Here is a 71,097-nt window from a genome sequence, read left to right as displayed (position 1 = left end):
GCACACGTCATCTTCTAGGCTTAAAATGAAGATGTGGCAAATAGGAATCGCAATGTATTTTGCTACCAACCTCAGTAATGTACCATCCAAATTGTCGGTACCAGGCGGTTTGTCCATATTAATAGACAGCAATCATTTGTTCACCTTTTCCACACTAACTTTGCGGAATTAAAAACTACAGTGCTCGTCTTTTATTATTTGGTCCGTTATGCATGAATATGAAGGCTTGGTATTTGTTGGTTGCATGTCATGCCTAAGTTTGCTAATCTTGTGAACAAAAAAGTTATTAAAGTGTTTGGCAATATCAAAGGGTTTTGTTATGAACAAGCCATCTGCCTCAATGAAGGATGGAACTGAGGATGGAGCTTTTTTATTGCATTTTTTAGGTGGCCTACTCCAGAGGTTTTTACTATCATTCTTTATAGTATTTATCTTTGTTCCATAGTATAGTTTCTTCGTATTTTCGTTTAGTTTTGTTACGTGATTTCTCAATTTACTGTATGTTTGCTATTCTGCTGTGTTGACAGACTTATTTAGTATTCCAGTTGCCTCATCCCTCTCCATACAGTTTTTCAATTCATCATCTATACATGGGGAATTGGCAGTTCTGATGGACCCATGCCTATCAGTAGCCCGAAGAAGCTATTTCATAAAGTGCTGTGTCAAGTTGTTCCGTATTACACACATCAGACCAACAATTATTTTCCACATCTTCGAAATAGGAATCATTGCAAAACCTCTTGTATGATCGCTGAAACATTATTATAGGTCCAGTCTTTGGAACTTTTTTTCTAAATATGGCAATTACATTATATTAGTATATAATTATAGGCCCAAATTGCATCATTGATGATATACAGCACCTTCATAAAAGTACTCACACCTCTAGACTTTCTCCACATTTTGATGTGTTACTGTCTGAATGTAAAATTGATTAAATGTAGATTTTTTTTTTCACTGTCCTATATTTTTTATATTTTTTTATTTCACCTTTATTTAACCAGGTAGGCTAGTTGAGAACAAGTTCTCATTTACAACTGCGACCTGACCAAGAATAAAGCAAAGCAGTTCGACACATACAACAACACTGAGTTACACATGGAATAAACAAACATAGTCAATAATACAGTAGAAAAAAGTCTATATACGTGTGTGCAAATGAGGTAAGATAAGGGAGGTAAAGGCAATAAATAGGCCATGGTGGCGAAGTAATTATAATATACCAATTAAACACTGGAGTGAATGATGTGCAGAAGATGAGATACTGGGGTGCAAAGGAGCAAGATAAAAAAATTAAAAATACAGTATGGGGATGAGGTTGTTGGATGGGCAATTTACAGATGGGCTATGTACAGGTGCAGTGATATGTGAGCTGCTCTGACAGCTGGTGCTTAAAGCTAGTGAGGGAGATATGAGTCTCCAGCTTCAGTGATTTTTGCAGTTCGTTCCAGTCATTGGCAGCAGAGAACTGGAAGGAAAGGTGGCCAAAAGAGGAATTGGCTTTGGGGGTGACTAGTGAGATATACCTGCTGGAGCGCATGCTACGGGTGGGTGCTGCTATGGTGACCAGTGAGCTGAGATTAGGTGGGGTTTTACCTAGCAGAGACTTGCAGATGACCTGGAGCCAGTGGGTTTGGCGTCGAGTATGAAGCGAGGGCCAGCCAACGAGAGCGTACAGGTCGCAATGGTTGGTAGTATATGGGGCTTTGGTGACAAAACGGATGGCACTGTGATAGACTGCATCCAATTTGTTGAGTAGAGTGTTGGAGGCTATTTTGTAAATGACATCGCCGAAGTCGAGGATCGGTAGGATGGTCAGTTTTACGAGGGTATGTTTGGCAGCATGAGTGAAGGATGCTTTGTTGCGAAATAGGAAGCTGATTCTAGATTTAATTTTGGATTGGAAATGCTTAATGTGAGTCTGGAAGGAGAGTTTACAGTCTAACCAGACACCTAGGTATTTGTATTTTTCCACATATTCTAAGTCAGAACCATCCAGAGTAGTGATGCTGGACGGGCAGGCAGGTGCGGACAGCGATCGGTTGAAGAGCATGCATTTAGTTTTACTGCATTTAAGAGCAGTTGGAGGCCGTCTGGAGGTTAGTTAACACAGTGTCCAAAGAAGGGCCAGAAGTATACAGAATGGTGTCGTCTGCATAGAGGTGGATCAGAGAATCACCAGCAGCAAGAGCAACATCATTGATGTATACAGAGAAGAGAGTCGGCCCAAGAATTGAACCCTGTGGCACTCCCATAGAGACTGCCAGAGGTCCAGACAACAGGCCCTCCGATTTGACACACTGAACTCTATCAGAGAAGTAGTTGGTGAACCAGGCGAGGCAGTCATTTGAGAAACCAAGGCTGTTTAGTCTGCTGATAAGAATGTGGTGATTGACAGTCGAAAGCCTTGGCCAGGTCAATGAATACGGCTGCACAGTAATGTCTCTCATCGATGGCGGTTATGATATCGTTTAGGACCTTGAGCGCGGCTGAGGTGCACCTATGACCAGCTCTGAAACCAGATTGCATAGCGGAGAAGGTACGGTGGGATTCGAAATAGTCGGTGATCTGTTTGTTAACTTGGCTTTCGAAGACCTTAAGGCAGGGTAGGATAGATATAGGTCTGTAGCAATTTGGGTCTAGAGTGTCTCCCCCTTTGAAGAGGGGGATGATCGCGGCAGCTTTCCAATCTTTGGGAATCTCAGACGATACAAAAGAGAGGTTGAACAGGCTAGTAATAGGGGTTGCAACATTTTCGGCAGATCATTTTAGAAAGAGAGGGTCCAGATTGTCTAGCCCAGCTGATTGATAGGGGTCCAGATTTTGCAGCTCTTTCAGAACATCAGCTATCTGAATTTGGGTGAAGGAGAAATGGGGGAGGCTTGGGCGAGTTGCTGTGGGGGGTGCCAGGCAGTTGACCGGGGTAGGGGTAGCCAGGTGGAAAGCATGGCCAGCCGTAGAAAAATGCTTATTGAAATTCTCAATTATAGTGGATTTATCGGTGGTGACAGTGTTTCCTAGCCTCATTGCAGTGGGCAGCTGGGAGGAGGTGCTCTTATTCTCCATGGACTTTACAGTGTCCCAGAACTTTTTTGAGTTTGTGCTACAGGATGCACATTTCTGTTTGACTAAGCTAGCCTTAGATTTCCTAACTGCCTGTGTATATTAGTTCCTAACTTCCGTCAAAAGTTGCATATCACGGGGGCTATTCGATGCTAATGTTAGTACGCCACAGGATGTTTTTGTGCTGGTCAAGGGCAGTTAGGTCTGGAGTGAACCAAGGGCTATATCTGTTACTGGTTCTACATTTTTTGAATGGAACATGCTTATTTAAGATGGTGAGGAAGGCACTTTTAAAGAATAACCAGGCATCCTCTACTGACAGGATGAGGTAAATATCATTCCAGGATACCCCGGCCAGGTCAATTAGAATGGCCTGCTCGCTGAAGTGTTTTAGGGAGCATTTGACAGTGATGAGGGGTGGTCGTTTGACCGCAGACCCATTACAGATGCAGGCAGTGATCGCTGAGATCTTGGTTGAAAACAGCAGAGGTGTATTTGGAGGGCAAGTTGGTTAGGATGATACCTATGAGGGTGCCCGTGTTTATGGATTTGGGGTTGTACCTGGTACAGTGAGGGAAAAAAGTATTTGATCCCCTGCTGATTTTGTACGTATACCCACTGACAAAGAAATTATCAGTCTATAATTTTAATGGTAGGTTTATTTGAACAGTGAGAGACAGAATAACAACTAAAAAAATCCAGAAAAACGCATGTGCACCTAAGTTACATGGACTTTTGCTCAATAAGTGTGCAATAATACAAGCTTCCAATTGGCTCATTCATCCCCCCTCCTCTCACCTGTAACTATTCCCCAGGTCGTTACTGTAAGAATGTGTTCTCAATCAACTTACCTGGTAAAATAAGGGTAAAATAAATAAATAAAAATAGTGTTTAACATGATTTTTGAATGACTACCACCTCATCTCTGTACCCCACACATACAGATAATTGTAAGGTCCCTCAGTCGAGCAGTGAATTTTAAACACAGATTCAGCCAAAGTCCAGGGAGGTTTTCCCATGCCTCGCAAAGAAAGGCACCCATTGGTAGATGGGTAAAAAAAAGCAGACTTTGAATATCCCTTTTAGCATGTTGAAGTTATTACACTTTGGATGGTGTATCAATACACCCAGTCCCTACTAAGATACAGGTGTCCTTCCTAACTTAGTTGCCGGAGAGGAAGGAAACCGCTCATGAATTTCACAATTAAGCCAATGGTGACTCAACAGCATTGTAGTTAGTCCACAATATTAACCTAATTGACAGAGAGAAAAGAAGAAAGCCTGTACAGAACAAAAATATTGCAAAACACACATCCTGTTTGCAACAAGGCACCATATCAATCTTGTTTGCATTTGTTACACAACAGTATTGTAATTTTATTCTTATTCTAAAACACAAAGATGGAATTTCTTTTATACTGTGAATCATAATTGATGAATAAGGATTCAACAGTGATGTCATAATTGTCAAGATTATTTGGATTCATTTATACTGTAATAATCTTGACAATTATGACATCACTGTTGAATCCTTATTCATCATCTCCTTCTAGGCAGAGAACAGAAAGCATAGGTACTAAAAATCTCAAAATGGAGTTTATACATTTGGATTCATTTATACTGTAATAATCTTGGATTCATTTATACTGTAATAATCTTGGATTCATTTATACTGTAATAATCTTGACAATTATGACATCACTGTTGAATCCTTATTCATCATCTCCTTCTAGGCAGAGAACAGAAAGCATAGGTACTAAAAATGGAGTGGGGTGTTACTGCAAAAATTGTGGCATAGCAATTTACTTTTTGTCCTGAATACAAAGTGTTACGTTTGGGGCAAATCCAATAAGACGCATTACTGAGTACTACTCTCCATATTTTCCAGCATTGTGGTGGCTTCATCATGTTATGAATTCACCTTTCAGCAGGACAATAACCTAAAACACAAGGCCAAATCTACACCGGAGTTGCTTACCAAGAAGACAGTGAATGTGGCCGAGTTACAGTTTTGACTTAAATCTACGTCTAGGAATGATCCACAACCGATTTGAAAAGAATAATGGGCAAATCTTCCACAATCCTGGTGTGGAAAGCTCTTAGAGACTTACCCAGAAAGACTGACAGCTGTAATCGCTGCCAAAGGTGACCTACAAAGTATTGACTCAGATGTGTGATTAGATATTTCTGTATTTAATTTTCAATACATTTGCAAAACTTTCTAAAAATATGCTTTCACTTTGTAATTATGGGGTATTGTGTGTAGGTGGGAGAGGAAAATAATTGATTTAATTTATTTTGAATTCAGGCTGTAACACAACAAAATGTGGAATAAGTCAAGGGGTATGAATACTTTCTGAATGCACTGTATGAGTGATACAGCATGGTCACATTTAATTTGCTCTTTTAAACCTACCCTTTGGAGTGGCTTCAGTAGCAAAAGTCAATCTATTTAGTTTTTAAGTGGAGATCTCTCAACAATCATTCTCACGATAGCACATTGGTAATAGTAAGTGACAAACATAAGTAGGGCTTGGGCATGGTTAAAACCAGGTTATGCAAAAAAGAAAGATGTGAGACCTAGCCCTACATAGTATATCACCCTATATTTTTTGTTGATGCCACACCAAATTAGCATCCTGAAGTATAATCTATGTGGCTTTCAGTTGAGCAGAAATAGCAAGGAGAAAATGGAGACACTTTTTTAAAAGCCAAGGCAGATATTATTTTTTAACAAGAATTCTGCCTGAAAGATCTAACAAACGTTGACCAAGTTTAAAACGTAGGCTATGAGTAAAATGAACGTCTGTGGTGGAACTTTTATGCATAGGGTATAAGGTCGTTATAGAAGGTGATCTTAATACTGTAACACATGGGAGTCAAACTCATTCCACGGAGTGTCTATGGGTTTTGGTTTTTCCTTTCAAATAAGACCAAAAAGTAATAAATAAATAATCAAACAAATATTTTAAAAATTCAAAAAGACCTAGACAACAAGGTCAGGGAAGTTCCTTACTAATTAGTGATCGTAATTCATCAATCAAGTACAAGGGTGGAGCGAAAACCCACAGACACTCGGCCCTCCGTGGAATGAGTTTGACACGTTTTGGAACAGAAGCAAATGACCGGAAGGCAAGTTCGAATCAATTCTCAATCTTTGTTGTATTATGAAATGTAAATGTGATGTGATGCATTGGTGTTAATCACCTCTTTTCATCCCAAAAACAAGCTAAATATAAACAAAGTAAATAATCTAAAGCCTATTGAGTATGAAATGAACACACACAAAAGCAACAAAACAAGATATGATGCAAAATGACTATCTCATGAAAGAGAAAAAGAATCAGAGAGCTTTGGTTTTAAAGCTGATCTTGTAAAAAAAAAAAAAAAAAAACGTTTAAAAGCTTGGATGGGCGAGCAACGGGTAGCTGTAGATAGATCAATTCTCCAGTTGGTGCTGCCCAGCCTATTATTTTCTCATGTGCTGCCCAGCCTACTGTTGTTTTCTCATTGTGGATTTGTGAATATAACATTGAAAATCTGATGTTTTAAAGGTACAAATTCAACATATTTTATACAGATTTGTCTATGTTTTAATTTGGTTATCATAATAATGACATAATCCTGTGGTTTAAATTTCGCCCTCAAAACAACAGTTTGACTTTTTTCAAATGCAATCTGTTTTCCACGTCACAATACGTTGACAAATTACGTTGAAACAATGTTGAGTCAACCAGTTTGTGCCCAGCTGGAAGGCACTCCAATTATATTGGAGGCGTGGCTTAGTTTCAGTTAGTTATTTTTGTCCACCTGTGAGTGGAAGTGTTGTATCAGTTGAAGTGGTCTATGGTAGAGGTACATTTTAACACTTTCAAGAAACAAAAGGCTTTGTCACTGTGGTGGTTCCTATAAAGGCAAAATGTACCTTTCTAAAAGCATGATTTGTACCTGTGGACTATATGTAAAAAAGGTACTGAGGTACACACTGGGGTACAATTATGTACCTATAACTAAAGGTACAAAGGATGTACCTTACAGTGCACCACCCCAGTGACAAGCGTTTGTACCCCTTTAGGAACAAAAGAGTGTAGTCCTTATTAAAGTACAACAAGTATGAATGATAGGCTAACTGGCTAAATATGGCAAAAGGCCTACATGTCAAGCCCAAAGAAGTGGATATATGACACGATGGATTTGATTTTATTAGGATCTCTTTTAGTCCTCATTTGGACTAATCCTCCAAGAGGCCTTAAACATTCAAATACAATTTATAAAACAATCACATTTTCACATATAACACACTGTTACAAATGGAGGAAAGGTTAACAAAGCAAACATTTGCAATGTAATCCAAGATTTTGAGGAAAGACTGGTACTAATCTGTGATGTACTCAGTACTTGCTGTTTCCTTTTCCAGTATCTACACCCTACTCGCATCATTTCACATTCATGAGAGTGGCACGCCCCGGGACTCACTCCCCCTACCATCTGTTGGATAAAAGCAGGTTGAAGATGAGGACAGTACAGCTTGGACAAACTTGAAGGAAAGCAGAAGACTTCTATCTCCCATGCAGAACTTCACAGAAGAGAACTGAGTTTTTTTTCTAACAACAACAACAAACAAAACATGATTTCGGCTGGATTTTTTGCACATTCTTGGTTACTTGCACTACTGACTCTTGATTGTGCAAAACTTGGAGGTATTGTATGTTTCTATACATTTAACATTTTGAAAGGGATTACACTCAAATCTATTATTTGTCTGCCATGAAACAGATTGTCTGAATGTATCATGTTTTTTCATGCTCCCTCTTTTTTTCCACACATTTTCTTCACACTTTTGCTCTGTCTCTTCTATTCACAGGTACCCAGAATGTTGGCTCTCTGCAGGAGCCTGACGTCCCTTTCCCTCCTGCACGCCCAACCCTACAGAATCTTGCTGCCATATGTCACTATGGACAGAGTCGTCCCCGGTATCCACCTAGCTTCTTTCCTCGCTCTGGTGTCAGTTTTTTCCGGCGCTGTGGAAAAGCCATCAATCGTTTGGAGTCTTGGTACGGCATGTGCTGCAATGGAGAAGTCGCCCAGCAAAATGTCCAGATCCTGTGCTGTGCTCAGCAAGCTGTGAGTCGTGTGTGTGTGTTTATTTTATATGAATATATTGCATATTGGAATTATTTATTTTAAGTTATTCTATACTTTTCTCTATGTTTCTGTCCTTGCAGTGGCAGAATGCACTCTCCATGTTCTGTGTCGAAGAGTTTGCCGTAATGACCAGGGCATACCCGTGCTGCAGGAAGAGTGGAGAGGCCAGGTGGAGCTGCTTTAACGATGAACTCCCAAACCCCTTTTATGAGCCCACTGCAGGCTACATAGCCCCCCAGATGCCTCATGAACCAGGGTTCACCTGGAAGCCAAACACATGTTAGAGGCCACATGACTACAATATTTTGTATCACCTGAGTTTTTGTCTAAAAACACTTCATGTTTAATCTAATGATTGATTACTATTTCTGGACCAACTTTATTTGGATGGTTTATTAAAGGGTTGGGGTTAGAGATAGTAAGTGTGCTGATAATTAGTTGATCTGTACACCTAGGGAGACTATGCTATCCAAATGAGTTACCTTTTCTGTGTAATTTTTCATGTTTGCACTGCTCCTTTTCTTGCCACTGTAAAATAAAAATATTATGCAAAACTTTTTGCAACCCTCTTTATTATTGTCATGATAATTAATTGCACATATCTACTACCACTGCCGAGTGTCGCTGTTGTTCCAACTGAATTTGATGTATTTTTGGTGTAGTTACCTGCGGGCCAGATTATATGGGTACAAATTCCTGATAGTTCTTAAGGAATTTATAGTTTACTTTCAGACATGTTATGTAGCACTATATTGGATCACTTCAATATGGTGTTCTTCCACGCGGCAGGATACATTCCGAGTAAGAATTTCAGATTAGTCCAGTGTACCGGGTAGTGCTGCAGCTGACCGACCACCTTAAATATCTGCAGCTGCACTACTTCCACCTTTTCCTTTGTCGACTCCTTCCAGGGAGGATTCGCTTGGTAAGAGCGCTATGTTACAGTGTATAAGTGCAGAAGTATACCCGCAGCTATTCAATAGCTTGGAGCTGCCTCTCCATCAGGGTCCTTTGCTGTCCCCCCACTCAGTTTGGCTTGTGCCATCTCTTTTGGGTTTCGTCCTTGTGACAGTGTACCAACGTGTGCGATACTCGGTTTGGTCTACCACTATTGCGGCACTGAGGGTTTGTCTTAGTTGTGTGTGACATGTCTGTCCACCGGAACCCTCCCGGGTATAGCCTTTGGGTTCAGGGACCGCACCTACCCCGTAAGATCGGGAGGCTGTGCAACTTTCACTCGGCAGGCTATCAGTTCTCCCCTAACATGCTGACCACACCGTTTGCGTTTCGTGCGCGAGCGTTGCAAAATAAATGTACACATATGTGTTATTCAATCATTGCACCCACAATCCTCACGCGCCTCTGCGTGGCAAGCCGCTAAAATAGAAATAAGTTCTATTTGTGACGCTCAACGTGCTGCAAGTCCGTCCTCTCCCATCTCCTCATTGGTTTTAAGGAGCATATACAGTTGAAGTCGGTAGTTTACATACACCTTAGCCAAATACATTTAAACTCAGTTTTCACAATTCCTGAAATTTAATCCTAGTAAAGATTCCATGTCTTTTTTACTTTATGTTTATTTAACTAGGCAAGCCAAGAACAAACTCTTATTTTCAATGACGGCCTAGGAACAGTGGGTTAACTGCCTTGTTGAGGGGCAGAACGACTGATTTTTACCTTGTCAGCTCGGGGATTTGAACTTGCAACCTTTCGGTTACTAGTGACTAGAGTCTACACCCTCAGGTGGTGCTACAGCTTTTGGACAGGTTCGGAAAAGCACAGGTGGACCTGTTTGCATTTCAGGAGAACACTCATTGCCCCAGCAGGATATCCATGTCTGTCCCTATGGGTCTGGATGCCCTCGCTCACGATTGGTGGCCAACGCCACGCTAGACAGGGTCATCTTGACTGGCCACCAGCTGCTCTTGATAACTCCATGCTGGCCGAGACGGTTCAGCCTTCTGTTGTCTCTCCTCTCGGGGACCAGCTTCCCCTGAGGCACGACATTCTCTTCAGGCTGGGGGGACACTGTGGCATCCGGAACCGCACTGCATCCCGCTTCGGGCTTGGCCTCTGAAGAGCGTTAGTGGACCAGTCTAGGCCTACAGGACAATGTGGTGAACACGTTGTGGAGCGCCATGGTTTCTTCCACCAATGCGTCATATCAAATGTGGTGCGGCATATTCTGTACCTGGTTTGAGAGCCATATGTGACCGACCGGCTCGATTGGTGTTTTTTACATTGGATAAAAGTAGAGACTCAGAGCTAGAAAATGGTATATAATACACTACAGTTGAGGAACAATGGGAAAGGAATTCTGCTTTGAAAGTTGATAAACTTGTAAAATCACTTTTGAGAAAATGTCCCTTGAATGTTTTGGTACACATACTGGAGAGTTCTTCCTTATCGACACCCGTTTACACCCTCTTAAGCTTTAGCCTCACCCATCTCTTTAAGGATTCCCATGTGAGGCCATGTAATAAATAACCAAAGATTTGAAGTCTACTACGGCCGTGTTCGTAAATTTATTCTGGAGTGCCAGAGTGTTTTCTGGGCATTCAAAAACTCAGAGTTGTCAGATTGTCCATTTGTAAATTCAGAATGTTTCGCTCTCGGAGTGTACAGAGCACACACTGGACGTTCTGGCCGAGGAGTAGGGTTGATTTGAACGTTCTGACCTAATAACAGCAGTCAAGCACCCAAGCTAACTGGATGACGTTGGCTAGCTTGCTAGCTACTTCCAGACACAAATGAGAGAACAGCTCACTGACCATTTTACTCGCCCTAGCAGAGCTGGTTAGGCTGTTTTTTGTTATCCAGAGCGTTGGTGACTGCAACTGCGCTGATGGCAACAATTTAAATACGCTTTTTTTTTTACTGACACGGCCATATTCAACGGGTGTTGAGCGCTCATAAATTTGTCAGTTATTCTGCGATCTGGCACACTCAGACGAGAGTCCTCTGAAATCGGAGTAGATAGCCAAAGCGAATTTACCAGCTACAGTGAGGGAAAAAAGTATTTGATCCCCTGCTGATTTTGTACGTATACCCACTGACAAAGAAATGATCAGTCTATAATTTAATGGTAGGTTTATTTGAACAGTGAGAGACAGAATAACAAAAAAATCCAGAAAAACGCATGTCAAAAATGTTATAAATTGATTTGCATTTTAATGAGGGAAATAAGTATTTGACCCCCTCTCAATCAGAAAGATTTCTGGCTCCCAGGTGTCTTTTATACAGGTAACGAGCTGAGATTAGGAGCACACTCTTAAAGGGAGTGCTCCTAATTTCAGTTTGTTACCTGTATAAAAGACACCTGTCCACAGAAGCAATCAATCAATCAGATTCCAAACTCTCCACCATGGCCAAGACCAAAGAGCTCTCCAAGGATGTCAGGGACAAGATTGTAGACCTACACAAGGCTGGAATGGGCTACAAGACCATCGCCAAGCAGCTTGGTGAGAAGGTGACAACAGTTGGTGCGATTATTCGCAAATAGAAGAAACACAAAAGAACTGTGATCTTGCATGGGGCTCCATGCAAGATCTCACCTCGTGGAGTTGCAATGATCATGAGAACGGTGAGGAATCAGCCCAGAACTACACGGGAGGATCTTGTCAATGATCTCAAGGCAGCTGGGACCATAGTCAGCCTCGAAACATTTTTGACATGCGTTTTTCTGGATTTTTTTGTTGTTATTCTGTCACTCACTGTTCAAATAACGTTAGCTAGCTAGCTACCAGTACACTTTAACTTGAAATGAAAACGACTTTGACAAAATTAGAAACGTATAATAATGGCTAGCGGGAAGGTTGCTGACTTTTTCCGTGGCTAAACCAACTAGGCTCATAAGTTAACAATTTTATTCATATTTACACATAGAATAAACATTTTTGTGACGTGCGACATGTGACTCGTTTCAGGAAACCAGGCATATATGTGCACACGGTTTTACGGTTTACAGTCACTGCTTGATGCAGACCGAGTGGTATCCACATTGAGAATGTATTTAGCTGCTATCTCGGTATTCCTCAACGAAGGCCAAGAAGGACCCATGGCTGGCTACCCATTGCTCTCCAAATTTAAGTTTGACGTCTGTGTCCAGCATTGGCCCGCTCAGTGCCAAACTGGAACGTTGACTTGGTACTGTTAGCAATTGCTAAGCCGCCCTCGAGCCCCTAGAGTCGATGACTTTGAAGCACCTATCCATGAAAGTGGCATTCCTGTTGGCAATTACCTCCACTAAGAGGGTGAGTAAACTTTTTCAGAATGGGTCCAGACAAGAGGAGTGTCATCCTCCATCTTAACTCCTCATTCTTGCCGAAGGTCCTGTTTGGCCCTTAAGGTCGTGAACCGGCCCTTAACCGTCTCTCGTTCCCTGCACTTGTTCCTTGGTCTTTTGTTTTTCCCGGTTCGGTTGGTGCGGTGATAATAAAACATCCCAGCTGGCAGTGCATGTCTGGGCAGTGTGTTTTTCGAAGCGGGGTTTGGCAGCAATAGCTAGCTTTACAATCTCCGGGGAAACTAACAGAAACACCATCGAATCAATCTGAGATGATGCCCAGATAGGCATCCACTAATGTATACGTTAACTTGATAGCTAAGTAGAGAAATCCATTGTTATCAAGATTAGTTGCTAGCACTACCAGACTAATGTTAATCTCGGCTAACGTTAACTAACTAGGCTAGGTTAGCTGTTTGTTTGAAAACTATTCCAAAAAAGGTGAGATGGTAGATGGCTTCAGTAAGTGCAACTAGCTAGTCATTATAAAACAAAGCATATATTGCTCAGCTAGTTAGCTAGTGATATCAGAAATAGCCATTTTCATTGCTAGGATTAGGAAGCCAACATGGCTTGCAAATTTGAACCAACTAGCTAAATTAAACTAGCTGTAAGTGGTTCTGGATAAGAGCGTCAGCTAATGACTAAAATGTAAATGTATTGTAAATGTTAGCTAGCCAAGTTGCTAGCTAGCTAGTTGATATTGGCTAATAATGACCAGCCAGGACCGGTGAATCTAACAACAACACATCTACAATTTGCATTGAGTTTGTCAATGTCAGGGGACCTATCTTGCTAGCTAACTAGGTTTTCTTTTCAGGGGAGTAACCCAACTCTTGAGCTCACCCCTGCGAAACAAGTTCCACTGGTAAGTGTAAATTCTCTCTCTACACCACCTGGTAACTACCCGTTTTGGAGATAAAATGTCTTTGAGAGTCGATCCTGTAGTATGTGGATTGAGCGTTAAAGACAGCCTGGTGACAGAACCCACCTTTGCCAAGTACACAACATAGCTACTAACAAAAAGTGACCATAACCGTTTAACCCCCCATGCCATCCCACAGATGGGCAGACCCAGTTCTGGATGAGACTATCCTCAGAGGTACCGAAGTGTGTCTGTGTGAAAACTATTATGTAGGAGATCAACAGGGATATCATAGATGGTAAAGTCAATACAGGGAGTGCAATAGTCTATTTAACGAACAACTAATGAATCACTGTTTTGGTTGCAGTACTCGCTGTGTAACATGTACTGCAACCAGTACTGCAGCACAGAGGCCGAGTTCTTACAGAAACGATTGCTTCGCTACTTCATGGTAAGAGTACGTGTGGGTATGCATGTGAATGCAAGAGTGTGTGTCCATGTGATGATCCATTGTGTACATTATGTTTTGTCTTTTGAGTTATCAAGTTGACCTAGTAGTTGCTATACAATTCAAGCTTTGTCCTGAATGTTTCCCAATTTATTCTGTGTTGTATTCTATGCAAATAGAATGGTACCAAAGTGGATTTGATTGATACACTTACACCCAAATCATTCTCTACTGCGTCCAGGAGGGGGGAAGAACATCCGAATTTCGGTTTCAAAACTATAAGTAACACATAATGTCTAAAATGTAAGAACTGTGGGATTCTGATAAAAGGTGACAAGAATCAATGTGACTACTACAGAGCTCGAAATGCAGCAGGCCAAAAAACCCTGAAATGTACTGTTTTTTTTCTTATTATTTTATTCCGATGTTGGGGAATAAGAGATTCTAAAGTCAAGATTTGAAAAAAAGATCACCAATTACTTTTCCAAAAGGAAAAAATAAATAAAAAATAACATTTTGTCAGATCTTTTCCCGAATGGTGGCGCTCTAAACGTGCAAATTCCCATAGGAACGCAGCCATTTTAAAAACGCAGGCCTTGTGTAATGTGTCATTCCTTCATTTTTTGTCTTACAGCAATTATATACATACACTATATATACACAAATGTATGTGGACACCCCTTCAAATGAGTGGATTTAGCTATTTTCACCACACCTGTTGCTGACAGGTGTATAAAATCAAGCACATAGCCATGCAATCTCCATAGCTAAACATTGGCAGTAGAATGGCCTTACTGAAGTGCTCAGTAACTTTCAACGTGGTACCGTCATAGCATGCCACCTTTCCAACAAGTCAGTTTGTAAAATGTATGCCCTGCTAGAGCTGCCCCGGTCAACTGTAAGGGTTGTTATTGTGAAGTGGAAACGTCTAGGAGGAACAACGGCTCAGCCGCGAAGTGGTAGGACACACAAGCTCACAGAACGGGACCACCGAGTGAAAAAATAGTCTGTCCTCAGTTGCAACACTCACTACCCAGTTCCAAACTGCCTCTGGAACCAACATCAGCACAAGAACTGTTCATCGGGAGCTCCATGATTTCCATGGCCGAGCAGCAGCACACAAGCCTAAGATCACCATGCGCAATGCCAAGCGTCGGCTGGAGTGGTTTAAAGCTTGCCGCCATTGGACTCTAGAGCAGTGGAAACGTGTTTGAGAGTGATGAATCACGCTTCACCATATGGCAGCCTGACGGGCGAATCTGGGTTTGCCGGATGCCAGGAGAACGCTACCTGCCCCAATGCATAGTGCCAACTGTAAAGTTTGGTGGAGGAGGAATAATGGTCTGGGACTATTTTTCATGGTTCGGGTTAGGTCCCTTAGTTCCAGTGAAAGGAAAATCTTAATGCTACAGCATACATACAATCTTAATGCTACAGCATACATTCTAGACAATTCTGTGCTTCCAATTTTGTGGCAACATTTTGGGGAAGGCCCTTTCCTTGTTTCAGCATGACAATGCCCCCGTGGACAAAGCGAGGTCCATACAGAAATGGTTTGTCGAGATCGGTGTAAAAGAACTTGACTGGCCTGCACAGAGCCCTGACTTCAACCCCAATGAACACCTTTGGGATGAATTGGGATGCCGAGTGCGAGCCAGGCCTAATCGCTCAACATCAGTGCCTGACCTCACTAATGCTCTTGTGGATGAAAAGGAAGTCACCACAGCAATGTTCCACCATCTAGTGGAAAGCCACTCCAGAAGAGTGGAGGCTGTTATAGCAGCAAGGGGGGGGGGGGGACCAAATCCATATTAATCCCCATGATTTTGGAATGAGATGTTTGATGAGCAGGTGTCCACATACTTTTGGTCATGTAGTGTATGAGTCTCTACCTATCCACTGATAGGTGGATAGGAAGGTGAGAACTTCAAACTTCTTTTCCCATTCACTTTTTTTATTGTAAATGATGAGCTAGTTCAGCAGTACATTCAAGGTAATGTGCATGGAGAGGGAAATGCATTGCTTTACAATGACTATCATGGTGTACTCGTTCCATGCATACTACATGTTTGCACTTTTGGTAACTTGACCTATACTAAACAAAAATAAAAATGTAACATGTAAAGTGTTTCATGAGCTGAAATATTTTTTAATTTTTTTAAATCCATATGCACAAAAGGCTAATTTCTTTCAAATTTTGTGCACACACTTGTTGACATCCCTGTTAGTGAGCATTTCTCCTTTGCCAAAATAATTAATTAATCCACCTGGCAGGTGTGGCATATCAAGAAGTTGATTAAACAGCATGATCATTACACAGGTGCACCTTCTACTGGGGACAATACAAGGCCAATCTAAAATGTGCAGTTTTGTCACACAACACAATGCCACAGATGTCTCAAGTGGTGAGGGAGCATTCAACTACCATAAGCCGCCTCCAACTTTGTTTTAGAGAATTTAGCAGTATGTCCAACCGGTCTCACAACCGCAGACCACATGTAACCACACTAGCCCAGGACCTCCATATCTGGCTTAGACCAGCCACCCGGACAGCTGATGAAACTGAGGAGTATTTCTGTCTGTAATAAAGCCCTTTTGTGGGGAAAAACTCATTCTGATTGACTGGGCCTGGCTCCCCAGTTGGTGGGCCCATGCCCAGTCATGTGAAATCCATAGATTAGGGCCTAATGAATTTATTTCAATTGTCTGCTATCCATATATGAACTGTAACTCAGTAAAATTGTTGAATGCTGCATTTATATTTTGGTTCAGTAAGATTTGAGGTTGATTTCCAAAAAGACGAGGGCTGTAGCTTTCAAATGACATGTCGCTTTCTATTTTCTGACAGAAATAGGGGGGGAACCCACCCGGGGGGAACCCACCCCCAACTCGCCAGACCCTGTCGAGACCATGGCTATCAAACTCATTCCGCAGAGGGCAATGTATGCAGGTTTTTCTTTTTCTTTCAATTAAGACCTAGGTAACCAGGTGAGGGGAGTTCCTTACTAATTAGTAACCTTAATTCATCAATCAAGTACAAGGGTGGAGAGAACCCGCAGACACTTGGCCCTCCGTGGAATGAGTTTGACACATTACTGCACAGGGTCCAAAACAACCACTCAGAGTTTAACAGGATAACTTCTATAGGAAAACAGCCCTAATGTTGTTAACCAATATCATTGTCTTCATGCAGTCACATTTGATTATTTTCAAAGCTATAGCTCGTAATATTTTACATACAGCAGGTTTTTAAAGGACCAGACTTGTCGCTTCGTGTTTTAATTTTGGCCATGGAAAAAACATTGTGATACTGGTATCGTCACAGCCTTTGTATGTTTGTGGGATGAAAATGTTGCTGAGATGTGTCATATGTTTGTAATGATTATGTTAACATTGTTCTATCATGTATCATTTTGCATCTCAACATTGTAGCGAGGAACTGACTTCAACTTGGTCAGCAACTGTTATATATGCTATATCAAGCTACTGCATTTTTATCAACTTCACTCCATCTACACTTGACTGTTTATCCAGGGGCCATATGTATCAAGCGTCTTAGAGTAGGAGTGCAGATCTAGAATCAGGCCCCCCCCCGTCCATGTAATCTTATTTCTTGTAATCTAAAAGGCTAAACTAATCCTAAATTGGTACTCGCCGTTTGTCTCCTGACTCCTTTATCCCTTTGTCCCGTGTAGTTGCTGCAGAGCTTTTTGAGATCATGCACTACAGTAAACTGTTGGGGATCCACAACCTGAAGCAGGCGGCCCGGGAGCAGGCTGGAGAGGAGGCAGTGCGGGCGGCCAACCAGAGGCCCCCACCCTCACAGGGCCAGAAGTCCCTCTACTGCACTGCCATAGAGGCCATCCGAGGAGAAGCGCACGGCAAGGAAGCACTGGACGCTGAGAACCAGTTTGTATTATGCATTTTCTTTTGTTTCAGGAGTTTAACCCTTGGCCTATAATGGTGAATCTCAATCCACCGATATCGAAGTCTTCCACATAGGTCTTCTCACAAAAACGTCTGTAGCATCCAAAAGGTTTGGGCTACACACTAATATGACCCCTCTGTGGAAAGCTGAGACTATGACGAACACAATGGTGTTCTCCATTTTTAATGGAATTATTTATGGAAGTGTGCACTCCCTGTCATGTAAAAGGAATATGGGGAAAACTCCTTCCAGCCATGCTTGCACCAATACAATGCTTTTAAATGCATAATGGGGTGTGAACGAGTGCACACTTCTTGAGAAGGGTACAGAATTGGAGCACAGGGAGGCCAACACTGCAGGCTCCGGACCCTCTCCGTTTCCCCAACCCTGCAGTGGCAGCTGCCTAGGAGTTCCACACTCCCAAAGCACACAGACCGAGACTGAGGGAGACAGCGGTGATCGATGTTAGGTGGGAGGGTTTAGGAAAGGGAGGGGAGTTTTGGGAAGAGATGTATGTGGATGATGAGAAATGATGTCTGGTTTGTTATTAAGCATATTGTGGTCATTGGAAGTTGCAGTTGAGAGCACATATCAGTGGTTGACGCCTTGTATAAAACAAATTATTAATGTTCCCCCCTACACTCAGGAGTGCAGTCAGGATGCCCTGACCTACTCCCCAAGACCCCCACACTCAATGATGTCACCAGTAACTCTGGTGAAACAACCCTCCAACTCCTCGTTGGGAAGCTCGGGGCTCACTACCACGGGTCCTCCCATCAGGTTTGTGTCTGTGAACGAGTGTGTCTTTCGGTAAGCTGTCCAGTTATATCAAGTAATTTCCCATTGTCTCGTCACTACATCACATCTGCATCATGTTAATACGGTTGTATAATGCTTTAATTAATAATGATTTCATTCATCGGTCCTCTCACAGGTCAGTGGGAAAGGAGGAGCACAAGGCAGCCAGCACAGAGCAGGATGCTAGCACCCCCAAGAGGTGAGGAACGGAAATGCATTCTCAGACCTTTCCACTATAAGCTCTTAGTTTCACACAGACACACACAAACAACTTCTCTCTTGTCCTCAGGTGTTGAAGCACTGACATCAGTGTCATCAGTTGACGAGTGTTTCTGTGGAGATAATGTCATCTCACTTAGTGGCATAGTTCCTCAGACATGCAGCTGTTATGTAAGTATTCGATACCTCAACCTCAACCTATTAGTACCTAACAATAAAAATAATTCCATGGAGGGCCTAGTGTCTGCTGGATTATGTTTTTTCCTTTCAAGTAAGCCCTAGACAACCAGATAGGGCTGGGCGGTATACCGTATTTTACTATACACTGGTATTGATGCACGGACCAGCTTGTGTTTTTACTTTACCTTCTATAACGGTATTTAAAATGTTTGGTTTGTTAAATGTGATACGCAACTCAGTTTTTATAGTTTACTCAGTTTGCCACTTGAGTAGCCTTTCTCCCCCTCCTCCTTCTGCATGCCGCTTACCACATCAATCCTGCCATCACTCAAGGAGAGCGTAGATGCTCGACCACGGAGTCACAAGCACTTTATTGCGGTTCACTCTGCATAGTCAGATAGATGCAGAAAGATGTTGGTGAGAAAGATGTTGCTTTCTACAAGTGTTCTATAACTACACTATTAGTTTGTCTTACTGTCTGCAAACTACTGTCTGATAGTTTGTCTTTTCTTAGCAAGTTCTAGCTCAAATGAATTGTTAGCCACCAATTCTGAATCACTAGTTCGGTAGCTTTCTAAAATGTACTAAGAGTCAGAGCAAACGAAGCTAGCTAATACAGTGCCAGTGCTGGTGTAAGCCTAGATAAGCATGTTTGTGCAACGGTATCTTGTAAATCGGAGAGGAATAGGCGAAGCATGAATATGCTAGCTTGCTACATGAGGTAAGAAAACATGTAATGTAACATCTAATTAGGGTCCTCTGGAAACACTGTCAATTCCTCCCTGGCATATTCATTTGTTGTCATGTCAAACAATATATTCAAGATGCTGCCCACGGTAGTGTTGGAATCATGGAAATATAATGATTAATCTAATTCTATAGTTGGGATATAGTGATATTCCATCTACAGAATTAGATTCATTATTTTATTTCCATTATGCCAACAGTTCACCAAATAACTAGCCCTAGATTTTTTGCCCATATCATGCAGCTCTGCATGGCACAGTGTGGAAATGATAAAAGTGTAGGAAATTGAAAAATTGCTTAAAATGCAGATTTTTTTGTTGTTGTTTGAAGTTGGATTGAACAGTATAAAACAAACAGAATGGAGAAAGACCCATTGAACTTATCATTTGTGTTGCCACCCTAAAGGTCATGAACTACTCAAACATATTCAGAACTTAAAGATGGCGCGGGAGAACATGGCTGACATTTTACATTCTCCCAACCAATTGTGCAATTTTGTTATTGTTTTGCAATTTGTGTAACTTATTTTTTTTACTTATTGTGTACATAATGTTGCTGTTACCGTCTCTTATGACCGAAAATAACTTCTGGACATCGGAAAAGCGATTACTCACCGTGGACTGGAAGAAACCTTTTCCTTTATGAGAAGGATATCCTGCTTTCAATGGAACAGGCTCAGATCCATGCCTTTTGCGTGAAAAAAAAGACGCCGGAAAAGAGGACGCAGATCAGGGATCCTTCTGAGAATCCGGTCAAAATCAAAAGTAACATTCAGTATCTGGTGTGGCCACCAGCTGCATAAGTACTGCAGTGCATCTCCACCTCATGGACTGCACCAGATTTGACAGTTATTGCTGTGAGATGTTACCCCACTCTTCCACCAAGGCACCTGCAAGTTCCCAGACATTTCTGGGGGGGAATGGCCCTAGCCCTCACTCCCTGATCCAACAGGTTCCAGACGTGCTCAATGGGATTGAGATCCGGGCTCTTCGCTGGCCATGGCAGAACACTGACATTCCTGTCTTGCAGGAAATCACGCACCGAACGAGCAGTATGGCTGGTGGTATTGTCATGCTGGAGGGACATGTCAGGATGAGCCTGCAGGAAGGGTACCACAAGGAGGAGGATGTCTTCCCTGTAACGCACAGCGTTGAGATTGCCTGCAATGACAACAAGCTCAGTCCGATGATGCTGTAACACACCGCCCCAGACCATGACGGACCCTCCACCTCGATCCCACTCCAGAGTACAGGCCTCAGTGTAACGCTCATTCCTTTGACGATAAACGCGAATCTGACCATCACCCCTGGTGAGGCAAAACCGTGACTCGTCAGTGAAGAGCACTTTTTGCCAGTCCTGTCTGGTCCAGCGACGGTGAGTTTGTGCCCATAGGCGAAGTTGTTGCCGGTGATGTCTGGTGAGGACCTGCCTTACAACAGGCCTACAAGCCCTCAGTCCAGCCTCTCGCAGTCTATTGCGGACAGTCCGAGCACTGATGGAGGGATTGTGCGTTCCTGGTGTAACTCAGGCAGTTGTTGTTGCCATCCTGCACTTGTTCCGGAGGTGTGATGTTCGGATGTACCGATCCTGTGCAGGTGTTGTGACACGTAGTCTGCCACTGCGAGGACGATCAGCTGTCCGTGCTGTCTCCCTGTAGCGCTGTCTAAGGCGTCTCACAGTACAGACATTGCAATTTATTGCCCTGGCCACATCTGCAGTCCTCGTGCCTCCTTGCAGCATGCCTAAGGCACGTTCACGCAGAAGAGCAGGGACCCTGGTGATCTTTCTTTTGGTGTTTTTCAGAGTTAGTAGAAAGGCCTCTTTAGTGTCCTACATTTTTTCTTAACTGTGTCCTTAATTGTCTACCGTCTGTAAGCCGTTAGTGTCTTAACGACCGTTCCACAGGTGCATGTTCATTAATTGTTTATGGTTCATTGAACAAGCATGGGAAACAATTAAGATCTGTGAAGTTATTTGGATTTTTAATAATTACCTTTGAAAGAGTCCTGAAAAAGGGACATTTCTTTTTTTTCTGAGTTTATTAAGATTATCCTACCGGACATTAAAAACAACTGTAACATCTTATGTTTCACTGAGACGAGGCTGAACGAAGAAACGGACAATATAGAGCTGGCGGGATTTTCCATGCACCGGCAGAACAGAGATGCTACCTCTGGTAAGACGAGGGGTGGGGGTGTGTCTTTTTGTCAATAACAGCTGGTGCGCAATGTCTAATATTAAAGAAGTCTTGAGGTATTGCTCGCCTGAGGTAGAGTACCTTAAGATAAGCTGTCGACCACACTATCTACCAAGAGAGTTCCCATCTGTACTTTTCGTAGCCGTCTATTTACCACCACAAAGCGAAGCAGGCACTAAGACCGCTCTCAACCAACTCTAAAATTGTTAAAATAATGTCTGTGAGTATAACAGAACTCATATGGCAGGCAAAAATCTGAGAGAAATCCAACCAGGAAGTGGGAAATCTGAGGTTAGTAGTTTTTTTTAAGTGATTGCCTATCCAATATACTGTGTCTATGGGGTCAGATTGCACTTCCTAAGGCTTCCACTAGATGTCAACAGTCTTTAGAACGTTGTTTCAGGCTTCTACTGTGAAGAGGGAGCAAATAAGAGCTGTTTGAACTAGGAGTCTGGCTGAAAGCCTTGAGTTTTTTATCGCGCGCTGCTGTGGGTGCGAGCTCCGTTCCCTTTCCTTTCTAAAGACAAAGGAATTGTCCGGTTGGAATATTATTGAAGATTTATGATAAAAACATCCTAAAGATTGATTATATACATCGTTTCACATGTTTCTACGAACTATAATGGAACTTTTTTGACTTTTCGTCTGGACTTTGTGAGCACGCCTTGTGCATTTGGGTTACTGGACTAAACGCGCAAACAAAAAGGAGGTATTTGGACATAAAGAAAAACATTTATTGTCTAACATGGAGACCTGGGAGTGCCAATAGATGAAGATCAAAGGTAAGTGTAATTTTCTTTGGAAAATGGCTGTATGGTTTTCTGTGGCTAGGTGCTGACCTAACATAATCGCATAGTGTGCTTTTGCCGTAAAGCCTTTCTTAAATATGAGATTTCTGTTGTTTGAATTTGGCGCTCTACAATTTCACTGGCTGTTGGCGAGGTGGCGTCCCACATATCCCAGAGAGGTTAAACAGGTCAACATTCACAAAGCAGCTGGGCCAGACGGATTACCAGGATGTGTATTCAAAGCATGCACGGACCAACTGTCAAGTGTCTTCACTGACATTTTCAACCTCTCCCTGACCGAGTCTGAAATGCCTGCATGTTTCAAGCAGACCACCATAGTAGATGATTACCGCCCAGTGGCACTCACATCGGTAGCCATGAAGTGCTTTGAAAGGCTGGTCATGGCTCACATCAACAACATCCTCCCGGATACCCTAGACCCACTCCAATTCACATACCGCCCCAACAGTTCCACAGATGACGCAATCTCAATCGCACTCCACACTGCCCTTTCTCACCTGGACAAAAGGAACACCTATGTGAGAATGCTGTTCATTGACTACAGCTCAGTGTTCAACACCATAGTGCCCAGAAAGCTCATCACTAAGCTAAGGACTCTGGGACTAAACACCTCCCTCTGCAACTGGATCCTGGACTTCCTGATGGGCCGCCTCCAGGTGGTAAGAGTAGGCAACAACACGTCTGCCATGCTGATCCTCAACACTGGGGCCCCACAGAGGTGTGTACTTAGTCCCCTCCTGTATTCCCTGTTCACCCACGACTGTGTGGCCAAACACGACTCCAACACCATCATTAAGTTTGCTGATGACACAACAGTGGTAGGCCTGATCACCAACAACAATGAGACGGCCTATAAAGAGGTGGTCAGAGAACTGGCAGAGTGGTGCCAGGACAACAACCTCTCCCTCAATGTGAGCAAGACAAAGGAGCTGATCGTGAACTACAGGAAATGGCGGTCCGAACAGGCCCCCATTAACTTCGACGGGGCTGTAGTGGAGCGGGTCAAGAGTTTCAAGTTCCTTGCTGTCCACATCACCAATGAACTATCATGGTCCAAACATACCAAGACAGTTGTGAAGAGGGCACGACAAAACCTTTTTCCCCTCAGGAGACTGAAAAGATTTGGCATGGGTCCCCAGATCCTCAAAAAGGTTCTACAGCTGCACCATGGAGAGCATCCTGACCGGTTGCATCACCGCCTGGTATGGCAACTGCTCGGCATCTGAGCGTAAGGCGCTACAAAGGGTAGTGCGAACGGCCCAGTAAACCTTTCTAGTTTGTTATTGATGTGGACACCAAGGAACTTGAAGCGCTCAACCTGCTCCACTACAGCCCAGTCGATGAGAATGGGGGCGTGCTCGGTCCTCCTTTTCCTGTAGTCCACAACCATCTCCTTAGTCTTGGTTACGGTGAGGGAGAGCTTGTTGTTCTGGCACCACATAGCCAGGTCTCTGACCTTCTCCCTATGGGCTGTCTCGTCGTTGTCAGTGATCAGGCCTACCACTGTTGTGTTGTCTGCAAACTTAATGATGGTGTTGGAGTCTTGCCTGGTCATGCAGTTGTGGGTGAACAGGGAGTACAGGAGGGGACTGAGCACGCACCCCTGGGGAGCTCCAGTGTTGAGGATCAGCGTGGCAGATGTATTGCTACCTACCCTCACCACCTGGGGGTGGCCCGTCAAGATAAGATCGTCTGAACCCTTCTGGTGGGCAGGCGTGCTCTCAGGGAGGACTGAGTCCAGTTCCATACCAATGAAGGCCACCCACTGGGTTGGCGTCAGACGACCCTTCTTGTTATTTACAGTAATGCCCAGCCCGCTGATGTGGTTCAGGAGCACGTTTCTGTCTGACAGGGCCTGGGTCCTGGTTGGGGCACAAATCAGCCAATCATACAGGTAATTCAGGATCAACAACCCTCGGGACCTGAATGGTGCCAGGATAGTGTCCATGCTTTTTGTGAAAGTGCGGGGTGCCAAGGCGAAGGAAAGAACCATGAATTCGTAAACCCTCCCTTCGAAAGCGAATTGGAGGTACTGCCAATGAGCTGGGTGAACAGGAACATGGAAATACACATCCCTCAGGTCCAGCGTCACAAACCACTGGTCCCTGGACATGGCCTGCAACACGCGGGCTGGGGACAGCATGTGGAACCTCAGTACCTTTAAGTACCCATTGAGGTTGTAGAGGTCTAGAATCGGTGGAAACCCTCCGTCTCTTTTTGGGACCACAAAATAAGTAGAGCAGAACCCACCTAGATGTTCTGAACTCTCGATCCTGCGGATGGCACCCTTGTCCAGGAGTGAGGAGATCTCCAGCCGCAGGGGGTCGGCCACCGTGGTGTGGCCACCATGGTGTGGCCACCGTGGGGGTCGGTCACCATGGTGACACGAAGGCTGGCACCGGAATTGGAGTCGGTACCCCTCGAGCATTGTGGACAACACCCATGGGGATTAGGGTTAGGGTTAGGGGGGTCCCGGCTTCAGTGGCAAGTTCCGCCCTATAATCTCCCGGTCAAGAAGGCCCACGGCAGCCATCATGGTGTCCATGGTCAGGTACTCCCGGAGGCCGAGTGACTCTGTGCCCACCACATAACTCCATAACTCTGCTGTGAGTTGGAAGGTCCCCCTGGCAGAGGCCCAGCTCTCCTGCAAGGCCTCGCGGAACTCAATAGAGATGGGGACAGATGGAGAGTCATCACTGTCCACCAGTTTGATGTCCAGTGCAGTGACTACCTGAGTGAGTAGGTCCCTCATAGCCTCTTGAGCCGCTGGGGGCGATGAAGCCCCACCGCCGGCTTCTGATGGCCTGTCAGCCTGGTAGCCCCTTCATGGTAGTGAACAGTGCCAGCATCGTCCCCCAGGAACATCCTATCACTGGCCAACAGGGAACAGCTGTCGTCGCCATCGAAGCTATCAACCTCCTGACACAGGGCATGCGCCCTCCGTTCAAGGTGGTCCCAGCGGTCTGACTCCTGCCCCGTCCAGGACTAGCTGCAGCTGGGCTCTGCCTGCGGTCGCTCCGGGCAAGCTTCCTGGGAGGGGTACTGTGCCCAGTAGAGGGCCTAACAGCTTGCTGGCGCACAACTCCTGAAGGAGGGAGCTCGTCCCCAGCCTGAGCCCGAGCCTGGCCGACCCACTCACGCATGGCCTCCAATCACGCCAGGCGCAGGGGTTCTGAGAACACCACAAAACAGGCATCCAGTAGGGCGCTCCACCGCCCTCTCCGCGTGGCTCAAACCCAGGCAGTGCATACATGAGGTATGCGGCTCTCCAGGGGGGTGCCACCCTCACACCTGTCAAAAAGGGAAGCCATAAGCTCAGCCAAGCCAGCAAGGCCACGGAGCAGGGTTCCGACGCCCTGGGAGAGTTCAAACCATACGGACGTCCACCGAGAAAATGAAAGGCAATGTGTGTCGCGGCCATGGGGTCTATATATAGGGGCGGACCCCAGCCCTGACATAGGTGTACACGGGAGTAAATCTGTAAATTCTCACCTTGGATGTATCCCTCCGTCGCGGAGTGATGCCAATATAGGGAAACATTACAACATTTGCCTAGAAGAAGCAATCTCTTTTATAGAAGTGTGTGCTGTCTCTAAGACCCATGACATCATTCACACACAGTCAATTCAAGGCTCGAGCAAAGATGATATTGACTGGGAGAGAAGTGAGGTGGGGGAGACTAAGTGACTAAGTTTTTGGTGACAATCAGCTTTGTAATCAGCAATATTTTTGCGTTATGGTTTGTAAGTGTAACAGTGTAATTACATTTTAAATTCCTGCATAAAATGGGTATTATGCCAACTCCTGGTAGATTAGTGTGTTTACATTGTCTAATATACTCAGTGATAAAATTCTGGGATTCTGGGTAATCCACAGCAGATTTATGCAGAATTGCTATGGTTGAGTTGAAAATTGAATGGTCCCGGGAGAGAAATTTGTAAAATCCACCTTTTACATTGTATGTTATTAGTAACTACTGTTGTTGTTTTGGCTTCAAATAAACCACTCTGTTATTTGCCGAATCTCAGATTTCCTTGTGGGTTTTATGCTAGCTAAAGTTCCCTCTTTGAAATTGGTAGCTGACTCGAAAATGCATCTTCTTTAGGAGTGCTATTTATATCCCATCGACTAATGATCATTCATCCATACTGTGTGTGTCCCATCATTGCAGGTCATTTATGACAAATGTATATGTTTTATAAACTCATAAGCACCAGCCAGCGTATTAGCCTGGTTTTGTTAGTTGAGGCAAATATGTATCACATTCTAAGTGTATTATATTTCTTTGCCGCAAGTGTGACATTGAGTAATTTCAGTTATTTTTTATATATTTTGAATACTAAAATGGATGATGCTGTAAATATGAGATTACACATGGAAACAATGTATTTATTTTTATTATAGGAATTATTAGAAATGGTTAAATCCACTATATGATCACGATGACCTTGATAGACATTTTGATAGTTTTTTTGTTAGTATATTATACAGCAGATTTATGGAGAATTGCTGTGGGAGTGCTATTTATATCCTGTCGACTAATGATCATTCATTCATACTGTGTGTGTCCCATCATTGCAGCTTTGGAAATAAATATACTATCCATCCATTGCTCCATCCTGTGTTGACTCAGTGACTTGAGGGACCAGACCAGGAAGGTTACATAAGCTAAATATATTTTTATTTGTTTAACACTTTTTTGGTTACTACATGATTCCATGTGACATTTCATAGTTTTGATGTATTCAATATTATTCTATAATGTAGAAAGAATAACCCTTGAATTAGTAGGTGTGTCCAAACTTTTGACTGGTACTGTATATTGGAATCACAGAAATGCCTTTTCATATGCTGTCAATTGCACATTTTTATTTCTGTTCTTGGAGAACTGGCATGTTTTCATATTGTATTGCTCCCTGAATTCATTAAAGAGAAATAATGCAATCATTCTGTCTTGAAAGAACCCTAACCCTAAAAAATATTTGTGCATAATTTACATGATGTGCTGTTTATATTATTTAAAATTGTATTATGAATATGCTTGGAGGAATGATTACACATTTGGGTATCAGAAAAAAAAGCAAGGGTCTTTGATATGAGGTGCCATAGATGGGTTGGTTGTTTCGTAACAAAACCGACGTGTGCGCAACTTTGGGGCAAAACAGACTTGGCTTGGATTATTGACAACATGTAAACTATATTTACAGTTGTTGGTTATGTAGCTAGTTCATTTTAGCCATATGAGCATTGACATGAAATCAGTCAAAACAAGACATGGTATCAAGAACAAGAATGAAACTAACTGAAACGAATCACTTACTCACGCATGGCAGTTTCTTGTCATTGTTGGTAGCTATTTGGCCATCCAGAATCAAAACAACTCGCTGACTCATTTTAGCTGCACATTGTCAGCTAAAACATCTATTAGCCAATCACATGTCTCGTTTCTTCTCTCTAGTAGACAGTGACGTCCTTACATTGTCAGAGAGCGACCAGAAAGTTTTCAAAATGGGACTCGAAAGTACTATGGTGTGGTAAGAATAACACACATCTTGTTTGATTTATATCTGTTTCATAAAGGATTTCTTTATACGTTACAATGAAGGGAAGGAAACGCCGACGCAATTGTATACTTCTTGGGGTAAAATTGTTTATGCTAGCTAAACCAGTGAAATAGGGGGATTACTAATACTGACTGGCTGTCCTGGCTGAGTCATTAGCTAGCTAGCTAACGTTATCGGTGTCAGGGAACATCAAGGGGCAAAATTCGTCAACGCTTTTCATTATCATATACGTTACTTGTCACTTTGAACAAATGGATAATAAACCAATGGCACCCGTTTGCCTACTAGCATATAATGTTATAAACTAGCTTTGCCTGCCATTTAGCTAAACGTTAGCTTAGCTTGTATGCTAATCACAAGAGGTTGTCTAACGTTAATTGCTAGCTAGCTGGCTAGACAGACATTAACTGTAGCTAACAGTTTGTCTTCGATTGCAATTTATTCAGCCTAGTTGTTGTTCATGTTTCCGGGTGTATATCAATTGGCTTCTTTACACATGTAATATTCCTGGGTGCTCTAGCTACTTGGCTGGAGTCCCCTAGCCCTGTGAGTATTTATTAATGAGGCCAGCCTTCTAAAGGGGGGCGGGCGTTGCCCATTCCTATCCTACATGTTCCCATGACCAGTTTATTTTTAATGTTTCAACTGTCATCCAAACTATTCTAGTCTCCAGAGTCCAGATAGGCATAAGAATGGCATTTGTTGATTTTTATCTAGCTGTTTACAATATCTTTCATTAGCTAACCTTTTACATTTTGCAGTGTCACTATTCTGAAAGCAGGTGTTTATAGAGCTGTGCAATATGGACAAAAATCCATACCGCTATACATTGCCTGAATTGATGTGATGATGATAAATGGAACGATAAGTCAAAAACATTAATGTGCATTTTAAATTAGCATTTAAAACTTCTTATGGCTGAAATCCCTAACTGGTTCGATATGACAACAGCCAGTGAAAGTGCAGAGCACCAAATTCAAAACAGCAAAAATCTCATAATTAAAATTTCTCAAACATACAAGTATTATACACCATTTTAAAGATAAGATTCTCATTAATCCAACCACAATGTCCGATTTCAAAAAGGCTTTACAGCGAAAGCACACCAAACGATTATGTTAGGTCAGCACCTAGTCACAAAAAAACATACAGCCATTTTCCAGCCAAAGAGAGGAGTCACAAAAAGCAGAAATAAAGAAAATTAATCACTAACCTTTGATCTTCATCAGATGGCACTCATAGGACTTCATGTTACACAATACATGTATGTTTTGTTCTAGAGGTCGACCGATTAATCGAAATGGCCGATTAATTAGGGCCGATTTCAAGTTTTCATAACAATCGGTAATCTATATTTTTGGCTACTGATTTGCCGATTTTTTTTTTTTTTCTTTATTTATTAATTAATTAATTTTTTAAATGTGCACCTTTTATTTAACTAGGCAAGTCAGATTAACCTCTTACATCTAGACGTTCCGCTAGCGGAACACCTGCTCCAATATCCAATGATGGGCGTGGCGCGAAATACAAAGTCCTGGAAAATCCGAAAACTTCAATTTTTCAAACATATGACTATTTTACACCATTTTAAAGACAAGACTCTCCTTTATCTAACCACACTGTCCCATTTCAAAAAGGCTTTACAGCGAAAGCAAAACATTAGATTATGTCAGCAGAGTACCCAGCCAGAAATAATCAGACACCCATTTTTCAAGCTAGCATATAATGTCACAAAAAACAAAACCACAGCTAAATGCAGCACTAACCTTTGATGATATTCATCAGATGACACTCCTAGGACATTATGTTATACAATACATACATGTTTTGTTCAATCAAGTTCATATTTATATCAAAAAACAGCTTTTTACATTAGCATGTGACGTTCAGAACTAGCATTCCCACCGAACACTTCCGGTGAATTTACTAAATTACTCACGATAAACGTTCACAAAAAACATAACAATTATTTTAGAATTATAGATACAGAACTCCTTTATGCAATCGCGGTGTCCGATTTTAAAATAGCTTTTCGGTGAAAGCACATTTTGCAATATTCTGAGTAGATAGCCCGGCCATCATGGCTAGCTATTTTGACACCCACCAAGTTTGGTACTCACCAAACTCAGATTTACTATAAGAAAAATTTGATTACCTTTGCTGTTCTTCGTCAGAATGCACTCCCAGGACTTCTACTTCAATAACAAATGTTGGTTTGGTTCCAAATAATCCATAGTTATATCCAAATAGCGGCGTTTTGTTGTGCGTTCAAGACACTATCCGAAGGGTGACGCGCCAGGCGCGTTTCGTGACAAAAAATTTCAAAGTATTCCATTACCGTACTTCGAAGCATGTCAAACGCTGTTTAAAATAAATTTTTATTCGATTTTTCTCGTAAAAAAGCGATAATATTCCGACCGGGAAACCCTGTTTTCGTTCAAAGACTGAAAATAAAAACATGGAGTCGTCTCGTGCACGCGTGCGCCAGTCTCATTGTTCTCAGATCGACCACTTACCAAATGCGCTACTGTTTTTCAGCCATGGCCTGCAAAGTCATCATTCAACGTTCTGGCGCCTTCTGAGAGCCTATGGGAGCGTTAGAAAATGTCACGTAACAGCAGAGATTCCCTGTTTTGGATAGAGATGATCAAGAAGGCCAAGAAATAGTCAGAGAGGGCGCTTCCTGTTTGGAATCTTCTCAGGTTTTGGCCTGCCAAATGAGTTCTGTTATACTCACAGACACCATTCAAACAGTTTTAGAAACTTGAGTGTTTTCTATCCAAAGCTAATAATTATATGCATATTCTAGTTTCTGGGCAGGAGTAATAATCAGATTAAATCGGGTACGTTTTTTTATCCGGCCGTGAAAATACTGCCCCCTATCCGTAACAAGTTAAGAGCACATTCTTATTTTCAATGACGGCCTAGGAACGGGAGTTAACTGCCTTGTTCAGGGGGGATTCATTTTTGCAACCTTTGGTTACTAGTCCAATGCTCTAACCACCTGCCTTACATTGCACTCCACGAGGAGCCTGCATGGCAGGCTGACTACCTGTTACGCGAGGGCAGCAAGAAGCCAAGGTAAGTTGCTAGCTAGCATTAAACTTATCTTCTAAAAAACTATCAATCTTAAAATAATCACTAGTTAACTACACATGGTTGATGATATTACTAGTTTATCTAAGGTGTCCTGCATTGCATATAATCCATGCGGTGCCTGTTAATTTCTCATTGAATCACAGCCTACTTCGACAAACGGGTGTTGATTTAACAAGCGCATTTGTGAAAAAAGCACTGGCGTTGCACCAATGTACCTAACCATAAACATCAATGCCTTTCTTTAAAATCAATACACAAGTATATATTTTTAAACCTGCATATTTAGTTAATATTGCCTGCTAACATGAAATTGTGTCACATCTCTAGCGTTCATTGCACGCAGAGTCAGGGTATATGCAACAGTTTGGGCCGCCTGGCTCGTTGCGAACTAATTTGCCAGAATTTTACGTAATTATGACATAACATTGAAGATTGTGCAATGTAACAGGAATATTTAGACTTAGGGATGCCACCCGTTAGATAAAATACGGAACGGTTCCGTATTTCACTGAAAGAAAAAACTTTTGTTTTTGAGATGATAGTTTGCGGATTCGACCATATTAATGACCTAAGGCTCGTATTTCTGTGTGTTTATTATATTATAATTAAGTCCATGATTTGATAGAGCAGTCTGACTGAGCAGTGGTAGGCACCAGCAGGCTCGTAAGCATTCATTCAAACAGCACTTTCGTGCGTTTTGCCAGCAGCCCTTCGCTGTGCTTCAAGCATTGCGCTGTTTATGACTTCAAGCCGGGTGGGTATAATTTGTGGAAAGTTGCAACAGGAATCTATTCCAAAAACTTCGTAAATAACAAGGTTGCCAAAAAACAACGCATACAAAGTTGTATAGCGGCAGAATAAGATACCGGTTAGGGAGTAGTCTATTTCATTGCGTTTTTCACTCATCACGTTTATTCCGAAAAATGTCTGTCCTCACTCTGGTTGCCTATGGACAAACATTAAGAATAAGCTGCGTGGTGAGTTGATGCCTATTCGGCAGCTAGTTAGCTAGGTTTGTATGCGTTGCTACTTTGTATGCGTTGTTGGTTGGCAACCTTTTACTTTACGTTTTTTGGAACAGATTCCTGTTGGAACGTTCCACACATTATACCCACCCCTTCAAGCCTATCAACTACCAAGATTAGGCTGGTGTAACCGATGTGAAATGGCTAGCTAGTTAGCGGGGTGCGCGCTAATAGCGTTTCAAACGTCACTTGCTCTGAGACTTGGAGTGGTTGTTCCCCTTGCTCTGCATGGGTAACGCTGCTTCGAGGGTGGCTGTTGTTGATGTGTTCCTGGTTCGAGCCATGGTAGGAGCGAGGAGAGGGACGGAAGCTGTACTGTTACACTGGCAATACTAAAGTGCCTATAAGAACATCCAATAGTCAAAGGTATATGAAATACAAATTGTATAGAGAGAAATAGTCCTATAATTCCTATAATAACTACAACCTAAAACTTCTTACCTGGGAATATTGAAGACTCATGTTAAAAGGAACCAGCAGCTTTCATATGTTCCCATGTTCTGAGCAAGGCACTTAAACGTTAGCTTTCTTACATGGCACATATTGCACTTTTACTTTCTTCTCCAACACTTTGTTTTGCATTATTTAAACCGAATTGAACATGTTTCATTATTTATGAGGCTAAATTGATTTTATTTATGTATTATATGAAGTTAAAATAAGTGTTAATTCAGTATTGTTGTAATTGTCATTATTACAAGTAAATAAATAAAATCGGCCGATTAATCGGTATCGGCTTTTTTGGTCCTCCAGTAATCAGTATCGGCGTTGAAAAATCATAATCGGTCGACCTCTATTTTGTTCGATAAAGTTCATATTTATATCCAAAAATCTGTTTACATTGCGTTATGTTCAGTAATGTTTTGCCTCCAAAACCTCTGGTGACTTTGCAGAGAGCCACATCAATTTACAGAAATACTTATCATAAACTTTGACAAAATATACAAGTGTTATGCACAGAATTAAAGATACACTTCTCCTTAATGCAACCGCTGTGTCAGATTTAAACAAATTCTTATTGGCGAAAGCAAACTTTGCAATAATCTGAGTACAGCGCTCAGATATCAAAACAAGCCATACAGATACCCGCCACTTTGGAGTCAACAGAAGACACAAATAACATTATAAATATTCACTTACCTTTGATGATCTTCATCAAAATGCACTCCCAGGAATCCCAGTTCCACAATAAATGTTTGTTTTGTTTGATAAAGGCCATCCTTTATGTCCAAATCCCTCGTTTTTGTTAGCGCGTTCCGTCGAGTAATCCAAATCCACTGTGCTCGCACAGTAGTTCAGACGAATAGTCAAAAAAGTGATATTACAGTTCGTAGAAACATGTCAAACGATGTATAGAATCAATCTTTAGGATGTTTTTCATAAATCTTCCATAATATTCCAACCGGACGATTCCTTTGTCTTCAGAAAAGAAAAGGAACACAGCTAACTCTCACGGGAGTGCGCGCCACTGAGCTCATGTCATTTTCTCAGTCATCTGACTCCAGGACCTCTTATTCTCTCCCCATTCACAGTAGAAGCATGAAACAATGTTCTAAAGACTGTTGACATCTAGTGGAAGCCTTAGGCAGTGCAAAGTGACCCCACAGACACTGTATACTGGATAGGGAATCACTTGAAAAACTACAAACCTCAGATTTCCACACTTCCTGGTTGGATTTTTTTCTCAGGTTTTTGCCTGCCAAATGAGTTCTGTTATACTCACAGACATCATTCAAACAGTTTTAGAAACTTCAGAGTGTTTTCTATCCAAATCTACTAATAATATGCAAATATTTGACTCTGGGCCCGAGTAGCAGGCAGTTTACTCTGGGCACCTTCTTCATCCAAGCTACTCAATACTGTCACCCATCCATAAGAAGTTTTAAACTGCTACTACCGGTAGTTTGATTGTAGTAGCCATCAATTGGCCCATTAACGATCACCCATATTAGTACACTTGTTTAATTTCAAACTTCACATTTCTCTAGTATAGGCTACTTATCATAATGAACGTCAGCAAAAGGCCTGCGATGAATGATTTGTATGATCGGTGTCGATACTTTTCAGTTTATCGTCCCAGCTCTGCTTAGCAGCATTAACCATTCTGATAATCCTATTGTTCTCCAGTCTGACTCATTTATGTCCCTCTCTCATCTCCAGTGTGGACAATAGTGAGTATATGCGCAATGGAGACTTCCTGCCCACTAGACTACAAGCCCAGCAAGATGCCGTCAACATCGTCTGTCACTCCAAAACTCGGGCAAACCCCGAGAACAATGTCGGCCTAATCTCGATGGCTAAGTAAGCTTGTGTTTTTTTGTGTGTTCAAAATGTGAGTTGTCTGACTGAGAACTAGGAGAACAAACAACTATTCTGAAACTAGTGTTTCATATGAACATGTGAGTCTGAGACAAATTGAACTGTGTGGCCTGTAAAATAAAATGGAGGCCTCTGATATCAAATAGTGGTGTTTAGGTGGAAAACTGATGCCTTGACTGACAGACATTCCCAGTTTTAATGCTGTTTGGTTGGATTTTTTATGTTTGACTGCAGTAACTGTGAGGTCTTGACCACACTGACCCCAGACACTGGCCGCATTCTGTCCAAACTGCACGCTATCCAGCCCAAAGGCAAGATCTGCTTCTGCACTGGCATCCGGGTGGCCCATGTGAGTGTCATTGCCTCTGCAGAAAATTTCTTTGAAAATGTCATATAAGCCAAATAATTATTTTACACTGAGTTACAAATGTTACAATTGAGCAGGCTAGTGTTGTGTGTGTTCATGCATAATGTGTTTTTCTCCGTGTCTATGTAGCTGGCCCTGAAGCACAGACAGGGGAAGAACCACAAGATGAGGATAATTGCCTTTGTGGGCAGCCCTGTGGAAGACAGTGACAAGGATGTGAGTTTGCCACCTACCAGTGTCTTATCTAAACATATATTTCTCTTACTTTGACGATATAGCAACTAGCCTAACAGAGTATTATGTCATTTTTCTCACAATAGTACTATTCTCTGGCACATACAATTTTTGTATAAAATGAATGTACATTATAGCTGGTTCCACAGAAGGTGTGTTTTCAACAATAGACATGCAGCTTGTCACCATGGTTACTGGTCTTTCTCTCCCCCTCTGCTTCCATTGCTTCCGTTCCTCCCAATCTATGGCCCCCACAGCTTGTTAAAATGGCCAAGCGCTTAAAGAAAGAGAAGGTCAATGTGGATATTATTAATTTTGGGGAAGAGGTAAGAATTGTTTCCTTGTGCCAGTATTTTTAATTAGCCCTATTATTTTTTATTTATACAGTTGAAGTCGGAAGTTTACATACACTTAGGTTGGAGTCATTAAAACTAGTTTTTCAACCTCTCCACAAATTTCTTGTTAACAAACTATAGTTTTGGCAAGTCAGTTAGGATATCTACTTTGTGCATGACACAAGTAATTTTTCCAACAATTGTTTACAGACAGATTATTTCACTTATATTGTGTATCACTGTATTACAATTCCGGTGGGTCAGAAGTTTACATATGCTAAGTTGACTGTGCCTTTAAATAGCTTGGAAACTTCCAGAAAATGATGTCATGGATTTAGAAGCTTCTGATAGGCTAATTGACATAATTTGAGTCAATTGGAGGTGTACATGTGGATGTATTTCAAGTCCTACCTTCAAACGCAGTGCCTCTTTGCTTGACATCATGGGAAAATCAAAAGAAATCAGCCAAGACCTCAGAACAAAATTGTAGACCTCCACAAGTCTGGTTCATCCTTGGGAGCAATTTCCAAGCGCCTGAAGGTACCACGTTCATCTGTACAAACAATAGTACACAAGTATAAATGCCATGGGACCACGCAGCCATCATACCGCTCAGGAAGGAGATGCGATGAAGAGATGAACGCACTTTGGTGCGAAAAGTGCAAATCAATCCCAGAACAACAGCAAAGGACCTTGTGAAGATGCTGGAGGAAACACGTACAAAAGTATCTATATCCACAGTAAAACGAGTCCTATGTCGACATAACCTGAAAGGCCGCTCAGCAAGGAAGAAGCCACTGCTCCAAAACTGCCATAAAATAGCCAAACTATGGTTTGCAACTGCACATGGGGACAAAGATCGTACTTTTTGGAGAAATGTCCTCTGGTCTGATGAAACAAAAATATAACTGTTTGGCCATAATGACCATTGTTATGTTTGGAGGAAAAAGGGGGAGGCTTGCAAGCCAAAGAACACCATCCCAACTGTGAAGCACAGGGGTGGGAGCATCATGTTGTGGGGGTGCTTTGCTGCAGGAGGGACTGGTGCACTTCACAAAATAGATGGCATTATTAGGAAGGGAAATTATGTGGATATATTGAAGCACCATCTCAAGACATCAGTCAGGAAGTTAAAGCTTGGTCGCAAATGGGTCTTCCAAATGGATAATGACCCCAAGCATACTTCCAAATTTGTGGCAAAATGGCTTAAGGACAAGTCAAGGTCAAGTCAAGGTATTGGAGTGGCCAATCCTATAGAAAAGTTGTGGGCAGAACTGAAAATGTGTGTGCGAGCAAGGAGGCCTACAAACCTGACTAAGTTACACCAACTCTGTCAGGAGGAATGAGCCAACATTCACCCAACTTATTGTGTGAAGATTGTGGAAGGCTACCCGAAACGTTTGACCCAAGTGAAACAATTTAAAGGCAATGCTACCAAATACTTATTGAGTGTATGTACACTTCTGACCCACTAGGAATGTGATGAAAGAAATAAAAGCTGAAATAAATCATTTTCTCTACTATTATTCTGACATTTCACATTCTTAAAATAAAGTGGTGATCCTAACTGACCTAAGACAGGGCATTTTTACTAGGATTAAAGGTCAGGAATTGTGAAACTGAGTTTAAATGTATTTGATTAAGGTGTTTGTAAACTTCCGACTTCAACTGTACGTACATGCATACATACAGTGAGCACCATAATTCATTGGACAGTGACAATTTTTTTGTTATTTTGGTTCTGTACTCTAGCACTTCGAGTTTGAAAGGATACAATGACAATGAGGGTGAGTGCAGACTGTCAGCTTATCGGATGAACCGTTTAGAAATGATAGCACCTTTTGTACATGGTCCCCCCATTTTAAGGTACTACAAGTATTTGTTGAATTGGCTTTACAGATGTGTGTCGTTAGGCAGGTGTATTCATTTGTGTCGTTAGTGAATGCAGGAGAGCTGTTGATGAATGTATTGATTCTAGACTGCTATTGCCTTTGGAGGTTGTTGGGGTGTGACAACACGAGGAAGACAGCAGTGTCGATGCAAATGAAGCTGGCCGTCATAAGGCTCAGAAATTAAAATCAATCAGGAACATTGCAAAAACCCTGAGCATGCCCATGTCAACAGTTTGGTTCATCATTAACGAGGGGAAAAAAAACGGTGAACTCAATTATGTCAAAAGACCCAGTAGACTGAGGAAGACCACTGTAGTGGATGACCGGAGAATACTCTATGGTGAAGAAAACCCCCCCTGACAACAGCCCAACAGATCAAAAACACTCTCCTGGATGCAGGTGTAGATGTGTCAAAGTCTACCATACGTGGAAGACTACACCAGCAGGACTACAGACGGTACACTACAAGATGCAAACCACTGATAAGTCTGAAGAACAGAAAGGAGAGATTACAGTTTGCTAAAAAGCACCTAAAAGAACCACAAGAGTTCTGGGGAAAAAGTATTGTGGACAGATGAGACAAAGCATATCACCTCATCCATGAAACATGGTGGAGGGGGTGTTATGGCTTGGGCCTGTATGGCTGCCAGTGGAACAGGCTCACTTGTCTTCATCGATGATGACTGCAGACAGAAGTAGAACAATGAATTCTGAAGTCTACAGAAATATTTTATCTGCTCAGATAAAACCAAATGCCTCCAAACTCATTGGACGGCACTTAATCATGCAACAAGACAATGACCCTAAACATACTGCTAGAGCAACGAAGAGGTTTTTGACACGGCCAGTCAAGGATTTTCCACTTTTTGGCCATCAATCACCGGATTTGAATCCAATTGAACATGCATTTTACATGCTGAAGAGGAGACTGAAGGCAATAAGTCCCCAAAAGAAGCAGGAGCTGAAGATGGCTGCAGTACAGGCCTGGCGGAGCATCACCAGGGAAGATACCCAGCGTCTGGTGATGTCGATTCATCGCAGACTTCAAGCAGTCATTGCATGCAAAGGATATGTGACTAAATATTAACAATGATTACTTTATTCTACATTATGTTAAACTGTCCAATGTTTTTTGATGCCCGAAAATGGGGGGGGGGACTATGTACAAAAGCTTTTATAATTTCTAAACGGTTCATCCAATATGTATGAAAATACCCTCAAATTAAAGCTGACAGTCTGCACTTCACCCTCATTGTCAAACTCAAAGTGCTAGAGTACAGAACCAAAATAACCCAAAAATTGTCACTGTCCAATGAATTATGGCACTCACTGTACCTGCATACATACATGCATGCATACACACACCAGTCAAAAGTTTGGACACACCTAGGGTTTTTCTTTATTTTTACTATTTTCTACATTGTAGAATAATAGAGAAGACAGCAAATGAAATATCACGTGGAATCATGTGGTAACCAAATAGTGTTCTATTTTATATTGAGATTCTTCAAAGTATCCACCCTTTGTCTTGATGACAGCTTTGTACACTCTTGGCATTTTCTCAACCAGCTTCATGAGGTAGTCACCTGGAATGCATTTCAATTAACAGGTGTGACTTGTTAAAAGAGCATTTGTGGATTTTATTTCCTTATTGTGTTTGAGCCAATCATTTGTGTTGTGACAAGGTAGGGGTGGTATACGTTTATTGTAGCTGAGGATTTTAGCAAAGAAAATTTGAGGAAAATGCTACCGAAGTTCTATCAACATATTGACTAGTACTCGCGCTGCTAAAACACTCGACCACTGCTACTCCAACTTCCGGGATGCCTATAAGGCCCTCCCTTCGTCAAATCTGGTCACGACTCCATTTTTCTTCTGCCTTCCTATTGGCAGAAACTCAAACAGGAATTACCCGTGCTAAGGACTATTCAATGCTGGTCTGACCAATCGGAATCCACGCTTCAAGATTGTTTTGATCAAGCAGACTGGGATATGTTCTGGGTAGCCTCTGAGAATAACATTGACTAATACACTGTTACGGTGACCTAGTTTATCAGGAAGTGTATAGGAGATGTTGTACCCACGGACTATTAAAACCTACACTAACCAGAAAGTCGCGCAAAACTGAAAGCGCGAACCACCGCGTTTAAAGTGACTGGTAATATGGTGTAGTTATTGTGTAGTTATAACTACACAAAGTGTAGTTATTCCCTCCGTAAGGCAATCAAACAGGCAAAACATCAGTATAAAGACAAACTGGAGTCGCAATTCAACGGCTCAGTCATGAGACGTATGTGACAGGGTCTAAAGACAATCACGGACTACAAAGGGAAAACCAGCCACATCGCGGACACTGTCTTGCATCCGGACAAGCTAAACACCTTCACCCACTTTGAGGATTACACAGTGCCACCGACGCAGCCCTCTACCAAGGACTGTGGGTTCAAATTCTCAGTGGCCGACGTGAGTATGTAATTTAAGCGCGTCAACCCCCGCAAGGCTGCTGGCCCAGACGGCATCCCTAGCCACGTCCTCTGAGCATGCGCAGACCAGCTGGCTGGAGTGTCCACCATTGTTCCTGTACCCAAGAAGGCAAAGGTAACTGAACTAAATTACTATCGCCCCGTAGCACTCACTTCTGTCATCATGAAGTGCTTTGAGAGACTAGTCAAGGATCATATCACCTCTACCTTACCTGACACCCTAGACCCACTTCAATTTGCTTACCTCCCCAAAAGATCTACAGACGATGATATCTCACTGCACACCGCCCTGTCCCATCTGGACAAGAGGAATACCTATGTAAAAATGCTGTTCATTGACTTTAGCTCAGCATTCAACACCATAGTACCTTCCAAGCGTATCATGAAGCTTGAGGGCCCTGGCTCTGAACCCCGCCCTGTGCAACTTCCTGACAGGCCGCCCCCAGGTGGTAAAGGTAGAAAACAACACCTCCGCTTCGCTGATCCTCAACACTGGGGCCCCACAAGGCTGTGTGCTCAGCCCTCTCTTGTACTCCCTGTTCACCCATGACTGCGTGGCCACGCACGCCTCAAACTCAGTCATCAAGTTTGCAGACGACACAACAGTAGTAGGCTTGATTTCCAACAATGACAGGACAGCCTACAGGAAGGAAGTGAGGGCCCTGGGAGTGTGGTGCCAGGAAAATAACCTCTCACTCAATGTCAACAAAACATAGGAGCTGATCATGGACTTCAGGAAAATCAGAGGGAGCACCCCCAAATCCACATTGACGGGACCGCAGTGGATAAGGTGGAAAGCTTCAAGTTCTTCGGCATATCCATCACCGACAAACTAAAATGGTCCACCCACACAGACAGTGTGGTGAAGAAGGCGCAACAGTGCCTCAGGAGGCTGAAGTAATTTGGCTTGGCACCTAAAACCCTCAAACTTTTACAGATGCACAATTGAGAGCATCCTGTCGGGCTGTATCACTTCCTGGTATGGAAACTGTTCCGCCCACAACCGCAGGGCTCTCCAGAGGGTGGTGCAATCTGCACAACGCATCACCCGGGGCAAACTACCTTCCCTCCAGGACACCTACAGCACCCGATGTCACAGGAAGGCCAAAAAGATCATCAAAGACAACCACCACCTGTGCCACTGCTTGTTCACCCCGCTATCATCCAGAAGGCAAAGTCAGTACAGGTGCATCAAAGCTGGGACCGAGAGACTGAAAAACAGCTTCTATCTCAAGGCCATCAGACTGTTAAATAGCCATCACTAGCACATTATACATAGACTTGAAATCACTGGCCACTTTAATAGTAGAACACTAGTCACTTTAATAATGTTCACATATTTTGTATTACTCATCTCATATGTATATACTGTATTCTATTCTGCTGTATCTTAGTCTATGCCGCTCTGACATTGCTTGTCCAAGTATTTATACATTCTTAATTCCTTTGCTTCAGATTTCTGTGTATTGTTAGATATTACTTGTTAGATATTACTGCACTGTTGGAGCTAGAAACACAAGCATTTCACTACATCCGTAGTAACATCTGCTGGACACGTATGTTGCCAATAAAATTTGATTTGATTTGCAGAGGATAAGTTCATTAGAGTTAATAGCCTCAGAAATTGCAGCCCAAATAATAAATGCTTCACAGAGTTCAAGTAACCGACACATCTCAACATCAACTGTTCAGAGGGGACTGCATGAATCATGCCTTCATGGTCGAATTGCTGCAAAGAAACCACTACTAAAGGACACCAAATCAGAAGAAGAGACTTGCTTGGTCCAAGAAACAGGAACAATGGACATTAGACTGATGGAAATCTGTCCTTTTGGTCCAATGAGTACAAATTTGAGATTTTTGGTTCCAACCACCGTCTCATTGTGAGACGCAGAGTAGGTGAACAGATGATCTCTGCGTGTGTGGTTCTCATTGTGAAGCATGGAGGAGGAGGTGTGGGGGTGCTTTTCTGGTGACACTGTCGTTCACTTATTTAGAATTCAAGGCACACTTAACCAGCATGGCTACCACAGCATTCTGCAGCGATACGCCATCCCATTTGGTTATGGTTTGTGTTTAGTGGGACTATCATTTGTTTTTCAACAGGACAATGACCCACACACCTCCAGGCTGTGTAAGGGCTATTTGACCAGTAAGGAGAGTGATGGAGTGATGCATCAGATGACCTGGCCTCCACAATCACCCAACCTCAACCCAATTGAGATGGTTTGGGATGAGTTGGACCGCAGAGTGAAGGGAAAGCAGCCAACAAGTGCTCAACATATGTGGGAACTCCTTCGACTGTTAGAAAAGCATTCCAGGTGAAGCTGGTTGAGAGAATGCCAAGAGTGTGCAAAGCTGTCAAGGCAAAGGATGCTACTCTTGAAGAATATAAAATGTATTTTGATTTGTTTAACACTTTTTTTTGGTTACTACATGATGACTACATGTGTTATTTCATAGTTTCGATATCTCAACTATTATTCTACAATGTAGAAAATAGTCAACATAAAGAAAAACCCTGGAATGAGTAGGTGTGTCCAAACTTTTGACTGGTACTGTTTATATATATACAGAAAGTATTCAGACCCCTTTACTTTTTCCACATTTTGTTAGGTTACAGCCTTATTTTTTCACTCAAACTACACACAATACCCCATAATGATAAAGCAAAAACAGGTTTAGGTGTTTTTGCTCATTTTTTTTACTCAGTACTTTGTTGAAGCACCTTAAGCAACGATTACAGCCTCGAATCTTCTTGGGTGTGACGCTACACGCTTGGCACACCAGATCCTCTCAAGCTCTGTCAGGTTGGATGGGGAGCGTTGCTGCACAGCTATCTTCAGGTCTATCCACAGATGTTTGATCAGGGTCTAGGCTCTTGCTGGGCCACTCAAGGACATTCAGAGATTTGCCCCGAAGCCACTCCTGCATTATCTTGGCTGTGTGCTTAGTGTCGTTGTCCTGTTTGAAGGTGAATCTTTTCCCCATTCTGAGGTCCTGAGCGCTCTGAAGCAGGTTTTCATCAAGGGTTTCTCTGTACTTGCTCTGTTCATCTTTGCCTCGATCCTGACTGGTCTCCCAGTCTCTGCCGCTGAAAAAACATCCCCACAGCACGATGCTGCCACCACAATGTTTCACTGTAGGGATTTTGCCAGGTTTCCTCAGATGTGACACTTGGCATTCAGGCCAAAGAGTTCAATGTTGGTTTCATCAGATCAGAGAATTTTTCTCATGGTCTGAGTGTCCTTTTAGGTTCCTTTTGTGAAACTCCAAGCAGGATGTCGTGCCTTTTTACTGAGGAGTGGCGTCTGTCTGGCCATTCTACCGTGAAGGCCTTATTGGTGGAGGGCTGTAGAGATGGTTATCCTTCTGGAAGGTTCTCCCATCTCCACAGAGGAAGTCTGGAGCTCTGTCAGAATGACCATTGGGTTCTTGGTCACCTCCCTGCCCAAGACCCTTCTCCCCCGATTGCTCAATTTGTCCGGGCGGCCAGCTCTAGGATGAGTCTTGGTGGTTCCAAACTTCTTCCATTTAAGAATGATGGAGGCAACTCTGTTCTTGGGGACCTTCAATGTTGCAGACATTTTTTGATACCCTTCCCCAGATCTGTGCCTTGCCACAATCCTTTTTCGGAGCTCTACGGACAATTCCCTTGACCTCATTGCTTGGTTTTTGTTCTGACATGCAGTCAACCTTGGGACCTTATATAGACAGGTGTGTGCCTTTCCAAATCATGTCCAATCAATTGAATTTACCACAGGTGGACTCCCAAGTTGTGGAAACATCTCAAGGATGATCAATGGAAACAGGATGCACCTGAGCTCAATTTCAAGTCTCCTAGCAAAAGGTCTGAATACTTAGGTAACTAAGGTATGTTTTTTATTTTATTTTAATATTAGCAAAAATGTGTTTTTGCTTTGTCATTATGGGGGGGTGTGGATTGAGAGGGGGGGGCAATTTAATACATTTTAGAATAAGGCAGTAACCTAACAAAATGTGGGAAAGGTCAAGGGATCTGAATACTTTCCGGGGGGGGGGTGTGATTAACACAATTCCTTGGTTTTAACTCCTGCTTGTTTCCATTCCAAGCTAAATACATTTATTTTATACATTTTCATAGATAACACAGTATTAACTCTTGAATGGTTCATTCTCTCTCCCCTTCTCCCATATTCTCTATTGTGTGTCTCTTCCTCCATCGTCCTCCAGGAGTTTAATACGGAGAAGCTGACTGCCTTCATCAACACTCTGAATGGGAAGGAGGGTACGGGTTCCCACCTCGTGACTGTACCCCCAGGGCCTAGCCTGGCTGACGCCCTGCTCTCCTCCCCCATCCTGGCTGGGGAAGGAGGCTCCATAATGGGCCTGGGCGCCAGCGACTTTGAGTTTGGCGTGGACCCCAGCGCCGACCCCGAGCTTGCTCTGGTAAAAATGCAATAGGATTCCTTTTAAAGTGCCATTTTTGCATTTACATTTCGGTCATTTAGCAGATGCTCTTATCCAGAGTGACCTTAATCAGTGAACCAGAGTTACCAGCATACAGTTTTTCTGGCCTTTATCTAACTGTGTGTCCCTCTCTACTCAGGCTCTGCGTGTGTCCATGGAGGAGCAGAGACAAAGGCAGGAGGAGGAGGCTCGCCAGGTGGTCGTTGCTTCTGTAGCCGATGTCACCACAGCAGACAGTAAAGAAAGGGAGGGTAGGGATAGATATGTGTGCATATGTAGTGAGTAAGTTTTTTTTTAAACATTTTTTTAAATGTTTTAGTCATTTAGCAGACACTTATCTAGAGCGACTTACAGTAGTGAATGCATACATTTTCATACATTTCATTTCATGCATTTTTTTTTTTTTTTTTTGTACTGGCCCCCCGTGGGAATCAAACCCACAACCCTGGCATTGCACACACCACGCTGGCGTTGCAAACACCATGCTCTACCAACTGAGCCACAGTGTATCGCTTTTGTCTGCTGTATTATTTATGCATAACCATTCTAATTTCTTACGCATGTTAGGTATAAAGGAAAATATAGATGTTTGTACTGTAATTGTTTAATTGACTCGCTCTCAGAATCCGAGGAGGCCCTGCTAAAGATGTCGGTGTCTCAGCCAGAGACGGGTGGTGCTGCAGTGCTGCCTGACTTCAGCAATATGACAGAGGAGGAGCAGGTTGCATACGCCATGCGGATGTCTCTGGCCGGAGAGGGTGCGTTATAATAACCATCCACACTCATGCTTTCAGAATAGCACCCACACACACACACACACACACACACACACACTTTGCGGTGTGGATGATTAAAAATGGACCCTAGGTAGGTTTTTTTTAACGTTTTAAAGCTTGGTACTTACCAATGATCTGGACTGTAACACCGCAAACCAAAACAAAGGGACAGATGCGGCCACTTGACATTTCCAGATACATAGTTTCCATATGATATACATTTTATTTGATTTTGACTCCCTCCATTTCCTACCAACCCGTCCCTGTGATTAGAGTATGGAGATGCTATGGACACAGGTGCCCTCATCGACACTGAAACTGCCAAGGTAGGTAACTCGCATGATCAATGAAATCAGAAACCTTATAGTTTGTTTTTCAATACAGTCGTGTGATGTCGGTCCGCAAAAATTTCCCAGTTGCAGTTTATGAAACACGCCCTTTCTCGATTTAGTCACTGATGTTTTGTCTCATTCATGTGTAAGTTCTCCATCTCCCTTCCAATCAGAATCACCTCTATTTGCAAGTACATGTACCAGGAATTTGACCTGCTGAAATGGTGCTGACAACAAACAGAATATATAATCAGTGCCCTTATTAATGATGTGCCTTGTGGTCCTTCCTCAGGAGGAGGATGACTATGATGTGATGCAGGACCCAGAGTTCCTCCAAAGCGTCCTGCAGAACCTGCCAGGTGTCGACCCTAACAATGAGGCCATCCGAAACGCCATGGGCTCCCTGGCCTCCCAGACAGGCCCACCCAAGCCTAACCGCAAGAAAGACGAGGATAAGAAGAAATGAGGCATGGGGACAGACAAATTGACGACACACATGGGTTGTGTCAGAAATGGCACCCTTTTCCCTAAATAGTGCACTACATTTGACATGTCTCTGGTAGGGTAGTTGACACCGACAGAATTATGCAAGGCTACAGACAGGAAGACAGTTGGATGGACACTAATGCATGATATGACGGACAGTCAACAACATTCAGAAGAAACCCACAGGCACACACAAACAGACCAGACAATAAGACCAAACCGGAATGCCACCAGGATTGTCATATCGGCATACAATCTAAAAATGGAATATCCATCTTTTCTGGTTTCTCACTGATTTACCCCCATCTTAACTGACTGACTCGCAGACTGACTGGCATTATACGTTATATTTAATGACAGGTCACCAAGCTTGTAAACTAAACAATATCCTCCTTTTATTTTTGTTATTTTTCTATTGCAATAAATAAGATGGATGAAGCTTGGTGGTATGTATATCTGTCTGATTGATTGCTTGCCCAGTCCCCACTCCTCAACCCATTATAGCTAGAACAGGAAAGCTTAATTAGAGAGAGGTGTGTGAACTATTGTGGCAAGAATTAACATATCTGTTTTTATTGTGTTATCTTTTGTGTTCACATTTACAATTAACAAATGACATTTGTCCGTATGTGGCACCATTCCCATGACAATTTATTTTTGGAGCTTCGGCAATAAAAAATTGCATTAATACAATGATCTGATAGGACCTCTCCATCGTGTGGCAGGAAGTAAAGGCACGTCATCTGGAGCGGGCGACAATAGTGGAATCACAGATCCAGGTAAACTATAAAAATATGTGCAATTGAGAATCAAAATACCGGTCCCATCAATTGTCCACAGTGACAATGATCTATGGTTATTTCCCAGTAACTCGTTATGAATGCATGGAATGGCCTCCACTAAAGGACCCCTCGCTCTGCTTGGGCTCAGCGCGGCCGGGCCATCTAGCCTGGCGGGGGAAGCCGAAATAAACTTACAGCTGCGAGACGTTTGTGGTTTTAAATGATTGATTAATTGTGGAACCATTGTAGGTTAATCCATATGTAAAGTATATCGAATTTAACGTCCACACTCAGTGAATTCATCTATTGAACAGATAAACAATTGGATTTATTTCTTAGCTAGTTAGCTAAATATGTTGTTGCTAGTCTGTCGTAGATCTCAGCTAGCTAGCGTTAGCTATTGGTTGACTATCGTAGCGAGACGGGCTGTCTGTGTCAAACTGCATTGTGTTCATGCTAGCTGGCTAGGTAATAACAGCACAGCACCCCTTTCGCAATGTTTACTGTATGCAATGTTTTGAGAAGCTGGCTAACAGTCGCTACAACTGCTCGGGTCAAATAAATCCTGTTCGACTTGGATCTGTGTTAATAACTTGCTTAGCTACTAACTAGCTAGCTACCTTTACTGAACTGCAACATATAAGGACAGCCAACTGGCTATCAATTTAGCAATTTCAATGAGAAATTAGAAACACAGGATGTTTTAAACTTGGACTCATATCACTCATTTTCTGTCCTCTTGGTGTGTCCTCTCTTGCAGGATTTGGTCCCGGCATGGGGGACATGAAGACCCCAGATTTCGATGACCTATTGGCAGCATTTGACATTCCTGACATCGATGCTAAAGAGGCCATCCAGTCTGCTGATGAGGCTGACGGACCAGGCGGTGCACCTCTGGGAAAGCCGGACAGTGGGGTTGGTGTAGGGCCATCTCTGAGACCACCTAGCCCCACGGACCCCCAGGCTGACACCCCTATTGTCAGCGTTATCGTAAAGAACTGTGTACGACCTGACATCGATGGAGGGGATGAGGACACAGACCAGAACACTATGGACAGCATTGCCGGGGTCGCTATGGGTCCACGGCTCGGTGTCTGTGCCCCAGGCATGGCGGAATCTGAACCACTCAACCACAATGGGTTTGGGGCTGCGGGTATAACTACCCCCCTAACCCAGGCTCAGGCCCAATCTAATGGGGAGCCGTGGTCAGTGTCTACCCCCAAAACAGAGGGTGGAGGAGGCGGTGCTGGATCAACTAAATCAGTCAAGCAGGTTGGCAATATATTCAACAGACTGAAGCCTCTTATGGCGCAAGGGTCGGGAGACCCTGTAGGGAGGGCGAGGAAGATGCAGCTCCTACAGCAGCAGCACACACGGCAAGAGACAGGCAAAGAAGCTTCGTTATCCTCCTCTTCATCTGTTGTGTCTGCGTCTCTTGTCTCAGGAGTATCAGTAGGACTGTCCTCTCCTTTCTTCCCACCTTCCAAGCCTCTGCTCCCGTCCCCGCCATCAGCCCTCTCCTCACACCCGTTGCACTCATCTCAGCCGTTTAACGGGGCACCTAAAGCCGGCCCGGCATTGTGTCCCAGAGACTCAGAGGGGGATGATTCCGATCCGGACCTAGGGCCCCCGCTGCTGATCCAGGAACCTCCTGACTCCCCCTCCCGCACCCCTCCCAAACTGACCCGTCGTTTTAGGTCCTCTGCTGGCCGCTCTGACTCCACCCATCCCATGGCCTCATCGGCAGCTCATCCCAAACCAGGGGACACTCCCTCGGGCTGTAGAGTGACCTCAACTGCCCAGTCAGGCTCCACAAAGAGTCTACCACAGGAGCATGTTATAGAAGAGCGAGACTCACCTGAAAGTCCTGAGCCAGAGATACCCAAATCAGCAGCACCAGTAACCGACAAGAGGTGCTCCAGCCCTGCAGTAGCCTCCACACCACCCCCCTCAGACCTTCAGGAGCCTAAGGAGGAGGAGGAGGAGGAGGAGATGGAGGTGGGAAATGGAATAGAGAAGGCTATGGATGGCAAGGAGGAAGAGGGTGCAATTGGAGAGGAAGAGAGTGCAAGAACAGGAGAGGAGAAAATGGAGGTGGATGATGGCAAGTCCACACCTCCAACCACTGAAGGTTGCACCTCAACTCCAGGAGGGCCTGCTGCTCCTGCCCGGCCCCTCAAAGTGAGGATAAAGACCATCAAAACCTCCACTGGTGGAATCACCAGAACTGTTACCAGGGTCGCACCCAAAGCAGGTGCTGCTGGAGCCAAGGGTTTGGAGCCCAGCAAAGCTCCACCAGTGGTGCGGAAGACCCCAGTCAACAGGGCCTGGAAACCTGACACTCCCTCTGGTCGTATGGCAGCCTCCCAGCCACAGAAAGCAAAGAGCCTCAACACACTACCCGTGTCTACACTACCAGCCAGTAGTGCTATGCTAGCTGCTGCAACCAAGGCTCAGAACAAGATGGCTGCCTCCTCGGACAAGGCCAAGGTATCTGCCACTGCTGTTAGCATCACTAAATCTGCCGCCCTGCCTGCCTCTCCCTCGGTCGCCTCCTCTCCGAAGTTCTCAGTAGCCACTGGTGGGATGAGCGTACGTCCTGTTGGTGCTAAAACGTCTAACGGAGGCAGCGCCAGCGTCCTAGCCGGCACTCACCAGCCAAACAAGCCTGCCTCCATCGTGAACAGCACGGGCGCCGTCATTTCCCGCAGCCAGTCTAGTCTGGTGGAGGCCTTCAACAAGATCCTCAACAGCAAGAACCTGCTGCCCAGTTATAAGCCCGACCTCTCGGCAGCTCCGCCCCCAGAATGGGGGCTCCCTCTGCCTGCCACGGGCTACCGCTGTCTAGAATGTGGCGATGCCTTCGCCCTGGAGCGCAGCCTGGCCCGCCACTATGACAGGCGCTCGCTGCGCATCGAGGTGACCTGCAACCACTGTGCCAAGCGGCTGGCCTTTTTCAACAAGTGCAGCCTGCTGCTCCACGCCAGGGAGCATAAGGAACGAGGGCTGGTAATGCAGTGCTCTCACCTCGTCATGAGGCCCGTCACCGTGGAGCAGATGATTGGCCAGCAGGACACCACACCCATTGGTAAGGCTGGACTTTCGGAAGAGTTTAGTGAAAATGGCTTCGTCCCATAGGACGCAGCAAAAAAGTTTAAGCAATTTAGGACACATACAATGTGGCTATATAAACAAAGCTTTATTTCTGTCAGGATGTGGTCCATCTTATTTTATGAAATACGAGAGAGAGATACCATCATGCAATTGACTTCCAACTTCATTGTATTCTTGCTTCGCTTTCTTGCTTTGTTGACCAGGCATGTGTTCCCCTTCAATCTCCTCTCCTCCTCCAGTCTCCTCCCCCTCCACCACGTCTGGAGCCCCCGCCGTGTCATCCAGTTCCAGCCCACTGAAGGACACACAGTCTCAATCTGCAGCCCAGCTGAGACCGGTCCGCCGTGCGCCCCAGATCCCCCAGGTGCTGATGCCCCTCCCCAGCAAGAAGGGAGAGGTGCTGCAGTACCACAACTTCAAGTGTCCCGAGTGCCAGGCCCAGTTCTCTGGCAAGGCCGAGCTGGTTGCCCACTTCCAGCAGATCAGAGCTACCCCCAACTCGGTGAGTCCTTTGATACAGAGCCTGAAGTATGGGTGTGCATTACCCACAGGCTAATGACGAACTACTAGTGTCAAGCTTAGTCATACGTAATGACTGAATAAGGCAGTTTCCCAGACACGGATTGTGGACTGCTTTACTCAATGGACTGCTTTACTTTATGTATTGGTCAGTACTATTACGCAATATTAGTGTTTTACTATGAAAACAAGGCATTTGTAATGCCTCAATATGACTTAATTACTTTAAAACATGTTCTCTCTCTTCCTTGGCCAGACCTGTGGGTGTGCATTGATGACTGGCTTATTACACAGTACTAGTATTAGTTTTACAGTATTAGAAGTAGTAGTGTATTCATAGTGTTATGCCTTATTCAACTTTTTAAACATTTTCTCCCACTCTCTCCTCCCTGCCCAGACCTGTATGCTGTGCTCCCCTCCCATGATGCTGCCTAACTGGTGCAGTGTGTCGGCTCACCAGAGGATTCATAAGCACCGGGCACCCCACGTCTGTCCAGAGTGTGGGGGCATCGCCCGGCAGGCCAGCTTCCAGACCCACCTGGAGGAGGCCTGTCTGCACTTCGCCCGCCGCATTGGATACAGGTGAAGAGATAGTTTCTGCACTTACAAGTCGGCAACAAATGTAATAAGTCCGCACACAAAAGGATGACGCAAAAGTATTTTCACTAGCTTAAACAGATGTTTCGGCTTAGCAGCCGTATTCAGTGTGTGGTCACCTGCACTGATAGACAATTGTGCTACAAATACGTGCAAGTGTACATACCACAAACTACTGCTTAGATGCAGCATTATGTATTATTATGACACTCCATTGTCAGGTGGATGTATGAGGGATACATACAGTAATCAAATGCAAATACACGCCCTCTAACTCAAAGATATGTGAAAAGACATGTGGCTGAAGATTCTTTCCGTAGTTGCATCACAATCAAGCCACCCAATTTGTCAACGGCCACTCTACATTAGCATCAGTGACTAAACCTATGTGTTTAACATTTTGTTTTTGGTCATATCTGTTCCCCAGGTGCTCCAGTTGCCAGGTGGTCTTCGGGGGTCTGAACTCCATCAAGTCCCACATCCAGACAGCCCACTGCGAGGTGTTCCATAAGTGCCCCAGCTGCCCTATGGCCTTTAAGTCTGCCCCTAGTGCACAGGGACACATCAGCACCCAGCACCCCACCCTCACCGGGGGACAGGCCAAGTAAGTGCCCCACAGTTACTGAACCATGTTATGTCTCTAGGTTTAGAGCAGTGTTTTGCAATCCTGGTCCTGAAGACCCAGAGGGGTGCACATTTTTGTCCTAGTGCTCTAGCACTGACACACTTAATTCAACTGTGTTCATGTGTGTTAGAACAAAAATGTACACCTCTTTGGGTCTCCAGAATTGGGAAACACTGTTTTTTAGTTGATTGTAAAGCGTGTCTGTCACAATTTGAGCCCTGAAAAAAAGCTTAATTCACTCCTAAATGATCTATTTCTCTGTATTTGCAGATTGATCTACAAGTGTGTGATGTGTGATACAGTTTTTACCCAGAAACCCTTACTGTACATGCATTTCGACACCCACCTGTCCAAGCAGAAAGTGCATGTGTTCAAGTGTCCTGACTGCACCAAACTCTACGCACAGAAAGGTTCCATGATGGAACACATAAAGGTTTGTTTAGTTAAATTCTAACTCACAGGTAAACATATGATTGTAGTAAAGGAAAGTGATATGTTAGTTGATCAATCCCCTGGATGGTAAATAGTAATTTATAGGAGCTAATTTGTCAATATTGTCTTCCCTTTTCTCTTGTCTGATTTGGTTATTCCTTTCTTCCTCTTATCCAGACTGCTCACAGAAGGCTGTCAGTCAAACAGGAGGGCCAATCCAATGCCTCTGCCCCTGCCGCCACCAATCCCTCAGCCCCCTCCCTCCCAAAACCCAAGCCCTCTGCAAAAAAGGACAGCTCAGATGGGGAGGACTGGGGCCGAGACCAAGAGGAGGAGGAGGAGGAAGGAGAGGAAGAGGGGGGTGAGGACTATGAGGAACCTGAGAATCAGTCTAGTTCTATGGAGGTAGGCAGCCATCGTGGGACGATCTCAGAATGGAGCTGCCAGCAATGTCAGAAGACCTTCACACAGAGCGACGACTACATCTCTCACATGAAGACAGAGCACGGAAAGGTAAGGTCGTACAAATGTAATTATCTGTATAACCGATGCCCCACTTCACATAAAAAATAAAGATGTGAATCGATTATTTTTAACAAATCGAATGATTCACTTTGCCATTGTAGTATTTGGGATTCGGTTAGATCGCGGTGAATTGAATCAAATGATAATTTGTGAATTGCAAAACGTAAAAGAAATTGTAGGCTTCCGTTTGGATTATGTTGCTGTAAAACTTGTTTTGTAGATACTTTAAGATTTGGGCATTGCAACTGTGCTGGCTAATTTCTGCATTACCAAATGAGGAGAGTTAAACACACCAGTCCAAGTTAACTACATCTTTAATACTTAAGATACTTTTGCAAAAGCACTTTACCTTCAATAATGCACTCTCTCGAATGAACCAGGAAGGTGATTACACAATGGCTACAGAGATATTTTATAGCAAAGATGCACCCCCTTCAACGTACATTGACAAACCACAGATCTTAGTAACAGTTCACAAAGGTTAAGTTTTGTATGACAGATATCCATAAAACACAGCAGACAGTAACTGCTATGTCAACAGGGTTCATTATATAGACCGGTGTCTGGTCTCCCTAGAACCGTCCCTCCCTGGTACTTCATAGAACAAAAACACCATTTCATCCAATGGCATATATCAATTGTCAACTCTAGATACTCCCATCTCAAGCAAACCCCCTCTTGACCCCACTCCTGGACAGGCTCACTGGAGGGAGTGAGCCTCTAGGCCATATACTATCACAGGATAAGTGTGAGATCTAAGAGGACACATACAAGGGTCCGGTTACTGCCATAAACCTCCCCACAATAAAGAAAAGGAGGGAGTGACTTGCTCACAGACATTGTGGAGACAAGTCATTGGTTCCCCATTAATCACGCCATCCCTTCACATGGTTTAAGAATAGGTAAAGACACATTCCCATATAAAAGACAAGTCTGACCTCTCCCCTCTCTGGGCCCAAAGTGTCTGAGCCCCAGCTAAGGGAAACGTGCAACTGAAAGACACCAGAGTCCAAAGGACACTTTCTAATGACAAGTATCTCACATAAGCATATTATACTAATAAAACATCTTAATTATCTATGTTACCCAACTAATTCTGATTCATCCACCACATGCCCCTCTCAAGGGACTGACTGGGACCCCAAAACCATTATACAAAAGAATCTCTTGCTGAGGTCACTAGGTGTTGTACCAAGGTTGTTTAGTATTTGTATGACCTTAGTGTAATGTGTGTGTGTGTGTGTGTGTGTGTGTGTGTGTGTACACACGCACAGAGGACTCACCCTCTCTTTTCTCCTTGAATCTGCCTCTGTAGGCTATGAAGAAGTTCCCGTGTTGTGTGTGTGAGAGCTCCTTCTCCACCTCTTCCAGCCTGCGGCGCCATGTACGCGTCATCCACGAGGGCAACAAGAGAGTCTTCCACTGCCAGTGAGTGAACCCCATACTCATCTAAACATCCACAAAAGCACCATATTTTGTCCCCTGTAGCTCAATTGGTAGAGCACGGATAGTGGGCTTGATTCCCAGGGCTACTCGTACGTAAAAACAAATGCTGTATGCATAAACTAACTCACTTTGGGGGGAAAAAGTGTCTGCTAAGTAGGATATATATTATATTTGAAAATGTCTAGAGTTGATATGACAAGACAATTAGCACGGACATTTAGAATGTTAAGTTCAGTCGAATATCAGCCCACCTAGGAAAAGTGTGCAACATCCTCAGAGCATACTTGTGTGTTTGCAGATATTGCACAGAGGGCAAGCGGACCTTCAGCAGTCGGCTCATACTAGAGAAGCATATCCAGGTCCATCATCACAGGGTCAGAGCCACTGAAGGACAGGTCAGTTAGAATCCATTCTTCTTTCCATCACTTGGTGGGGGTACATTTCAGTAATGTTACCCATGGTGTGGTGACTTGGATCTGAGTATGTTAAACCAAAAATCAATAATGCTTTTTGACGTTCTCTCTTTCCCTCCATCACCCCTCTGTCCCCATGCATGGTTCTCCACAGACCAGGAAGCGTTCAGTCCCGGGTAAGGGCCCGGGCAGCTCATCTGAACTTGACGGGGAGGGGGGGCCACCAGGGGACGAGGAAGGGGGCGGCACTGACAGCCGAGAGGCCACAGAGGGGGGCGAGGAGAGCAGCATTCCCGTGAAGAAAACACGAGCGTTGGCGCTTCCCGAGCCCGAGGAGGACGACAACGTGTTCCGCTGCGTGCCGTGCGGCTTTGCCACGGAGGACGGCGTCGAATTCCAGCGCCACATCCCGCAGCATCGCGCTGACGCCGCCTCCTTCCAGTGCCTGCAGTGTGGCGTGTGCTTCGCCTCGGCTGGCTCCCTGGGACGCCACCGTTTCATCACCCACCGTGTGAGAGATCCCCAGGGGGAGTCCAACCACAGGCCACCCCGCACCCCCTCCTCCCCGGACGGCTTACCCTCATCCCCACAGGACGGAGAGGACGGTAAGGGGAAAATGAGCTGCAGGGTGTGCAGCCGGCGTTTCGACAGGGCCTCCGACCTTAACACCCACTTGAGGACCCACGGCATGGCCTTCATTGCCGCCCACAAGACGGACAAGCCCCAGTAGGGTGAAGTTGCCCCTAGATGCTGATCCTGGGTCAGTTTTTCATTTCCCCCACTAATGGTTAGGATTGGGGGAGAAGAAGCAGATCCTAGATCTGTAACTCGGGGAAACTTCGCCCCAGTATAGAAAGGAGGGGTGAGGCCTCGGAGTGACGGACAGGCCTGGGAGATGAGGGGTTTTGACTTTAGGGGAACTGAATGTGGAAAGATGAGAGCTGACCCAGATGTACTTCTGTGCCGTTTTGAGCCACTTGAGCTCTGTGTTTCTTTGTCACGCTCGCATGCTGATCATCATACTGAGCAGTGGACTGGACACGCATGAGGATGGGAGTTCTGAGGGTCAAGACCACCTGATCATAGCATCGACATCAGCCATATGTGTCCAACTTTTCCATGATTGTGTACGTTTTTCTGCCATTAATATGGTTTGTCTATCATTTCTACATGCATTTCCTTCTGTATTTTCTTACTAATTTCCTTTTCCGAGCTATGTGTCTCGAAAGGTATTCTGTCTTGCATTACATCGTTAAACTTGCATCCACACCGACCCACTGTACAAAGAAAGCACTCTTGTTGGTCATAGATCAGTTTCTATGGGTCCCCCTCTGTAGTGAGGGTTCTATAAAACTGTTCTCAAATCAGTGTCCAATTTAATTTGGTATCTGTAGCAAAAAATAGTATTGAGAGTAACACTGATTTTAAGTACTAATGACATTGTTCTATTTATTTATATGAAACACATTGTCGTCGTTTGAGTTATCTGCAGCCAATCTTATAGCAAGATTCAATGGTAAAGGGAACTTGAAATGTATGACACAGACAGGTGAGATTTATTTCTCTGTTTGATACGCTGAACAAAAATATGAACGCAACATATAAAGTGTTGGTTTCATGAACTGAAATAAAATATCCCAGACGCACAAAAAGCTTCTCTCAAATTTTGTGCATGTCCCTTTTAGTGAGCATTGCTCCTTTGCCAAGATAATCCACCAAACAGGTGTGGCATATCAAGAAGCTAATTAAACAGCATAATCATTACACAGATGCACCTTGTGCTGGGGACAATAAATGGCCACTAAAATATTGAGGGAGAATGCAATTGGCATACTGACTGCAGGAATGCCCAAATGAACTGTTGCCAGAGAATTGAATGTTCATTTCTCTACCATAAACTGCCTCCATCGTTTTTGAGTATTTGGCAAGTACGGCCTCACAACCACGCCAGCCCAGGACCTCAACACAAACTGTCAGAAACCATCTCAGGGAAGCTAATCTGCGTGCTCGTCGTCTTCACTTGACTGCAGTTTGGTGTCAACCGTGTCAGTTGGCAAATGCTCACCTTCGATGGCCACTGGCACGCTGGAGAAGTTCTCTTCACAGATGAATCCGTTTAAACTATACTAGGCAGATGGTGTTGTGTGGATGAGCGATTTGCTGATGTCAACATGGGGAACAGAGTGCCCCATGGAGTTATGGTATGGGCAGGCATAAGCTACGGACAACGAACACATTTTATCAATGGCAATTTGAGCGCACAAAGATATTGTGTTGAGATCCTGAGGCCCACAGTCATGCCATTCATCCGCCGCCATTACCTCATGATTCAGCATGATAAAGCAACGCCCATGTCGCAATGATCTGTACTCAATTGCTGGAAACTCAATGTCCCAGTTCTTTCATGGCCTGCATACTCCAGTCGTCAATTGAGCATGTTTGGGATCGACGTGTACAAAAGCGTGCTCCAGTTGCCGCCAATATCCAGAAACATCGCACAGCCGTTGAAGAGTGGGACAACATTCCACAGGCAACAGCCCGATGAACTCTATGGGAAGATGTGTCGCGCTGTATGAGGCCACACCAGATACTGACTTGTTTTCAGATCCACGCCCCTACCTTTTTATTAAGGTATGTAACCAACACATGCATATTGGTATTCCCAGTCGTGAAATCCATAGATTAGGGCCAGATGAATTTATTTATATGAACTGGAAAATCTTTGAAATTGTTGCGTTTTATATATTAGTTCAGTGTAGATTATTGTAACCCGTCTTGTTTCGAGTGGTACATTGTCATAACTTTTAGCCAAGATAAGTGAGTTCCAAGATTTTACCAGTGGTGCACATGGGTATATGTTGCACGGACCATATCATACGCTAAAAGAAAGCGTTCGGGTTTTGTTACTTGTTATGAAAATGTTAATTTAAGTATAGTATTTGTACTCAAATGTTTTGTTCTTCAACCAATTTGAATAAAAAATAACAGGATTTTTATGGGAGGTAGGCTAGCTATAGATTGTCACACTCAACTAAGCAGAAGGAGAGTGCGAGGGGTTGTAATTGTGTTTTTAATGTGTATGGAAATTTCTCTGAATTGTTTTCTAACTGCAGAATCAGTGCTTGACCTATTTGTTTTTTTGGTTTCCTTTTGTCACCTGCTATGAAATACTAATATATATATATATATATATATATATATCGTGCATTCGGAAAGTATTCAGACCCCTACCCTTTTTCCACATTTTATATTTAGCCTTATTCTAAAATGGATTAAATAAATCTACACACAATATCCCATAATGACAAAGCGAACAGGTTTTTAACAAATTTATAAAAAATTAAACATACCTTATTTACATAAGTATTTAGATGCTTTGCTATGAAACTCAAAATTGAGCTCAGGTGCATCCTGTTACTACAACTTGGAGTCCACCTGTGGTAAATTCAATTGATTGGACATGATTAGGAAAGGCACACCTGTCTATATAAGGTCCCACAGTTGACAGTGCATGTCGGAGCACAAACCAATGAGGTCGAATAAATTGTCCATAGAGGTTCGAGACAGGATTGTGTCGAGGCACAAATTTGGGGAGGGGGTACGAAAACATTTCTACAGCATGGAAGGTCCCCACGAACACAGTGGCCTCCATTATTCTTAACCACCAAGACTCTTCCTAGAGCTGGCCGTCCAGCCAAACTGAGCAATCGCAGGAGAAGGGCTTTGGTCAGGGAGGTGACCAAGAACCTGATGGTCACTGACAAAAGATCCAGAGTTCCTCTGTGGAGATGGTAGGACAACCATCTCTGCAGCACTCAACCAATCAGGCCTTTATGGTAGAGCGGTCAGACGGAAGCCACTCCTCAGTAAAAGGCACATAACAGCCCGCTTGGAGTTTGCCTAAAGGCTCCTAACAGACTCTGACCATAAGAAACAACATTCTCTGGTCTGATGAAACCAAGATTGACCTCTTTGGCCTGAATGCCAAGCGTCAGGTTTGGAGGAAACCTGGCACCATCCCTATGGTGAAGCATGGTGGTGGCAGCATCATGCTGTGGGGTTGTTTTACAGCGGCACGGACTGGGAGACAAGTCAGGATCGAGGGAAAGATGAACATAGCAAAGTACAGAGAGGTCCTTGATGAAAACCTGCTGCGGAGTGATCAGGACCTCAGACTGGGATGAAGGTTCCCCTTCCAACAGGACAATGACCCTAAGCACACAGCCGAGACAACACAGGAGTCTCAATGTCTAGGTTGGCCCGGACTTGAACCCGATCGAACATCTCTGGAGAAACTTGAAAATGTGTGCAGCGAGGCTCCCCATCCAACCTGACAGCTCTTGAGACGATCTGCAGAGAGGAATGGGAGAAACTCCTCATACAGGTGTGCCAAGCTTGTAGCATCATACCCAAGAAGACGTGAGGCTGTAATCGCTGCCAAAGGTGCTTCAACAAAGTACTGAGTAAAGGGTCTGAATACTTATGTAAATGTCTTAAGTTTATTTGTCATTTATAAAAACATGTATTTTCTTTGTCATTATGGGGTATTGTGTGTAGATTTGAAGGGGAAAAAAACAATTTATTCAATTTTAGGATAAGGATGTAACGTAACAAAGTCAAGGGGTCTGAATACTTTCCGAATGCACTGTATATACAGTACCAGTCAAGTTTGGACACACCTACTCATTCCAGGGTTTTTCTTTTACTATTTTCTACATTGTAGAATAATAGTGAAGACAAACTATGAAATAACACATTTCATAGTAGTAAACCAAAAAGTGTTAAACAAATCACAATATATTTGATTCTTCAAAGTAGCCACCCTTTGCCTTGATGACAGCTTTGCACCCTGTTGGTATTCTCTCAACCAGCTTCACCTGGAATGCTTTTCCAACAATCTTGAAGGAGTTCCCACAACGGCTGAGCACTTGTTGGCTGCTTTTCCTTCACTCTGCAGTTCAACTCATCCCAAACCTTCTTAATTGGGTTGAGGTCGGGTGATTGTGGAAGCCAGTTCAACTGATACAGTACTCCCATCACTCTCCTTCTTGGTCAAATAGCCCTTACACAGTCTGGGAGTTGTTGGGTCATTGTCCAGTTGAAAAACAAATGATTGGATGGCGTATCGCTGCAAAATGCTGTGGTAGCCATGCTGGTTAAGTGTGCCTTGAATTCTAACACCATCACAACTCCTCCATGCTTCACGGTGAGAACCACACATGCGGAGATCATCCGTTCACCTACTCTGCGTCACAAAGACACTGCGTTGGAACCAAAAATCTCACATTTGGACTCACCCGACCACCGGTCTAATGTCCATTGCTCGTGTTTCTTGATCCAAGCAAGTCTCTTCTTCTTATTGGTGTCCTTTAGTACTGGTTTCTTTGCAGCAATTCGACCATGAAGGTCTGGTTCACCGAGTCTCCTCTGAACAGGTGATGTTGAGATGTCTGTTACTCTAATGAACTTCAAATCAAATTTGATTGGTAACATACATGTCTAGCAGATGTTATTGCAGGTGTAGTGAAATCCTTGTTTCTAGCTCCAACAGTGTAGTAATACCAAACAAGTAATATCTAACTGAAGCATTTATTTGGGCTGCAATTTCTGAGGGTGGTAAGTCAAATGAACTTATCCTCTGCAACAGAGGTAACTCGGTCTTCCTTTCATGAGCCAGTTTCATCATAGCGCTTGATGGTTTTTGCGACTGCACTTGAAGAAACTTTAAAATAAATTTTCCACATTGACTGACCATGTCTTAAAGTAATGATAGACTGTCATTTCTCTTTGCTTATTTGAGCTGTTCTTGCCAATATGGACTTATCCCTATTTGGTAAAAGACCATCTTCTGTATACCACCCCTACCTTGTCACAAATACATTGAGGAAAGAAATTCCACAAATTAACTTAACACCTCCAGGTGACTACCTCATGAAGCTGGTTGAGAGAATGCCAAGAGTGTGCAAAGCTGTTATCAAGGCAAAGGGTGGCTACTTTGAAGAAACGCAAATATATTTTGATTTGTTTGACACTTTTTGGGTCACTACATGATTCCATATGGGTTAGTTCATACATTAGTTTTGATGTCTTCACTATTATTCTACAATGTAGAAAATAGTAGGTGTCAGCTTTTGACTGGTACACTATTCATAAAGTATTCAGACCCCTTGATTTTTTTTTCCGTATTCTAAAATGTATCAATCTACACACAATAACCCATAATGACAAATTAAAAACAGGTTTTTAAAAATAACACATTTAAGTATTCAGACCCTTTACTCATTACTTTGTTGAAGCACCTTTGGCAGTGATTACAGCCTCAAGTATTCTTGGGTATCACGCTACAAGCTTGGCACACCTGTATTTAGCCCGGGTAGGCCGTCATTGTAAAATAAGAATTTGTTCTTAACTGACTTACCTAGTCAAATATAGGTTAAATAAAAAATATATATATTTTAGCGAGTTTCTCCCATTCTTCTCTGCAAATCCTCAAGGTCTGTCGGGTTGGATGGGGAGCGTTGCTGCACTGCTATTTTCAGGTCTCTCCAGAGATGTTCGATCGGGTTCAGTCCAGGCTCTGGCAGGGCCACTCAAGTACATTGAGACTTGTCCCGAAGCCACTCCTGCATTGTCTTGGCTGTGTGCTTAGGGTCGTTGTCCTGTTGGAAGGTGAACCTTCGCCCCAGTCTGAGGTCCTGAGTGCTCTGAAGCAAGCAGATTTTCATTAAGGATCTCTGTACTTTGCTCTGTTCATCTTTCCCTTGATCCTGACTAGTCTCCCAGTCCCTGCCGCTAAAAAACGCCACCACCATGCTTCACCGTAGGGATGGTGGCAGGTTTCCTCCAGATGTGACGCTTGGTATTCAGACCGCAGAGTTCAATCTTGGTTTCATAACACCACAGCATTTTGTTTCTCATGGTCAGAGTCCTTTAGGTTCCTTTTGGCAAACTCCATGCAGGCTGTCATGTGCCTTTTACTGAGGAGTGGCTTCCATCTGGCTACTACCATAAAGCCCTGATTGATGGGGTGCTGCAGAGATGGTTGTCCTTCTGGAAGGTTTTCCCATTTCCACAGAGGAACTCTGGAGCTCTGTCAGAGTGACCACCGGGTTCTTGGTCACCTCCATGACCAAGGCTCTACGGACAATTCATTCGGCCTCATGGCTTGGTTTTTGCTCTGACATGCACTGTCAACTGTGGGACCTTTATATAGACAGGCGTGTTCCTTTCCAATCAATTTAATTGACCACAGATGGACTCCAAGTTGTAGAAACATCAAGGATGATCATTGGAAACAGGATGCACCTGAGCTCAATTTCGAGTCTCATAGCAAAGGGTCTGAATACTTATGTAACTGAGGTATGTTTATTTTTTTATATATTAGCAAAAATGTGTGTAGATTGAGGAAAAGTTATTTCATCCATTTTAGAATAAGGCTGTAACATAAAATGTGGAAAAAGGAAGGGGTCTGAATACTTTCCGAAGGTACTATAGATAAATAATGATTCCGCTTTTATTTTCCATCTGTATTGTGGTCTGTGTGCTGAATTGTCATACATTTTATGTGCCGTTTCAAAATAAATGTGTAAGGGAGAACTTTGCTTTATCAAGTCTCTACTTCTGTCCAGTCATTGAAGAAGCTTTATATAACTGTTTAGGGATAGTATTGTATGACATTTTTAATTTAGGCACATTTACATTATGTACAACTACAGTATTTTATACAGATTGATAATCATTCCTCTGTTTATAATTGTGACACATACACTAGTGTCTTGCAAAGAGTGTAATCTTATAGCCCTTTCGGAAATAACCGTTTAAAATCCCACTATTAGATTCTCCCATTTCACATGAGGGTCCCATCCAGTCCATCCTTAGGGTTGTTTTTTTCTGGATGTAGCTCCACTGCCTGCCTGTTCTCAGTGGCCTGTCCTTGGGCTGAGGACTCCGAGATGAGCCCCTTCTCTGGATGGTGGACCTCAATGAGGAGCTCGTAGATCAGTGTGCCTACCAGAGCGCCGGCACAAGTGGCCACTAAAGGCACCCACCACCAACTACGTCCCGCCCTGAGAGGGAAAGAAACAGTAACATCTCTTACCTGCTATCTGTATCAGCGTATACACAATGTCAAAGTACAATACTTTGCGTTCAGCTTAAGATCCTAATGTGAATTTCAAGATCCCCCTAAAAATGCCTAACATATTAAAGCACTTGTTTGGTTTACTTAAACAAGGGCATTAAGAGTGTCAAAATATGTAGCAGAACTGACTTACCTAAACACCTCATCCCCCCAGCCAGCAATGTATGTGAACAGTCTAGGCCCAATGTCTCTGGCTGGGTTCAGGGCGTAGCCGCTGTTGGAGCCCATGGAGACTCCGATCACCAACACCACAGCCCCCACCAGCACCGGCTGCAGACCTGCAGGCGCCGGGCTGTTCCTGGTGTCCCCCAGAGCCAGGATACACACCATGAGAGCAGCCGTGCCAACCACCTGGAGGTGGTGAGCCGGTTAACCACTACAGAGCAGTGACACCATGATAAGACTAACTATGAAGGCTGAGGCGCCATTCAACCTCTCCCAAATTATTGATTAGAAGACAGCCCTTAGTAAAAGACCTGATTGAGTCTTCCAGGTACAAATACATTTCCAATGTGTTTATGTTAGTTATCTTATATTCATGTAAACCAAGAAGGGGGTTCCGACCTGGTCCATGATGCCACCCCACAGGCTCAGGTAGTCAGCAGGGTAGGTGGAGAAGATGCCTGCTGTGGCTTTGGGACCGCTCACGGTCAGGTGACCACCACTGTAGAACTGTATAGCATCTGTGAATGGAAACACGCACACACACACTATCATGCTCCAGCCATAACTTTTGATTCTAGTATTCAAGATTGATATTCTACATTTTCCCCTTACCATAGTACTGCAGGGCTACGGTGGCAGCAGCCATAAAGGCCCCCAGAATCTGGAACAAGACGTAGAAAGGCAGGCGTGTCCAAGGATGCCTGCCCAGAAAGCAGAGGCTGAGAGACACTGCAGGGTTTAGGTGAGCACCTTTGAGAGAACAAAACAACCATTATTTGATAATGTATCAACTATTTTATCAAGATATGGCCTCTTTCTGTCCTCATCCACATGTATAGATTTACACTCATAGACTTTACCTGACACCCCACGGGAAACATAGACTCCAAAGGTGGTTCCCAGAGCGAATCCCAGATTGATTGACAGGTAGTGACCATTACTGTTTTCAGATGTCGTTACCTGGGCAACGGAGCCACATCCAAACAGCTGCAGTCACAACAAAACAAGGCCTGTATCAGGGGAGTTACATCCCTAATGCATCATATCCCCATTTTTTTAAACTACTGCTTGAATTGAGATGTCAAATAATCTCAGAATTTACTGTCATGGGTAATAAATCAGGTAACCAGGAAGGCCTATATCAAATATCAGTTGAAAGTGGTTCCCCATTGTCGTCTACTCAAATAGTGGGGTAACTTCAGAGTACCATTCAAGATCAGGCATGTTTGGCTGATAAGCCAAGGACAGTCTTTACAGTCCTCTGTTCTGAGGAAGTGCATTGCTTTATGATTTTGTTGTGCGCTATAATTTTTATTGACCCTGGCAAGAGCAACAAGGCATTAATCTCAAGGCTTGGGGCATGTTCAATATGGCAGAACGTTTATAATATTGAAAACATTCTTTTCTCCAAATGACTCACACTCTACTGATTTAGGAATTCCCTCCCACACATGCTCTCTTTTGCTCTCTCTCGGGGGTCAAAGTCCTTGGTTAGCCATTGTGACGATCCACCAATAGCACAAATGGGGTTTTGCAAGCACTTACAATTTAAAACAAGATCAGAGCGAGATAGCGTGTGGAAGGACTGGAGATTCAAATTAGAATAATAACATTAAATGCCAAAGTTATCCTTAGTTGGATTGCACCTGCGCTGTCCCTTCCACCATTCACTGTACTTTGACAGACCGACCAATGGACAGATGTCTTAAGGGATAAGGCTCTGCCTAACCTGAAGGATGCACACCACCACTCATTTACAATCCTTGAAATACTACAATCATCTCCCTCTGCCTAACCTCAATCCTTACAACCGAGGTACAGAAGGACAAGTCTCTCCAACCATTCCTACAGAGCAGCATGTACTATTCTGCCGAGTATCAGAAAGGCACTCACAATCATGATGTAGACCCCCAGGCACTCAGCCAAACACTCTCTGACAAGGCTACTCCTGATTCGAAATGTATTCAGCAGTCGGTCCATCCCTGTAGCGTGTTTTGGACACCAAAAAGGAAGCTTATGTAATGTCCTCATCAGTAGTACTACGTAACTTGGACAGTGAACTCTTCCTCTCCGGCTGACTATTAACAAGTTCACACAGACTGAGAAGGCTTGCACGCAATCCTCTACGTCACTTGTTTTATGGCATGACTGAGGCTTGTGTATGTAGAAGGGTTATCACTCTGTTGGTCGTTCAACGAATAGAGTAGTTTCATGTGTCCTTTTTAAGTAGGAATTGTGCACCAATATTACATTTGTTTGTTATATTAAATGAAGAGCCCTTTAATATAGAACACATGGTAAATTCAATAAATCTTGATGTCCCTCGTCAGGTTGTTTTTAGGAAACCCCAATATTTTTTTATTTTTTTTGGGGGGGGGGGGGGGGAAATCAGATTTAATATTGCAACTAGATTGTGGCTTCTATCAATGTAATTGTCTGCATCATTTCCAATCCCCCATATTTATTGTATAAATATATATTATTTGAAATATATTTTTCCCTAACCCTAACACTCCCCTAACATTCTATTGGTTGCAAGAATTTTGTATAATTTAAGTAGAAAAACTCTACGTTTTGAATCCAGCGTTGTTTTGTGTATCAGTTCCGTGGAATTGGTACATCAAAAATATTTTCCCGACTATTTTGCAATCTGTATGGCACAGCTGTAAATTTGTTGGTCTAGCTCCAACAGTGCAGTAATATCTAACAATTCCCAACAATACACACAAGTAAAATAATGGAACTAAGGAATATATAAATATTAGGATGAGCAATGTCAGAGTGGCATAGACTAAAATACAGTATATACATATGAGATGAGTAAAGCAAAAATATGTAAACATTATTGGAATGACTAGTGTTCCATTATTCAAGTGGCCAGTGATTTCAAGCCTATGTATATGGGGCAGCAGCCTCTAAGGTGCTAGTGATGGCCTTGAGATAGAAGCTGTTTTTCAGTCTCTCGGTCCCAGCTTTGATGCACCTGTACTGACCTCGCCTTCTGGATGATAGTGGGGTGAACATGCAGTGGCTCGGGTGGTTGCTGTCCTTGATGATCTTTTTGGCCTTTCCCTCATTAAAATGCAAATCAATTTATAAAATTTTTGCCATGTGTTTTTCTGGATTTTTTTGTTGTTATTCTGTGTCTCACTGTTCAAATAAACCTACCATTAAAATTATAGACTGATCATTTCTTTGTCAGTGGGCAAACATACAAAATCAGCAGGGGATCAAATACTTTTTTCCCCTCACTGTACGTCTCGTGTCGAAGCCATTGAATTGCAACTCCACTTTGTCTCTATACTGACGTTTTGCCTGTTTGCTTGCCTTACGGAAGGGATAACTACACTTTGTATTCAGCCATATTCCCCGTCACCTTGCGGTGGTTCGGGCTTTCAGATTTGCGCGAATGCTGCTATCTATCCACGGTTTCTGGTTAGGCTAGGTTAGAATAGTCAGAGTGGGTACAACATCCCCTATACACTTCCTGATAAACTCAGTCACCGTAACAGTGTATTCGTCAATGTTATTCTGAGGCTACCCAGAACATATCCCAGTCCGCGTGATCAAAACAATATTGAAGCATGCATTCCGATTGGTCAGACCAGCATTGAATAGTCCTTAGCACGGCTACTTCCTGTTTGATTTTCTGCCAATAGGAAGAGAGGAGCAAAATGTAGTCGATTTGATATGCCAGAGGGAAGGCGGGGGAGGGCCTTGTAGGCATCCTGGAAGATGGAGTGGTTGAGTGTTTTAGCAGCGCGAGTACTACAGTCAATGTGTTGATAAAACTTCGGTTTTATCCTCAAATGTGCTTTGTTAAAATCCCCAGCTACAATAAATGCGGCCTCAGGATATGTGGTTTCCAGTTTGCATAAAGTCCAGTGAAGTTCTTTGAGGGCCGCCGGGGTATCGGCTTGAGGGGGAATATACATGGCTGTGACTATAACCGAAGAGAATTCTCTTGGGAGATAATACGGTCGGCATTTGATTGTGAGGTATTCTATGTTGGGTGAACAAAAGGACTTGAGTTTCTGTATGTTATCACGAAACATAAACCCCCACCTTTCTTCTTCCCGGAGAGTTATTTTTTCCTGTCTGTGCGATATACTAAGAACCCAGCTGGCTGTATGGACAAAGACAATATATCCAGAGAGTGCCATGTTTCTGTGAAACAGTATGTTACAATCCCTGATGTTCCTCTGGAAGGGGATTCTCGCCCTGAGCTCGTTTACTTTACATTTACATTTAAGTCATTTAGCAGACGCTCTTATCCAGAGCGACTTACAAATTTATTATCCAGAGACTAAACATAAGCGAGTAATATACTCAGAAGCAGTGGATGGTGTGTGCGCCTCCTGAGTCGGACTAGAAGACCACTACGAATACCTCTTCTCCGCTGGGGGTGTTTTGGATAAGCCTCTGGAATCAGTTCAACTGCCCTGGGAGGTACGAACAAAGGACCCAACTTGGGAAAGTCATATTGCTGGTGAGTTACCGCCGCTCCGATATCCAAAAGAAATTTCCGGCTTTATGTAATAACACAAAACATTTCCTGGGCTAATAAAAAACAAAATACTGTAAAGTTGCTTAGGAGCTAGAAGCAGAGCTGCCGTATCTGTCGGCGCGAAGTTTGCATTTGAGTTTCACCATAATATTTGTTGTAATATAAAGTTCTGTCTTTTCTGGTGGATTAAACAGAAATTGCAACCAACTTTCTATGGGTTGTTTTAAAAATAGCAATACTTTGGAGATTATTTCATTTTCAAATAACCGAAAGTCAGAGGTTGTAATCTGAATAAAGGGAAAAAGGCCTTTCTTTACTAATCTGCTAGAGAACCAGTTTGGATTTAAGTAAAGCTTTTGTATGACTGAAGCCTTTAGTGAGGTCTAATGCTTTAGAATTTAATAACTTCTGCCCTCTGAATTCAAATTCATTATATAAATGGGCCCGTTTAATTTTGTCAGGCTTGCCAATCCAAATAGAATTGAATAATTTTTGCTTATATAATTTTAAAAACAAGTCATTAGCTTAGTGATTTTTCCACAAATAGACAGGCATTTTTGTTTCCATTGGATTACCTCTTGTCCTTATGAAAATGCGCAGCAGCCTTAAAGGTATTGGGTGTACACCTTATGAAATGTTAACAAGACAACCAATGAACACCCCAGGGGTGAGACCTATGACTGACCGACAGATAGACATAACTGAGATATAGTGTGACCATCTTGATTACACGAAGGAACTAACTTCTGTTGTAAATGTTCTCCAATCTCACACTAGGAAAGCAGCAGAACCAATCCCAGAGGTCCGGATGGCACCATCTTTCCCATTCCAGGTTTCTCCCAGGTTGGCAACCATCCTGCTTTAGGACACAGAGGAGGAAAGAGGCTGAGATCCACCAATGAGGAGGGCCGGAGGAGAAAAGGGGAAGACCACAGCCAATTCCCAGCTAATTAAATGCATAGGACCTCCAAAAGTACATTAGGGAGAGTATCTGACTGGTAGTGTAAAGCCCCTAAATGATAAAGGAGATGTTGTGTTGGCAAGACTAAAACCCACAATAACTCCCCCTGTTTGTATCTGCAACTCAGGGAATGTGGATGTAGGAAACACCACTAATTGCCTGTCTTACACAAGCCTAAAAACAGATACCAGTAGTTTTGATGTACTGGATGGGAAACAATTGTTAACTAGGGTAAATATGTCAAACATAGGCAAAGGCATGGGGACACCTCCAGATCATCTCTGGATGTTCCTCCCCATGGGATGGAAAGGGTGTTATTATCTGGGGAAAACTGACCTGACAGTAGCAACATTTACCTGCTTCTGAGTTGCTGAACAGTTCTTTGCAAATTAGTTTCAGATCGAATGGCAGAGCTAAAAGAGCAGTGGCTCAAAATAATGAAGCCAATGGACATGTGCTGTCTCAGGTAGAGATGGCAGGCCTAGTAATCTTTCTAGGTGTAGGAGTTGTAGTAAAGGGTAAGGGGGTTAACAATTTGACATACTCCATGCAGGTCCTTACTAGTTTTAAAGTACAGGGTTTTACTTAGTTGTCACTAAATATGCAGAATTTGAAGGCAGTAGTGACCAGAGATGAAATGGCACATATTGGCCAGGTCCCTTGGGCTTACAGGTCCCTTGGAATAGACGATGAGGATTACTGTGTCATGTTGCTTCCTGACACTTCTGACAACATGACAGCTATTATAAATGACCTGGCTAAATTAGGAGGTACTCTGTGAAAAGTTGACAACACCATCTTTGACCAAATTGGACACTGGTTTACTGGTGTATTTGGAAACGTGATGGGTAAGGTAATGATGTTCTTGTCTGCCATGATTGTTCCACTTCTGGTAGGACTACTGTGCTTTGCTGTTGCTTTATGTATAATAAAGTGCTTGGCTAAAAGGACTGTTGAACATTTGGGGATTATGGGACACATGTATGTTGGAGTGGTTACAAGAAGGGAGCAAACTTACCTAATGTGGCAGAGGGAAGATATGGGAGATACTAGAGCTTGTCATGAATATATGGGTCAACTGAGAGAAGAGTTTAGTGATTGGAGAAACTATGCTAAAGGGGATTTTAGTGTGTTAGACTTACAGTAACAGGTGACAGGTGTAAACATTTACAGGATAGAGGAAGGCATGGGAGCAACTTTTGGATGGATGTGGGTATGCAGTGAGACAAGGGGTATCTCACTTTACCTCCTGGATGGGGGGGATGTTATTTTGGGAGAACAGAAATGTACATGTTAAGAATTTTGGTCACCGATCTTTAATGAGACAGGTAAAACCAACTCTGGGGAACTGAAGCGTGCAAAACGACTCATACCAGACAATCAGGAAGCCTATGGTCATGTCCTACACTCGGGTGATATTTTTAGTATGTCAGTCATACCCTCCTGGGGGTGTGGCTGTCCTAGGAAAGTGGGTGAATAATTGAACCTATTCTTTACAGGCCCATATGAGTTTAACGATCTGAGGATTTAGCCAACTCTCATTAGATGTCCAACATTTGAAAGCTGTCGTCGGCAACCATGAGTTGGCTTTAGATTATCTTTTGGCGAAGGAAGGAGGACACTGTAACGTACTAGGTATTATTGATCCTGAAAATTGTGTTATGCTCCTCCCTGACTCCTCTGAGAATATGACTGCAATAATTGATAAGATTGCTGATCTTAGTAAAACGCTCTCAAAATCAGAAAAATCTGTTTTTGACAAAATTGGTGACTGGTTTAATGCTAATTTTGGAAATGTGATGGGAAAAGTTATGTTGACTTTGTTTTCATTGTTTACTCCTATGCTTGTAGGAGGTTTTGTGATTTTGGTTACTGTTTATATTTGTAAGAAAATGACAGTAACTGCTCTTGAACATGCTGGAATGATGGTGTTGGTGGAAGCTGATACAAATCGTGCTGAAGGTGATACTGGTGCATTTCTGGTTTCTCTTAATCCCATTGTTTTTTCAAATTGTGTGGTTCTTCCCAGGACTCAAGAGGAAATGGGAGTATAACCAGACTCACCCCACCAGCATTCCAGGAACCTCAGGAGTTGTTTCTCCCTTTAGAAGGCCATCCCTGTGATCAAATGGATCCGGGGGATTTGCCAAATTTGTTTGATTTCAGAGGAGAATATTATGATTGAAGCTGTGAGACTAATTAGTCTCAAAGGGGGAAATGAAAGGGGTTCACCTAGGGGGTCATGATAGGGGCTGTACCAAATGTTGGATGTATTATAATTGATTATGCTTATACTGTATTAATAGAAGGGGAGGGGTTATAAGACCCCTCCCTCACATGTATAGGGTCCTAGACTACGGTTTAATATTGTTCCACAGTACTTTTATAGTCTCTCTGCTTCTTATGAAGAAGCTGTCTGAGAAATGTGTGACTGTGAAGACAGAACTCTGCAGGGGGGTGTAAGAGATTAGTCAGACATTCCACTATAAATCAATTTGGACATTTACTGCTAACCATTTAGATAGCTATATAAACAAGAGTTTTAGTGTTGAGTAGGCATGGTTTTGGTCTCATAAGTAGAAGATAATGACGTAGGCAGTGACATCACTAGGGCTGGACTTTGGGTTTAATAAAATAACTTGGGACCTTTTCTTTTATGCAGAACTTACTCGGAAACATGAGTTATGTTCCTGTTGTCAATTTCTGTCTGCAATTGCATTAATAAAGGTTTTTGAATTATTTAATTAAAGATATTGTCATAATGCTAATTTCACCAATGAGCCAATGATTGACAATGAACAAGGAAATGAACCCCAACACCATGGT

General features: G+C 43.3%; 4 protein-coding genes across 11 annotated transcripts; 3 read left to right on the top strand and 1 right to left on the bottom strand.

The window, feature by feature from the left end:
• Window positions 1-7,242: 7,242 nt before the first annotated feature.
• ecm1a (extracellular matrix protein 1a) lies at window positions 7,243-8,762 on the top strand. Its single transcript, XM_029735899.1, has 3 exons — window positions 7,243-7,763; window positions 7,928-8,187; window positions 8,289-8,762. The coding sequence occupies exons 1-3, from the start codon at window positions 7,691-7,693 to the stop codon at window positions 8,490-8,492; spliced, it is 537 nt and encodes a 178-aa protein (XP_029591759.1). The 5' UTR covers window positions 7,243-7,690; the 3' UTR covers window positions 8,493-8,762.
• Window positions 8,763-28,113: 19,351 nt separating this feature from the next.
• Window positions 28,114-46,483, top strand: LOC115176088 (26S proteasome non-ATPase regulatory subunit 4). Of its 6 annotated transcripts, none has more exons than XM_029735896.1 (10): window positions 28,114-28,218; window positions 34,533-34,673; window positions 34,926-35,040; window positions 35,188-35,274; window positions 35,550-35,618; window positions 44,215-44,430; window positions 44,591-44,687; window positions 45,075-45,209; window positions 45,501-45,553; window positions 45,852-46,483. In XM_029735896.1, the coding sequence occupies exons 1-10, from the start codon at window positions 28,121-28,123 to the stop codon at window positions 46,023-46,025; spliced, it is 1,185 nt and encodes a 394-aa protein (XP_029591756.1). In that variant the 5' UTR covers window positions 28,114-28,120; the 3' UTR covers window positions 46,026-46,483. The 6 variants fall into 6 exon arrangements, with proteins under 6 accessions (XP_029591756.1, XP_029591754.1, XP_029591751.1 ...); XM_029735894.1 differs by having other exon boundaries at window positions 44,591-44,702; XM_029735891.1 differs by having other exon boundaries at window positions 44,591-44,729.
• A 151-nt stretch (window positions 46,484-46,634) lies between these two features.
• LOC115176085 (zinc finger protein 687b) lies at window positions 46,635-56,150 on the top strand. Of its 3 annotated transcripts, none has more exons than XM_029735878.1 (10): window positions 46,635-46,824; window positions 47,588-49,915; window positions 50,181-50,443; window positions 50,858-51,042; window positions 51,485-51,661; window positions 51,953-52,115; window positions 52,292-52,627; window positions 53,955-54,067; window positions 54,384-54,480; window positions 54,653-56,150. In XM_029735878.1, the coding sequence occupies exons 2-10, from the start codon at window positions 47,602-47,604 to the stop codon at window positions 55,226-55,228; spliced, it is 4,224 nt and encodes a 1,407-aa protein (XP_029591738.1). In that variant the 5' UTR covers window positions 46,635-46,824; window positions 47,588-47,601; the 3' UTR covers window positions 55,229-56,150. The 3 variants fall into 3 exon arrangements, with proteins under 3 accessions (XP_029591738.1, XP_029591736.1, XP_029591737.1); XM_029735876.1 differs by having other exon boundaries at window positions 50,145-50,443; XM_029735877.1 differs by lacking the exon at window positions 46,635-46,824 and adding an exon at window positions 46,844-47,033 and having other exon boundaries at window positions 50,145-50,443.
• A 6,012-nt stretch (window positions 56,151-62,162) lies between these two features.
• On the bottom strand, window positions 62,163-64,909 carry aqp10b (aquaporin 10b). Its single transcript, XM_029735898.1, has 6 exons — window positions 64,697-64,909; window positions 63,664-63,790; window positions 63,416-63,553; window positions 63,203-63,321; window positions 62,772-62,989; window positions 62,163-62,564 (listed from the first exon to the last, which is right to left on the bottom strand). Exons 1-6 carry the CDS (start codon window positions 64,832-64,834, stop codon window positions 62,345-62,347), a joined length of 960 nt encoding a protein of 319 aa, XP_029591758.1. The 5' UTR covers window positions 64,835-64,909; the 3' UTR covers window positions 62,163-62,344.
• Window positions 64,910-71,097: the final 6,188 nt, after the last annotated feature.

Source organism: Salmo trutta, chromosome 36 (genome assembly GCF_901001165.1).
Source record: "Salmo trutta chromosome 36, fSalTru1.1, whole genome shotgun sequence".
Classification (NCBI taxonomy): domain Eukaryota; kingdom Metazoa; phylum Chordata; class Actinopteri; order Salmoniformes; family Salmonidae; genus Salmo; species Salmo trutta.
This window is presented reverse-complemented; position numbering and strand designations above follow the sequence as displayed.

What these genes read in the sequence shown, in the direction of transcription:
- ecm1a (XM_029735899.1), top strand. Translation starts at nt 7,691, where the DNA reads ATGATTTCGGCTGGATTTTTTGCACATTCTTGGTTACTTGCACTACTG. An exon ending in TGATTGTGCAAAACTTGGAG is followed by an intron (nt 7,764 to 7,927) that starts GTATTGTATGTT and finishes TTCTATTCACAG; the next exon opens with GTACCCAGAATGTTGGCTCT. An exon ending in TGTGCTGTGCTCAGCAAGCT is followed by an intron (nt 8,188 to 8,288) that starts GTGAGTCGTGTG and finishes CTGTCCTTGCAG; the next exon opens with TGGCAGAATGCACTCTCCAT.
- LOC115176088 (XM_029735890.1), top strand. Translation starts at nt 28,121, where the DNA reads ATGTCTCGTTTCTTCTCTCTAGTAGACAGTGACGTCCTTACATTGTCA. An exon ending in CTGGCATCCGGGTGGCCCAT is followed by an intron (nt 35,041 to 35,187) that starts GTGAGTGTCATT and finishes GTGTCTATGTAG; the next exon opens with CTGGCCCTGAAGCACAGACA. An exon ending in GATGTCTCTGGCCGGAGAGG is followed by an intron (nt 45,210 to 45,500) that starts GTGCGTTATAAT and finishes CCCTGTGATTAG; the next exon opens with AGTATGGAGATGCTATGGAC.
- LOC115176085 (XM_029735876.1), top strand. Translation starts at nt 47,602, where the DNA reads ATGGGGGACATGAAGACCCCAGATTTCGATGACCTATTGGCAGCATTT. An exon ending in GCAGGACACCACACCCATTG is followed by an intron (nt 49,916 to 50,144) that starts GTAAGGCTGGAC and finishes TTTGTTGACCAG; the next exon opens with GCATGTGTTCCCCTTCAATC. An exon ending in AAGAGAGTCTTCCACTGCCA is followed by an intron (nt 54,068 to 54,383) that starts GTGAGTGAACCC and finishes GTGTGTTTGCAG; the next exon opens with ATATTGCACAGAGGGCAAGC.
- aqp10b (XM_029735898.1), bottom strand. Translation starts at nt 64,834, where the DNA reads ATGAGGACATTACATAAGCTTCCTTTTTGGTGTCCAAAACACGCTACA. An exon ending in CGTAGCCCTGCAGTACTATG is followed by an intron (nt 63,322 to 63,415) that starts GTAAGGGGAAAA and finishes TTCCATTCACAG; the next exon opens with ATGCTATACAGTTCTACAGT. An exon ending in GGGGTGGCATCATGGACCAG is followed by an intron (nt 62,990 to 63,202) that starts GTCGGAACCCCC and finishes CACCACCTCCAG; the next exon opens with GTGGTTGGCACGGCTGCTCT.